Raw genomic sequence first — 72,089 nt, forward strand, 5'->3', positions numbered from 1 at the left:
CATTTGTTTGATGAAAAAAAACAGTGAGAGCTGAGGAAAGATAAACACTAGTTTGATAATTTAGTGACACAAGCCCAGATACTCAGATGCTCTGTTTGTGTCAGAAGCCATACTTTTGCTTCAATAGCTGACTACATGGCCCAGGAAAGCTCACTCCTGGCTGTGGCAAAGAAGCCCAGGCACAGGTAATTAATGATGCCTGAGCTGGAACCCAGATATAGAACACGAATAAAAACGTCTGAAAAACTGCATTCATGTACCATCTTTCCCCCTTCCATTTTGCAACACATTGTTTTTGTGTGAAAAGCTATGAGCTAAAGACAACTTCATCAATAATTGGATAACATGCTTTACCACCATTCCTATCTAAATTACAGTACAGTAACTGTTTTGTTTTATTAAATGTGACATTTCCAGATCTTTTTATATGTGATAGCAGATAAAACTTATAAAATATTTTTAAATTTTTTCTTTTACTCTGTCTTTATTACCATAGAACAGGCCTTCAGCCACAGTAGATTCTTGTATATCATAAACTTCAACAGGGGTTTGTAATCTTTCACTAGCATCTTACGCTAGTTATTTTTGCTATGTATTTAGGAAATTCAAAAATTCTATCTATCTCTTCTAGGAAGGAGAGAAAACATAATTATCCCTTTCTAATTATTGCACTTTGACTTCCTTGGAATATTTACTTCGCATCAAGATTTGTTTATGTTCACTGATATATTGGTTAAGTTTACTCTTCATTTATTTTAATTTTATGTTCCAAGGATATTTTACTGAACGCTCACTTTAAGACCTTCAACTGTGGCCACCCACATCCTGAAATTTTCTCTCTACCTAATCCTGCCTTATGCCATAACAGAGTAAATATTTTTTTTAATTTTTTTACGAAATACATTTCTTCCCGCAAAACATACACATCCCATAGTATTTTCTATGTTATTTTAAAAAGCCTGTGTAGCATTGCACGGTGTGTGTGTACATAAGCATGTACACATGCTAACCCCCCCCAGCACATACACAGAGCTATTGTTGAAAACTTTCATTAAAACTTTGTAAAGGAAGTTCATCTGCCACAGCTCAGGATGTCCTGTTTCTGTGAGGGGCTTTGGCTATTGCTTGGCCATTTTCTCATTGAAAACATAAGTAGAAGACTTGAGAGCATTTAGTCTTGCTAATATTAAAACAATCTGATTTGGAAAGGGTGTTTTGAAGGATTTTTTCCCACCAGCTGGGAATCTTGAGGCATGGACACAGCACACTTAGTTTAGTATCCTCTGTTCTGCTGTTGTCAATGGGAAGGACGGGGGGAAACAATTCATTCTGTAAGGATGGGATACATTCTCGTCATCAAGCTAATCTTGAAATCCAGCTGTTGTTCCCAAGCAATATCTGTGTCCCTGGTTGTCTTTCAATCCAAACCATAACACAGCCTAGCCAGGGCTTGTGGGCTCCTGGCAGTGGTGTTCCACCAGAGCAGGTGGGCTGGAGTTCCTCCCCTGACCTGGCCGGCTGCAGAAAGCAGCAGTGCTTCTGAGTGACCTGGTCAGTCAGAGCAGGTGGGCCTCATCACACTCTAACCCAGCAAGGGATATGCATGCTCCTCCCCTGTCGGAGGGAAGAAACAGAGATCCTTGCCTTCTAAAGTATTGGGGACATAATTTAGGGTTAGCATCTGGTCATAATATATATTCACTTGTTTTAAGAGACTGGTCGCTTTGTAAGAGGATGGAGGCAGCTCTGTGGCTAGTTTGGATTCTGATTTTGTTTTGAATTATTGAAAGACAAACAATAAGTTCAAACCTCAGGAAAATTATTTCATGATTGATCGGTGATATTTGTTTTACTCTAGTACTGCTCTCCAAAATGTTCACTTTTAATTTTACAGTTGATCCATCTGCAAACTGCAGAAAGTCCCAAATCTCATTTCCACTGAGCAACAGCTTTCCTTGTTTGTGTTCCTCATTTGGAAATAAAGGATTGTAGCCACCAGAGGTAACAGTTTACACTTATGCACAGTGATTATGAGTACCCCAAAAAAATGTTCTCGGTTGGGACAGGTAACAGACCCAAACAGAGAAAACTAAATGCCACAGGGGTATGCCCTTCTACCACGAAAAGAAGAAGAGGAGAGAAAGGGACAATGGGTGGAAAAAAGAAAGTGTATGAGGGGTCAAAAATATCAAAATAAAGTACCAGTGGGGAACATGGAGCAGAGAGCCCAACAGCAAAAAAGAAACTGGGGGTGGAGAAGGGTCATTAATAAAGGCCCTTCATCATATTCTTCCCATGCAGGCTTCCTCTTCCCCGCATTCTCCCCCTCCTCAGTTAGCCATGTTTCTCCAAAATGGAATGACTGCTGGCATTTGTCACAAGACAGCATTGGTTGCTGCAGTAGGATGGAAAAGACAATGGGGAGGAACTGGAAGTAAAATGACTGCTCTATGCTATGCCTTTCCTTTTTGGCATAGAAAGCAGCATTGCTTATAAGAGAAAGAATGAGACAGTGCTACATTCATCCTACCATCACTGAGTCCTACAATCCAACAGGAACTACAAGCCATGGACAGTCCTTCAATCAGTTTCATTGGAGCAGAAAATGAAACAGCCTTTTAATTCCCCTGTCCCAAGAGGCAGATACACAGCCTTCCTGCCCTACTGAGAATACACCAGTGGGCAGAGGGAATGTAACATTCTGCGGTGTCTTAGGCATAATGTCCATCTGTAATACTCTTGGTGGGTCCTCACCATTAAAAATCTCCCTCCTGTTTGTACAGCAGTAATACGCTACATGCAAAATTGTACAGAGGCACGTTAAAGTCATATCATCATCTCATTCTTCTAAAAATTATTTCTGCCTACATTTCTGTAAGGTGAGATAATTAATTTTGCCAAACATAGGACAGAGTGAGACTTGCTGGATAAAGAGGCAGCATTTTAAAAAGTAGGGCTGTTTGGAAAAATTGAAAAGACATTGCACAGTTAATGCAAAATTCTACTAGAATTAAAATAATACCTTGTCAAAAGCCCTCAAACTTACATTACGGCTACTCATGAAACACTTTAATAATTTTTTTAAATTAATATATTTCATTAGGCCTAACGAGAATGAAAGTAGGAATATATACAATAATAATTCATTTTTACTGTCCATCCAATCAATCTGTATTTTAAAGCTAGGGAAATTAAGAAACACAAAATGGGAAAGTGACCCACACAGAGTCACCAAGAAGTCTGTGGCAATTATTAACAGAACCCAGCTCCTAGCCAGGAATTGGTTTTATCTTGATGAAAAGTGACCCACACAGACTGGGGAAGAGAGAGACCCGAAGCAGCAAAACAGAGGTAGGATATGACATGGAAAGGTAACAACACACTACATGTGATTTAACTACATTACCAAACACACTCAAATCTTTTTCTTAAAGACCCTATGCAGGATCGGGCCCTTTTGAATAACATGTTAGCTGTGTAAGATCAGTGTTTTTGAAACCACTTCTTTTGACGTCATCCAAAACCAACCAAATACTGACAAAGTAACAACTGTTGCACTGGTTGCTTTCAAGATTACTCTTTAGCTCAAAATAAGGGTATAAGGTTGCTGTTGCTACCTAACACCTTTTGCTTTTACTTAATTTTTAAAATGTCCATTCTCATCAATGCCATGGCACTGAGTAAAAGGTTATTTGAGGAGCTAGAAGAGGGCAACACACTAGCTGTCATTCCCTCCTTCCTGTTCTATAGTAAGGAGCATGCTGATGATATCAGGAACTGAAAATTCTCCCTTTTGGTAGATTAATCGATTGGAGAGCTTTACAGTAGACCAATAAAATGAGCAAATGTACTCACCAGTCTAACTCATTAAGAAATGTTCCCCATGTAATTATAATGCAGGAAAAAGAAGGTTTGCAATGCTTTTAGAGTGTAAAAATCGAGAATTTACACGTTTTAATTGTTTTCATAATAAAAAGGCAATATTACAAATATTTTTGAAAGATGAGGATTCTTTCATGTGTTGAGAGACTTTTGCTAGTCATTCCTGTATATGCTGTGATAGACTTATACTGTGATGGCACAGCCACACAGTGCCATCTAGTGTTCTGTGGCCATACAGGAAATAACGTCGAAACCTTCGAAAGGATATTCCAAATTATTTCACAGTAATAAACACGGATTAGTTTTGTTTTTCAGAAATACAGTACTATGTGATAAAACAATCCCACCTAATATTTGACAAGGCAGATACTATTCTGAACTACCATTCTTTTTTTGAGTAGCACTGAGGAAATTATTAGGAGAAAGCAAAAGAATGACTGACTATAAAGTAAGCATCATTTAACTGTCATCAGTAGGATATATAATCATATTTAGAGCATATAGTATATTGCACAGAATCACATATTGTACCAGAATTTAGAATAAGTTTGATCAGGTGTACCATTAAAAAAAAAAAAAAAAAGAGATGAGAGGAGAGGGAGAGAGTGAACAACTAATTAAAATTATGCCTTGCTTTAAGGGCAAATATTCGGTCCTTAGGGCTGAAATATGCACAGCAAATGCACAGTTAATTTCGGACACAGTTATCCAAAACTATACAATACTGATCTCATATTGCTCTGTTGCTCACAGGATCAGACCTAATTTTCCACTGTCTCAGCACTCCAATTGTCCTTTTAGTTTTGGGATCTAAACTAAAACCCTCCAAGCAATAGCCTACTTAATTTGTAAGTATCAATCAAAAATTCCACTGCCTACTTACAAAGTAAATGGTACTTGGGTAGGAAATAATTCTGCTGCACTGGAGCACACACGAAAAATGAAGTGATCTCAGTGCTGCAAAATTCTACTGTAAAATATCGTGTGGATTGGCTGCATCTTAATAATACCTTGTAAAGTTTAGGAAATCTTTGTGCTGTTGTAGAGACACAAAGGAGAGAGAATCCAATTTGCTTTTCCATGCAGCATATAAGCTCCCTTTCAGAGTCAGATCCTGAATTTGTATATGGCCTGAACTATTGTGCTTTTAATCAAAATTAAGAAGAAAATAATTGACTCTGTTTAGTGACTATCATGAAGACCAAAATATTTCCATTGACTCTGTTTAGTGACTATCATGAAGACCAAAATATTTCCAGCAAGCAAAACAGCCCAAGGGAGGGCTTGAATAGAGGGAGCAGGATGGTCTTAGATCAGTTTTGGCCAGTTATAAAACTGCATCTTGAGGCTATAGTTACCTGAAATGCTGTGACGCAATCTGGAGACTTGCTGCTAATGAAATGAGAAGATCCTGCTTCCATTCTTTTTCCCTCAGAGGCTCTGGCACTCATTAGACCCCTCTGTGACTTGATTCAGCTCAATAACCTGAAAGAAAATTATTCATTGTTTCCACTTGGATAATAAGCTGAGACTGTTTATGAAAAGATATGATGTGTGTGTATGGAGTGGGTGTAAGGGAAGGAATCAGAATTAGGCAGGGTGAATAAGAGGGAGGACCAAGACATTCCCCTTTTGCTGTGCAGTTGGGAAAAAAAAAAAAAAAGCTAACCAGATACAAACTTTTGGACTTCTAGCACTTTTAGCTTTTCATCTTAATTTTCAGTCCACTTGCTTGCTGTAAGGTTGGTTTTAATTCCCTTCCCCAACAAGGAAAGAATTCCACACTTTTGACTTTGTCTCATACACTCATCCCTCTGACAAATGGGGGTACGCTGCATATGGTGCATGGGGATGGGGCAGAGTTAGGGCTGTGTTTTTTATGTTTCTGTCACTAATATTTCTCCTGGCATGCTGGGCTGTCTGCTGTTTTTTTTCCCTTGAAACATTTTATAAAGCCACTACTAGATGTCTCCAGCTGCCCGGCTACGTTATTTATTTAGATATGTAATATGTGCCTTCATAAAGATCCAAGCACTTATTCTAGTCCAAATGTACAAACATTGACATATGTTAATGATCATATCATGTATTGCAAAATGGCATGGCTAAGCATACAGGGATTATGGGCACACAAGAGAAAGAGCTGTGGTAACACAGTGTAAAGGTTTCTACCCAAATACGTACTCTCTGAAAACCAAAAGAAGCATAAATGCAATTACTCGTTCACTGCACAATTTAAAAACAGTTTGTAAAGAATATACATATATATTTTGCCCCAGATTAAGCAGGTATAGCACCAGCTGAATCATTTTTGTCCACGCTGTTCTGGAAATCATCTAGTGACATCTTGTACTCTACTCAGACAGTTTGTCCAAAAATGGATGGTAGTCTTCCTATTAACTCTAGTGGGCAACCTGATAAATGTCAAGAGGTTTACTTGGAAATAAATGGGGAAAACAATCTGATAACTATTTGACCAAATTAATTCTATGTCTATTTTTGTTTCCAGGATTTTCTTTATTTTCTTGGATAGAAAGAAAGTAACAAGAATAAACACAACTGGAAACTGTTCTTGTGAGATATACTCTTCACTAAGGAGCTGAATAACCATTTAATCTTGGACCTGAAGACAACCTTCATATCAAACAGGTAAATAGTTGTTTGGCTAGCAAATCAAAATACTTCTGCTTAAAACAAATGAAAAAATGTTAGATTTTAACAGCCTAACAGAAATGGCTGAGATTTAAACTGACACTAAATTCTTTTAGCTCTACTTCTGAGAGATAAAAATATCTTTTACTTTCTGAGCCTTTTCTTTCATTTATTTGATCATGAAGAGAAGATACTGTAGATTTATGTGTTGTTTGTACTGGAGAGCACAGCTGTTTTAGCTTTTCTGTCAGACCCCCAGGATCCTGTCTTTATAATGACTTTTTAAAACGCACAGTGGGTTTGCCTAAGCAAATTTAATTTGTATTACATTCTGGATCCAAAGGAAAGAAAAAAAAAAACAAAACAAAACCAGAACACCCCCCCCCAAAAAAAAACCCCACCCCCTCCAGTGCCACCTTTAGAAGAGAGGGGATTTTATTTTAAATAGTGTAAAAAAGTCCTTTAGTCTGGTATGGGTAAGAAATTGCTTTAAAAAGTTGGCCCTGTCATATAGGCTATTTAAAGATACAATAGCAAACCAAAGGTATGCATTGCCCTAATTAACAACAGCAACAACAAAGTAAATAAAAAGTGCATATTGTTAAATAGCAAACTACAGGAGCTTATTTCCATGAAAAATTAATTTGGGGAAAAAAGAAAGAAAAAACAAGGTGACAAAACAAATCCTAATAAACCTAGATGAATTCAAAGTAATATAAGATGAAAACAGGAAGGCTTAGGGGCAACATGAAGAACAATTAGGAAATTTAGAGAAAAATAATTACATAAACCAGAAGAAGTGAACTTGTGAAAGAATCCCAGAGGCAGATGGAGTATCAGAGACAAAAAGAACATGAGAAAGGAACGGCATGCAGTTAAGAGTGGTTTCTTGGCATCACTAAGCAACAAGATGGTCGGTTGTGAGGTAACTGCTCTTTAAACTGGAAAAAAAATAAACAAAGAAAATTATGATAGAGACTGAACCAGTTTGGGGAAAAATTAATCTATTTAACTGTAACAAGTCATCTGCAGAAAAATGTATTCACCTGCTTCTGAAAGAACTGAAGAATGAAGTGGTTGTGTCTATTAATAAAATCAGCTATTAAGAGAAAAGTCTGGAAGAAACAAAATTTTGCAGTTACCATTGGATAGGTATTAGAACAGCTTATAACTAGAACGATATGCTTCTATGTCAGGTAAATTCATTGATAAATTAATTAAATGAAAAACGATAAAATGATACAATAGTCCTTAAGAAACTTGGATAAAAAATCATATCTCCAGGCTACTTTGGGAGAGTGACAAAATATGACAAAGTGTAACTAGTAGACTCATCTGATTGTATTTTTATGAAGCCTTTGACAACAGGCCAGGCAATACACATGATACACATCTAGGTTTAATCTGGACAGTCTAGGTTTCAGAACATTCTGTCAGGTCTCAGGTTTCAGTGAAAAACAGATAAAAGTACAATGATGAGAGAAAGGTATTGACTACTTCTGTTAGCAACAGGAGAGAAGGGAAAAATTATAATTAACCTTTGAATTGGAGGGTGCCATCTCCTCCAAGCATTCCTGTCCCCAGAGAATGAAACAGACCAACAAATCTGCCAGGGTCCTTGCTCTGTCCTTCTGCTGTGGAAATAAAGGTATCAGATATGGCCCATCCTGCCCACATGTAACAATTTGTGCTGGACACCAGATTTAGTTCACAATGCCCTGGCGAGTGCTTGGATTCAGATGGACAGGACTTTAGATAGTGATGGAATGAGAGGGAGGTTACAAAATTATTAAGAAGGGGGAAAACAACAATTACTCAAATTCTACCTTACTTTGAATAATACTGAATATTTACTATTATTTTATTCCTGACAATTCATTTCTAAAAGGTAAGTATTACAAGAGCAGAAAGGAAGAATAAAATTTATTTGAAAAATATGGAGTCTTAATTCAGAGCTTGCTGAAGTCAGGGAAGGACTTCCAATGGCTTTAATTGGCTTTGGCTCAAGCTCTTATAGTGTAGCAAAGAAAACAATATAAACTGAAGTGGGATTTATATCCCTACTATAAATAATGTATGTAATCTCGATTACTGGAGACAGTATTTGTATATCTAATTTATCATTATTAAAGTGAGATTATGGCAGCTTTATGTGAGACAGAGGCAAATCTGGGTCATTAATGAAAACAGTTCATTTACATTATCCGCTATAACTACTCAGGCACTTTCATTCTTCATGTTTAAAATCTCAAGCTTGCCCCCCTGTGGCTCATAGGAATATAGCACACGTTCATAGTATAAGTTCGTCTGAAACGACACTGAAAATTAAAAATAAAGAGCACGTATAATCCTTTTTGTTTTGTCATTTTTCCTTCAAATTTGAAATACAAATGTCAAATAGTCACGGCACAAATAAAGCCTGGACGGACATTTGCTCTTCAATCTATGCTTACTGTGAGCACTTGCTAAAACTGACAGCACCAAAGAAACAAACTTGGAAGACACTTGCATAATGTTTTACTCATTCTGTCTCACTACGGATATTTACATAGGCAACAAAAGGCAGCTGTTCACACGGGAGGATAACGGCTACAGCTGAGCTCAACTGCTTTAGTTTCAGTGGGCATCTCAGCTATTATTTGTAAAAATGGGCTTTGTCCAGCAGAACTACCCATAACTCTGCCCCCGGAGGTAAGTTTGGCCCAGCAGCTTGGGACAGAGTTCTACAGCCACACTGATCTGTCCCTGCTGTTAAGTATCAAAATAAAATTGAAAATAAAACAGCTTCAGATATCTATATGGTCTTTAAGATAGAAAATAGCCACTTTGATGTATTAGCAAAGGCTCATGCATCATCATCACCACCATCATCAAAATAGCTACCCAGGGCTCTGGATGGCAATGCAAATCCAAGGCTACAGACCTTACAAAACAACTCCAGAGAAAATAATATTCTCTCCCTTAAACAAAAGAAAATGGCAAATAAGATGCTTGCAGGTAATATGCCTGAAAATAGACAATCATATTGCAAATGACCACCCCAATAATTTTAGCAAAAAAATACCCCACTCCGTCTATGTACATGGGGAAACAAAACAACCACATGTAATATATTATTCCTTTAAAGACTGATTTGATTATATAATAAGGTTTGTGTTCTCTCTCTTACTTCAGCACTCTGACTTCTCTGTGAAAAATAATTTCTCTTCAGACTAATCCATGCAGGTTTAGTAAAAAGAGCTTCCAACCTGGTCCATTGTGTCCCTCAGAAAAATGGATTGCCAGATTCTTTCTTACCAGGAACAAGAGAACCAACCATTAATTTTAAAAAGGTCATGTCATCAACTGTGGACATGTACACAGCCTGACTGGGTTCACTCTGTTTCCTCTTACAACAGCTGGATGCACAGTTACAAAACCTTACATTTTGTATTTTTCACTGTATTTTTCCAAGAAAGAATTCTTCCTTCCTAACAGCTTCTTACTACTAATTTGACATATTTATTATTCACAAAGACTGGTAAACTACAGCCCCTTATTTTATCAATTAAATAGGCAAAGCATGCTCCTAAGCTCCTAAGCTCCTAAGCATGCTCCTAATGCATGCTCCTAAGCTCCCCATTTGCCTTCTCTTTCCCTGAGATGTTAACCAAACTAGTTCACAGCAGCCATCTGATCCTTTTGCTCTCCTGAAACTACCAACAAAAAGGAAATTAATGCCAACTGTGGAGGTGATTTTGTATTGACACTTTTTTCCAATAGAATCCAGACTTAGACCACCAATGTGTTTCACAGGGGACATCCACTCGTCATCAGATGGTTGTAATTTTCCAACAGCAACTGTCCTGGGATGCATTCAAAATAGTAACAAAAGCTAAGAAAGACTCTTTATTTCATTATCAATTTTTACACTACTGATTCTTCAAGCTGGTGTTGTATTTTTAAGTATACCAATATAAAACATCCTACTTAAAACTGTTACTTCAGTACAAATATAAACCACAAATAAAATATAAATTGATATTATTTTATAAATTATGTTAACCTGCTATACTTCCATCTACAGTATAGTTAGTTAATATTCCCTTTCATCCCACCAGCCAAAAGGCTAATCCTCACAGCAGCTGTTACTACTCCAGTACAGAATGAATGTGAATTTAACCTCTCCTGGATATAGCCTAATAAATTGTGTTGTTTTTCTAAGCACTTCTGTGAATTAAAATGGATGTTGGCTTGCCATCTAAATTCATGGATAGGTCTGAAGCGGCTTTTAGGCAAGTCGCCAAATAACTTCCCAATTCCCTTATAGGGTATAGCTCTCACTCCAGAGATCTTCTAAGCAAGAATTGAAAAACAACATCTTCTCCATTTCCTCAAAATTATTTTTCATTTTCTTAGCATTATTTCAATAAATTATGCACAGAATTACATTAAAATAATATTAAGTGTTCATTTGCACTTTTCAATTCTCAATGATTTCAACTTAATTGTACCAATACAAATATGAGAAGAACATGCCCTTCTGCAACCTTTCTGACAATGCAAAGGCCAGGATATTGAAAAGCTTGAATATAAAACTCAACCCAGCACACGTGTTTGGATATTGAATAAGGCTGAGGAAAATAGGAATACTCCCCAGTACAAAGACGATCTATTATTAGAAACAAATATATTTTTCAGCTGATGCTTAACTTTATTCTAATGAAAACCAATATATGCTATAAAGCATTCTTTTCTCCAAGCCTTCAATCTCCATTTTCAAAAGTAACATAATTTAGACTTTGATTTGGCAAAGCAATGAACAACCCACTAAACTTTAAAACAATTTGAAATCTACAGAATTTAAGCACATTACTTGTGTTTCCATGTCTTCCCTCCTGGAGATGAAATATTTCCTGTTTCGACAGGAAGTCATCAGCCAGCTTGCATCAACGTGTGGCTTTGAACATTTTAGAATTTGAAGCATTCAGGGCCCTTGTACAGAGACTTGCCTGCTGATAATAGGTTTTCTTTCTGTTTCATGCACCCCTAACCACAGTCTGTAAGACTGAAATTCACAATAGAAGATACAGACCAGCTAGAGAAAATAAACTTGAAGTAATAATAAACTTTCAACCCCTTGAAACAGAGTCAGTTATAAGAAGTCAGTTATTGTTTTAATGAAATAACATACCCGTTTCAACTGCATATCCCCACTTTACAGCCATTTGATCTGATCTGCTGTATCTATTGGATATAAAATTTAATTTTGGTTTTATGCTTGAATACAGTTATTTATTTTCCCTCCTTTACAAAAATGTTAAAGCTCCCTGAACATGAGAAGACTAAACTCATCACCACCAATAGCACTGACTGCTTTTACCAGATTGAGGAAACCAGTGCACTATACAGGCACAAGTACTCCTCAGGTAGTACTTTCAGGCATGAATTCTTGCTGTGTCCTTTGGAGTTCCCCTAAATTATGGGCCAGACAGAACAACGAGACTGTCCTTTCAGCCGCCGTGCAAGTGCCAAACTAGCAGACAGAGCCACACGAGGTTTTTAATTTTGTATAAATTAACACAGCATTTCTCCCTCTCAGGCAGACTGCCCAAGAACCAGGGCAGGTAGCTGCCTGCCCTGCCGGCTGACCGACCGGACGGGCATCGGACCAGGCAGCTGCTGATAAAGTGCACCCACCTACTGCCTCGCACCTTTCCTAACCTCTAAGCAGTTGCGGTTTACCAGTGGTTTAATCGCGGCAGTATGCACGGTGGCGTCGATTCCTCTTTCTTCCTACTACTGTGTCTCCCCCCCTAAGCAAGGAAACCTGCCAGCCTGGAGCCCTTCTCCGACTCCTCCCCGGCTGAGAGAGCCAACAGTCCGCTCTACTCCCTCCGCGTCGCTCCAGCCCTGCTCCCGGTCCCACCGCCGCGTTGTCCCTGCTCTGACAGGAACAGCAGAAAGGGGTTCCCACCCTAACCTGGCCCTCACCTCCGCCTCAGCAGCGTTTTAATAACAAAAACGTACTGGGAGCGGTTTCTTGCCTTTTCCCTCGGGGAAAAGGCCCAGGGGACCGCGTTTCTTTCTCACTGAGGCAGGCTCACCGCCCGGGGCCGCCGCTCCCCCCGCGGCGCCGCTCTGACAGGCCACTGGGGCGAAGGGAGACTCCATTTCCCGGCGTGCCTCGAGGGGCGATCCGGCGCGCGCGTCGTCGGCGGGGCGGGAAGGGGTGGATGTAACATGGCGGCGCTCGGGGCGTGGGGCTCCGCAGCGGTACCTGCACGGCTGTCGCGTGTGGCGCGAACGCTGTGGGGCTGGCGCGCGCGGCGGGGGCTCGGGCAGGACGCGGGGACCGCGGATGGTACGTGAGAGGGGGCGCGGAGGGGATCCCCCGCCCGGCCTTGTCTCATAGACCGCAAGCGCCCGTTTAGCCGCCCGCGCCCTTCCTGGTGGGCGCCTGCAGTCCCCAGGGGGGCCGAGGGGGAGGGAGGCGGGACGGGGTGGGTGTGCCGGCGCAGGGGGGGCCCGGCGAGGGCGGGAGGAGGCGTGGGGTCTGCCGCGGGGCCTTCGCGTGAGGGGAGGGGGTGGCGTGAGCGCAGCCGTCATCTCGGCCCCCCTTCCCCCCCCGCCCCGCGCAGGCAGCGGCTTCCCCGCCAGCCGGGTTAACAGCGTGTGAAATCCCCGCAGAAGGAAAAGCCGCCAAGCCTTCCTTTGCGGATGAAGCCGTTCAGAATCTGCTCTACAAAATGACAGGGCTCAACCTGCAAAAGGTTTTTAGGCCGGTGAAAAAGGAGCTTAAACCGCCCAAGTACAAACTGATGACAGAAGCTCAGCTGGAAGAGGTAGGCTGCTCTGCTTCGTTTTGAAATAAGTTTTGGTTTTAGCAAAAAGTCTGTAACAGTCCATATTTCTGCTTCCTTTAGTGCTGCTGTTAAAAACATTTTGGTTTCTTTCCTTTGTTTCAGGTCATTTCCTAAATTAGTGTAAATCAGTGTTTTGTCACTTTAGTTTTATTTATCCAGTTTTTCTCGATTTTTATGGAATATGGAAGGAAATCGGATGCTTTTTTTCTTGAGTGACAGGTTCTCTTTATCATCCCATTTCCTTATGCTTCCTAACTGTGTTAAATGTCTTTATTTGATATTTGAATTGTAGCCCTGGGAATCCTTTGACTACTTTTTTTTTTTTTCCTGTTGTCTGACCATGGTCCAGGATGACGAAGGGACCTGACTTAAGCCAGTTCTTCTGAAACCACCATCACAGCTATATATAAACTGTTGATTGTGGTTTATGCTTTGGGGAAAATTTACTGTGGAAAAATACCTGAAATAAACTTGGTGTTTGCAGTAGTATATGTAGTAAACATATGTATATGTTTAGTTTTGGAACTTCCTCCAGCAATTTTCCCAAGTTACACTAGTGGCATATTGTTCACATGTGATTCATCTACCTGGAGACTGAATTAGTGTCTCACTTCTTTTCAACTGCAGAAGAAAAAAAAAGACTTTTAAAATTTCTCCCTAAATGAAAATGTGTCCCAAAATTGTATGTTAGCTTTCCAATAGCATGAGTTTTTTAATTGCAAAATTAAACTATTTATTTTTTTTCCCAAGGCGACAAGAAAAGCCATTGAGGAAGCTAAAGAAAAGCTAATCATGCCTCCTGTTTTGAATGAACGAGAGCCAATTGATGATGTCTTAGCAGAAGACAAATTCCTTGAAGGATCTGAAACTACAAAATATGTGTTTACAGATTTAACTTACTCCATTCCACATCGTGTAAGTGTCAGTGTATCAATTTATTTTAAGAGATTTTCATTCTTAATTTCAAACTAAGCTTTAGGTTTTAATAAAATATAGTTATAGCAGTTTGCAAAAAGGCTGAGGAGCTATAAATTCAGTCTGGTACAAGGCAATACAAAGATATAGTTCTAAATGTTTGCTTCTAACTGGTAATGATAAATTACAATCCAGTGCTCAAAAGCAGGTGTGGGGGTGGGAAGCTGTGGGATAGATAGTTAATTATTTTAAAAGCAGATGCTCATGATATATTAGGAGAGCTGAGTTCTTCCATACTTCCTAGAAGCTTTCTGTGGAATTGGATTACATAGTACTGTGCATAGACCAAAAGATGGAGCTACGTCACAGTTGCAAAGATCTGGTGGAAAGCTGAGTAAATGATAAATGAATTTGTGGGAAAGCTGTGAAGAAACAGTTGTCAAATAGAATTGTGGAGTATAGGGATAAAAATTTCTTTAGATACTAAAACATCTAGATTGTCTTAAGTACCAGTACTCAGAGGCTGGAAAAATTCTTAACAGTTACGGTTCTAAGAAGTCTCCGTGGTTCAAACATGCATATAGTGATGATCCTGTGAAATGAATTGTGAAGTTTTCCATCTATTACTCCACCTGAGAGCTCTCTCTAGGAGCCTGCTATTTATTTTTCTGCCTCAATGTATTGAAAACGTCCTCGTCCCAACAAACTTTCCTGTCTGCTGCCCTAATCAAATATGCTTGTGAGCAGATCTGAGTATATTGTTTTATTTGTTGTATTTTTTGTTTTGAGCTTGCCCGTACTTGATTCTAGCACCTACCTCTGAAACAAAGTTAAAGTACAAGACACTTGCATTCTTAATTTAGTAAGTGTTACTAAATGCGTAAGATCAGGCCAGCAGCAATGCTAACTCCTTTCTCTGGGTATTAGTTATTATCTGTCAAAACATCACAGAGCTGTAGGTTTTAGTGTAGGTGCATGCACGGTTATGTCGTACGGTAAAATTAAGGTGCAAATGTAGCACTTAATTAGCAGGTACCAAGGGAGAAATGATGAATCTAGCACATAGCAACAATCAATTAGAAACTGGTATTATTAGTGTGAGTTTAGGTATAGAAGGACTTGGCCAAATAAGAATCTTTTTTACAATGGTTCTGGCTACAAAGAGAGAAGACTTTGGGAGACAATGCTCTTTTTTTGCCGTCTTTTCAGGAACGTTTCATTGTAGTTAGAGAACCAAATGGTGTGTTACGCAAAGCAACCTGGGAAGAACGAGACAGAATGATACAGATATTCTTCCCAAAAGAAGGGCGCAGAGTTATTCCCCCAGTGGTATTCAAGGACGAACATCTTGTGGTAAGATCTTCCTGGTTTTGAAAACTGATAGTTTTTACTTAATTGTGCTCTGATAGTGAAACTGTGCTATTTGGACAGAGTAGCTCTGAATAAGCCAGTCTGCTTGTATGTTTTAAACTGCTTGAATTCTGTTTTGAACAATTGCTTATCATTGTAACTTTATTATAAGTATTTTAACTAAGGTCTAGGTTAGGGCCAGGTAAATCCTGCATAGGTGTAGATATTCTGTAATGCTAGAAGTCCACGTTTAATTGTTACGCATTGATGAAATTGTATGCTTAATCTGAAAAGGTGGTGTTTCAGAAACAAAAATCAAAGAACATTGTACTAATGTCATCATGGCAGTTACTGTACTTTTATCCATTTTGTCTTGTGATTAAGGGGATGCTCACTGTAAGTGTTGCCCAGAACAGAAATGTTGTGGCTGCTGTTTTGATTTTGGAGAGTTGGAATGGTGTGATACAGAATCTATTCCTGAATTTGAACTGTTGTTTTAGACTGTGTTTCAGCAAGACCGTCATGAGGATATCCTTAACATGTGCATTGCTCAGTTTGAGCCAGATTCACCTGACTATATCAGAGTGAGTTCACTTTTCATTATTCTAGTAAAAAAAAATAGTATTAGTGAAGAACTTTAGGGTTTGTTTTGTAAACTTAAGTATTATCTGGGGACCAAAGGTGGTGTTCATATGTTTTTTCCCCCAATATAGATTACCTGTTATTCTTGTGATGCTTTTTTTTCTTGCAGAGAACTAAAACTGTTTAAGGTATTTTCAACAGCATAGAAAGAACTACAGATGCATAAAAATAGTCTTTATATAGGTATTTTTGGTATCAAAGCAGAATTGATGATAATGCCCATAAGTGGCCACAACTAGAGCTGTGCTACTGAAGTCATGCTAACTGCTATGTTAGGATTTGAAAGGACCAGGTAGATGATAATGGATGGAGTGCACCTGAGAGCACTGTACACAAAGTATTCTTTTTGACAAAGACCAGGTACAAAAATATACTTCTAGCTGAAATACTTAAATTCAGTAACTGTAGTTACTGGTGAATGTTAGTCTACACTTGTCTTTAAAATGTTTACTTCTCTTTAAGCTGTAGTAATTTCTCAAATCACTGAGAATGCAACTTATTAGGCAATTTTTCAAATACCTTTTCTTCAAAGTAAAATCTCACCTCTTTGCTCTAGCATTTTTCTCCTTAAAGAGTAGATTACAACTTGACAGCAGTGAAATGAAGGTTCAGAGGTTATGTCCCTCCCTCCCCAAATTTTCAGTACATAGTATTTAGCTTTCTCTTAACAAAGAGGTCTATGCCCAAGTACTAAGAACTGGGTTATCCTAGTGTTACCCTGAATTATAACATGTATAAAGCTTTAAGGTAGCATGGCTCAGCCTGTGGCTTACTCCTGCACTTTAGGGAGGTCTGAAAATAGATTAAAAACTGAGAGGTAGAGGGAAGAAACTGTAATCGAGCTTCAGTTATGCTAATGAAACTGAAAGCTTTTCTGTGTATAGGTTCATCATCGAACATATGATGACATTGAGAAACATGCCAAATATGATCTGCTCCGTTCAACAAGACACTTTGGAGGAATGGTATGGTATCTAGTAAACAGAAAGAAAATGGATGGCTTACTAATAGATATGATCCACAGAGACTTGTAAGTGGTGTTTGTCACTTATTAATTCTGCTTATCTAAACAAATAGCAAACAACAAGTACCATTGTTTGACAATAAAAACAGTATTTCTGTAAGATGTATAAAAGTTTTCATTTGCATGAAATTTTAGGCTAGCTGTAACTTTTAGCTATATAGGTCCTGAATGGAAGCACCAACTACAGTCCATGAAGTTGTAGGGTAAACTAGGTTTCTACAGAGATTAGCCTTTTGTAGTTGTTGGGTTTTTATTTTTGTTTCCCGTGTAATAGTCAGTACACTTCCAGCTCTGGGCAGTGCTGATCTTAAAGCCTAACAATTTTATACTACTGAGCTCAACTTTGGCATTTCAGATTGACACGCTCTGGGTTTTAGAGCAATTCCTGAGTAGCTGAGTAACAGGTAGATATACTTTCATTTTAAATGGATGGATTTCTGCTAAAGTTATTCAAAAGTCCCTGAAGCAAACAATAGGTAATTGTTAAAAATGTCACTAGAGCTAGGAGAAATTTGTACGATTGGAACTCACAAGTTGCAGTGATGGTGGCATTCATTTCCTACTGTTGAAGTTAGAAACTTTCAACAGGTGGTCAGATCTTACTTTACAACCTGAGGATATGAAGAAATACAGGAAACTTGGAATTTCAAATTTGGAAATCAAATTGTTAATGGGAAAATTCAAATATCTAGACAACTTAAATTACTAGAGTTTGGAGTATCTTTACCTGCCACCCACTCACTTCTGGCTTATGCTTACATTTATGTAGACCACCTGTTCCAGTTTTAAATTCAGCTGAGGGCTAGGTATCACAAGATTTCTACTACTACTTCTGTAAAACATGCTAGTTACTGCAGTCTGTGTTAGAAAGTTTCTCTTTGGCACAGTTGTTCTGCTAAATACTTGTTATTGGGTAATTCATTCTGTTTTAGAGAGATTTCAGCTTTTTTACTGCTGAACAGTACATCAGGCTTAAACTGCAGTATGGATAAATTTACATACCTTACCTGGTGCACCTTGGTGTATGTGTGCTTCTGGTCTTCATTCTCATGAACAGGTTGCCATTGCAATAGATGATGGGATGCCTATTTAGCTATGTATTCTAATGACTGTATACTCAGTGAAAGCAGAAGCTTATGAAAGCCTGTGGTGTGCAAAGTACACCACAAAGTACACTTTCTCTAAAGTATTAAGAGAAAGTAATTGCTACAAATGGGCCTTTATTTGTTTAGGCTGGATGATGCTACAAGTTTAATTACACTGTATCATATGCTTCATCCTGAATGTCAATCAGCAAAAGAAGCTAAAGAAGGGAAACTTCAAGGAGTTGATCTAATTAAGGTATGCTTTTCTACTTTAAGGCTACTTAACTACAGAAGAGAAAGCTTTTAAACAGCAGAAGCCTATTTAGTAGTCTAAATTTCTCCTTACCTTAAGAAGCAGGTATTTAACTAGAACTGTTATGCATGCCAGGTTGTTTGTTTTTTTAAACTATATATAGCTGTACCAGGATTTCAGCTGTAGCTGGCTGATCTATCACTGGAATGATGACATCTCATTATGCAACTGTGTTCTTAATTGTACATTAATCTCTCTCCTGCCATGTTTGCAGATATTTGTGAAAACTGAATCACAGAAAGAAGGCTATATACAACTGGCCCTCCAGGCTTATGAGGAAGCAATGGCTACTTCTACAGCTTCATGAAATAAACCTTATTGCATCATAAGTTTTAAGTGTGTTTATAAACGTTCTCTGTACAGCATTCCACAATAAATACTTTAAACAACAGACTGTTCTAGAAGATTTTTTACTAAAGTATGTAACAATCACTACAAGAGCTTGTTATTTCCAAAAGTTCTGTAAATGAACAGAAGTCATCATTACTTTTGTTTTGAGGTGACAATATGCCCTGAGTTTAATTCTGTTACTGTTGCATCTTGCATCTAAAGAATTGGCTGCAATTAATTTTACTTATTGAAGTAAGTGTAGGGTCTGGACAGCTTCATTTAGGAAAGTGTGTAACACCACATCCATCTCTGAAGACGTACTACTGTTCTGTTACATCTTTTAGCTAGAAGTGTTGCCTGGAAGAGTAACTGAGCTACTGCTTGTTAACAGATACAAGCTAAATAGCACAGTGAAAAAGTAACCATATACTAAGAAAAGTCAGGTTAAAATACTAGTGCTTGGCTACTATGCTCTTGTTTCAAATACTTGCAATACACACTCTTGAAGCTGGCTTAAGAATAGTAGAATTACTAGTAAATGGAGAACTGAGGAACAGAATGTTTAAAAGGGTTTATTGAATTGCTTGATAAATGAAAACATTTTTTTAGTATGCACTGGAGCAGGCTTAATCTTGAATTTCAACATACTAGAAACTGATTCTTTTTGTACAGTTGCTGGGTCTACCCACTTTCTACACGTATATGGTCCACTTACAGTATAAAAATCAAATTAACTTGGAGCACATAGTCCACAGAACTTCATTCCTTTGTTTAGAGTAATTGATTTGGTCATCTAAAAAGTATGTTCACTCATCTAACATCTCTTCATCCAGATTGATATCTGTGGTATCAATATCCTCCAGCTCCAAGTTATCTAAGTCATCTTCCAAGTCCAGCAGTGTCTAGGAAAAGAAAAGACTAGATTAAGGGGATACTAATATGGTTATATGTTAGCCATCTTAAATGTTGTATGATTCTGTATGATGCATATGCACATTCTGCAAAACACCAAGCTGAGGCAGTCAAGTGGAACGTAAGTGTTAACATAAGCTGTAGAGAGAAGCTGCCTTCTTGGTAAGAAAGCACCTCTCAGTTGCAACTTTTTACAGTGTTCTGACCAACCATGTTTGGACATGACCCTTTGTTCCTTGTAAATCCACAAGGCTGTAGGAACTGGTCTATATTACTGTGTACAGTTTCTGCATACAACAGGAAGGGATCCATACACTGTAGTGGTCCTAACCTGTCTTAATATAGGAAGTGACATTTTCCAGTAGCTTGGTTTAATCACATTATTAGTTGAAGTCTTTCACATAAGATGAGTTTAGTGCTTCTAATTCCCTTCATAAAAATATATTTCAGTACCTTTTGATCTCTTGTTGGAAGTAGGTCAGAATTCTGCAAAACTGTCTTCATCACTTCTTGTTTAGGAGAGGGAACTGGTTCTTCAGCCTTCCTCTAATGAAAAAGATAATCCTTAAGTTCTTCTGAATTTAAGTTCTTTCAACAAAAGCAACTAAACAGCAGACCTATAATCCCCCTCTCTCAGTGGTTCTCCTTCCAAGTTTCCCTCAGTAATTCTTGAACCACATCTTCACAGCCAGTAAGCATCCTAGTCCCCACTCCACTGGAGACTACTGTTTCCCCACCCAGTTTATTTAAAGCAGTTGGTGATGGAACTGATACAATGAAAACAACCCTCAGAAAGTATCAGTTAATTTTCAAATACTGAAGTGCTGTTAGAAAGTAAGTGATTTTCAAGGTCCTCCGCAGGAAAGAGATTAGGTTACTTGAGACTGTCATAGCAGTAAATCTTAGTACTGTTGCTGGGCTTTGTGTTCCATACCTTATAAGGGTTTAACACTTACCCTTCTCTCTTCATTGCTGCACGCGTTTTATATTAAGATAATTCATCAGTTGTAACATTGCTTCAGTAATGGTACTATTCAATTAACTGTATTTAGATTAATTATATAATTATCTCCTACAAAACTTACCATACTCAGCCTCAGCTGTAAGAGACAACTGCTGTTTAAGGACTTCTATGCATTCAGTTAATGATTGCAGAGATGCTTCTAACATTAGTGGTCTTGTTTTCAGCTTCTAATGCAAGGTAGTTCTAATTTGTTTTGGATAACTTTTGCAATGCTATTTCTGTATCTTTTTTAACAAATGTGCACACGGGTTTGATTTTGCTTTAATGGTACTTGCTTTGATACACAAGAAGCAAATAGTCACTAAAGCTACTTGAAAGTAAGCTAACTTCTTTGAACTGTCAATGAAGTTTTGTAGTGCATCTCCTATGAGGAGAAAATACAGAGACAGAATGGAGAGCTGTGACTCCGTTTCTCCCTCAGTTTCCACTGCAGTTCTTTTAGAGGTTTATAGCCTCAAAGAGCTGTGCCAACATCATTGTCTTTAAGAAATTCTCACATTCTGATTTTCATGTTCAAATGTAAAGTGTATTTGACATGAGAAAGAATTACAAGTTGTCATCTTCTGTTTAAGCTCTGAAAAGCATTTTAAGTGTTTGTTTCAATCTGTATGCTTACACCTTAAACATAAGTCATGTGTTTTCTGCATAATACTTAGACAACTGAGGTGGTAAAAAAAATATCAGTTTGAGTTACTTCAGATATGGATTAGTACGTATTTTCAAGTAATTGAGCAGGATCCCTAGCCAGTTAGTTATGGTTATGGAATAGTCTTATTCCATAACCAGGCACACTAGCAAAGAATATAAAGCATTTTTAATTGCTGTAATATGCAAGAGTTTCCAGGTTCCAACTACTGAGCTTTTAGGAAACTAGCAGCAGTTGAGGCAGTGTTTGTACATGCAACTGAAATTGTTTTTCTGCAGGATGAATTCAATGGTAAGACTCTACGATTACTCACACTAACAAGAGATGACCCAAGGTAAGTAACCACACAAAAGAAATAATTTCACAGTCAAGAAGTCATTAGTAGTTACAGAAGTAGATTAAGAGAATCTGAGGCAAAAGAAAATGCAACTCAGCTACAGTGCTTACACTCAAGCCAATAAGAGCAATAATTTGTCCATTATTGGTGAAACATTATCCAGGGTAGATGTTACCGTACAATAGCAAAATTGCCTCTTAGAGTTCATTATTTAGTAGCAACACTGACCTGAGGTGCCATTGCTCCAGAAGGCTCAAAGCCTTTTGCTTCTTCAAGTAAGTTTCTTTCTTCGTTTGGCTAAAAGTAAAACAAAAACCAAAAAACAAAACCACCAAAACACATGTTCATGGAACATTTAAGTGGTTGCGCTGACTCGCTTAAAGCTGAATTTACACAGCACCAGATGTTTTTCTTCTAGAGACAATAAGAGCTCCCACTTCTTACTTACAGTGACAAGTGGGTATTCCCTGGCTGGCCGCAAGTCAGCAAGACTTTGTTTAACATATTCTTCAGCAACGAAAGCTTCTTTTAATCCAGGGAAAAGATTTTCATATTCTGTAGGATCTGCAAGGGACTCAGCAGCTTTTTGATTGACTTTAGAGAGATTCTCCCGCCACAGTTTAACAACCCTGGAGATGCAAACCATATTTGTTATATACAGCTAATTTTGACAACACTATTCATGCTCTGCATATGCTTTGAAGTTACCTTGAAACTTGGCTTGGCAAATATGTCCGTGCAAGAAAAGCAGCTTCTGGGAGACGCCCGGTTTTAATCAGGAGTTCCAAACATGAATCAAGCCTAAAAGATTTTAAAATGTGATTTTAACCAGTAAGTTTAATAAAGACAAATTTGTGTATTAGATTAACTGTTTATTCTATTATGTTCAAGTGCTTTCATTTCAGATTTTAAAAGTAGCAGCCATCATAAAACAGAATCAGCTTTTCTGAAAAGGCACATGCCACAATATTTCTGCAGGAAGTTCTAAATTAGCTGTAGTTAACCAGTGAAGAACCTGAAGTTCTTTGCATTTTGGAAAGCAGAACAGAACAATCTGAATCTCATGCTTGCTACTTACTTTCCCTGCAGGAAGTAGCTCATAAATGCAACATTGTTCTTGCCATCTTTTTCTGCTCCTTCAGCTAACTTGTTCACCATGTTAGCATTTCCTGAAGCTGTAGCCAGGAGCAGTAGTCCTCCATAGTCTTGTGCATGGTGGAGACACTCCTGGGCTAAGCCAAACTGGCACTTACTAATGGCAAGCTCAGCAAGTTGCTTCCATTTCTGTTCTGACTAATGATACAAAAAGGAGAGAGGGAGGGAAAGAAAAAAAACAAAAAAATAACCCTCAGATTTTTTGAACAGCATTTAAAGATTTTTTTCAGAGCATTCAATATGAAAATGTAAGTTTACTTGTGAAGGTGCTGTATCCCATCATTACCCTTGTCTTCCCTTCGAGATACTATGATTACTGCAGCTTCACAGCATGACACAGTGAGTGTTTTATGTGGATCATTACACAGGTACACCATTACATAACATAAACAGTTCTTCATTAAACATGGAGGGAGGAAGTAGAAATAACTTTGGAAATTTAAACAGTAACAATCTCTTAAAGAAAGCTCCCAAGTTAAACTTCAGAGCGTAAGAAAGACATTTGTAAATTTGTCTGTAACCTAGTTACAGATGTTAGCAACAGTTACAGCCTGTAACTAAGTTAACATTCCTTATCACTAACTTATTTATTTTACAACAGGAACTGTGAGATCAATTCTCTGAATAATGGACATGGGACAAATCACTGCTTGTCAGTCTTCCTAGTACATCATCTAAGTTTGCCAAGGCTGGAACAAAGGCCCAGAGACTTCAGTCCTGCCATCCCTCCTCTCACTGTTCAATACTGGAGATTAAGGCTTGATTCTCCATGGAATTCCTGTAGCTTTCCGAGTAGACAACATTTTTCTGTCCCCATCCCACAGCTTAGATTCCTTTGAATTACAGGCAGAAGAGCTTCATCAAGGAAGCTGGAGCCATTATATAGCGTTCAGGGAGCTGTACTGCATCCCCACATACCATTGCCTTTTCTTACAGGGCTTCTTAGATTCACACTAATACTCAGAATTAGTATGAATCACCAAAAATTTTATGTTTACCTCTGCTTCCACTGCAAGCTGATAGGCTATTTTTAATTCTCCAAGTTGAAGAGCAAGTTCAAAACGATGCTCTGGATCTGTAGATACTGCAAGAGCTTGTTGTTTGAAGCCCTAAAATAAAAATCTGAAAGTAAGACTGTGATCTGTCAGGTCAAACAGCATCCTAGATGTTCTAACAAAAGCCCTCTAAACAGAATGTTACAGTATTCTCAAATAAATATGGATGATTAACACCAGTTTATGCTTACAGATATAATTACCTGGTTTTGCTTAGCAAATTCAATTAGAAATGTGAATAAACTGATTTAAGTTTTTGATAACTAAGAAGTAGTTTTCTTGCCTGTTTTTCAAGAAAATGTGCAACTCTGGTTCTCTGCTCTTTTGGAATCGTGGGAAGAACTTTATCAGCCATACTGAAATCTCTTCTCATCACAGCAGTTTGATATTCAAGTACTGAGACCAGCAAAGAGTAGCTAACAATGTTTAGCTCTTTATCACCCAAATAAAGTCGGTTGTCCTTAGGGATATACCCCAAAAGATACATTGTCCTGAAAAAAACCAAAGAATATTTGTCTTGAATAGATCCACTACCAAATAGTCTATAAAAAGAAAAAATCCAACAGTTCTTACAGTAGCAAGAATACTCACATGAAAAATTCTACTTTTACTATATATGCACTTCCACATAACACTCTTTATTCCCTCCAAGATTACATTATTGCCTCAGAACATACATTAGCATGACATGCAAGAAAAAGTAGTAATGCACAGCAAGCAGGTGACAAGGTTCACCTTGTCCTAACTTTGTGGAAAGAACCTTTAACGCTTGCTTACAACCCGATGAAGCAACTTACCTGTCTAAATGGGCAATAGTGACAATTTCTCCTCCAACATAGTAGTTGAGTCTGTTCACAGAACTGGTGTAAATGAAGCAGTCACCTACCCACAAGCCTGTTTTCACAATCTCCTGAATCTCACCAAGAACCTGCAAATTAAGTTAGATTTAATTAGATATGTAAAAAAGGTACTTTTAGATAGCAGTAAGACTATTGTATTTTCAAATTAAATTTAATATTCTATACTTAAGTAAATAGTTGGGCAAGTTGCAAAAAAGTTTACATACAGATTGGAATTATTTAAATAATGCTTTTAGTTTCACAAAATATGTGAAATAAACTTTATGTTTATAATAAAATTTACAATATTTCACAAAATGTATGGAATCTCTACCTTAATACTTAACTAAACCGATTACAAATCCAGGAAACAAGCACCAAACTAAGCGTTAAGCAAGACAATCAAAGACAAATTTCACAAGGAAAGTTGTGTTTCTGACATTTCACAGCATGAGGCTTTTTTACTTGTTCTCAAATTTCAATAACATTTCACAACTTGAAAATTGCAGAAAAGTTTAAGCAACGTAAACATACTACCTGAGTGTATGCTTTAAAAATAACCTCTGTAACTCTGTGAGAATAGTAAACAGATATCCGAACAGAAACGAAGGCATCAAGATCTGTCATACTGGGATTTCAACAGGGATATTCTCCCCAGGGAACCCAAATAAAATGATTAACACTGTTCCTTAGGCAGATGTATACTGTATTCCAGTGTTCTAGAAACTAAAATTTAATAGGACTATGTTAAGGACTAAATTTGCTATACTCTGGGAAGACTTGCTTCAATGATCTCTAATCCTATTCCATTTTTCAAATAGAAGGTACCTCAAAAGCATCTTCAATTCCATCTTCAGTGACACCTTCATGTGTTTCTTGGGCTGCTGCAACTTTTTCTGATAGGTATTTTAGAATGAAGAATGACTCTTCTGTAGCAATGCAGACAAGCTCACCCGAGTCAGACCAGAAAATCTGTATCATCAGAATCAATAATGGCACTGTTTTAGAGACCCCAGGTTAAGAAAGGAGGATGTATAAATTAAGGTTAAAACATACCAACTCTAACAGAAGCTTTAGTACCTGAGAAGCCAACACATACAGGGATTTTTTTTCCCCTTCTGCTGTAAGATTGAGATAAACTTAAGAAGTTATTACTTTATGATTGACAGCTTGGCCTCACTCAAGAAAAATCAGCAGTCTAGTAAAAAAAAATAAAATCAGTAAACACAGACAGGTAAATATCTTCAGTCCCATCTAGAAACTTACATGTTTGGGCTGAATTTCAATTCTGCGAATCAATTCTGTGTTTTCCCAATCATAGAATGCTAAACCATTAACAGATCTGACACCCAACAGGAAGCCACCGTAGATGCCTGCAAGAAAATAAAGGTGGAAGAAATCCACATTGTGCAAAAAACGTGCTAACATATCTATTTTAAAAGCAAATACTTACCTTCTGCTCCAAAATCAGGTTTGAATGACTTCTTCTCTTTGAAATTTTTAAATATCTTTACAACACTGTTGCTCTCCCTGATTGCGTATCTAAATAGAGAATGCATTGTAAAAAAAAAAAAAAAAAAAAAAAGTTATTTGGCTTCCTAAGTAGCAAATTACTAAAATCGTAAGCTGCTCCAAAACAACTGCATTTGATTTATCTTCAGAAGTTAGTAGAGTGCTACAAATGGAAAATGTTAAAGCAGGACAGTTATTTAAAGTTTATTATCCACACAGGTTTTAGTCTTCAGGCCAGTTTACAGTTTGTACAGCCTGAAAACTAGCAGCAGCAAATTTAAGTTAATACAAAGGGGAAAAAAAAAAAAATCTTCAACACTTACTCTGAAGAATCATGTGCCCATACGAACTCCTGTGCGGAACCAAAGCTCTTGTTTCTCAAAGCCATAGCTGTGTAGATGATGTATTCACCATCACCACACACTACTACAAACCTAGAGCAGGAGGAAAGATATATTTGTCAGACATTTGTGTTTGGTTCAATAGGCATGATCAAGCAGACAAATTATCTGAAAAGTTAAAGGCCTCTAGCCCAATACAATCACTGCAGGTGATTGTAAGAATAAAAGAGCTTCATATATTAAAAAAGTGTCACAGAACTGGATTTTCCTCTGCGTCATGTTGCTAGCTACTTACTATTCCCTTTTCCTTCTGTTCTCTACTGAGTGGCTCTTGTACCTTGTATCCCTTTACCTTTTCTTTTAATTTAGCTTGTCTGTTAACAAAAAAACAATTCAAGAGAAGTGACAAAAGAATGTGGTTTGCTGCTATTACTTTACACATTTTGTTTACATACTTCTTCTGCTACCTAGAATGTCCTACTTAAACAGATAAGTAGCTCTTACAGGTGAAGCCCATCTCTTACTCTGATTTTAGAGTGCCAGGCTCTGATACACCTGTTCTCCATAGGCTCTCAGTCTCCAGCACACAGGCAACTCTTTTTCACTCAAAAAGTTTTCCAATGTTAAAAAAAACAACCAAACAAACAACAGAAAGGACAAATCAGAAATGTTTAAGTATTTTGTTCTAAAATCTATTACCGTCCATTAGGGTTGTGCTGAATTGTCTGAGGATAGATTTCACAGCTCCCCATATCCTTTACAGCTAGCGGCAATCTTTCTCCATCTTTGATTTCAGCATCTCCCATAGCTTTCAAGTTAGCCTGCTGGACTTCTGAATGTTTAGCCCAAATAATTTTTCCATTTGCATCCATGGACATGGCAGGTTCCTCACGACCAAGCTAGGAAGCGTAGCATAAGAATATAGCAGATGGAGAAAATACATTCTTGATTTTCTTTTCAGTTGAACATATCTAGTGAAATACCCTGGCTTTATCTGAAAATGCCAATTAAAATGCCAGATTTTCAGTATTGTACATATTATCACAGAACCAGTTGCTCTGTACACAGGACAGTGATGAATGTCCATTTCTCATTTCAAATAATTAACTGTACCTTAACAATAATGCTGCCTTCATCATATCCCAAAGCCACATTATTGGATCCTCTTAAACTGGCCACACACCACACTCTCTCCATACCGTAGTTGAGGGTACTTTCCAGGCGGTAAGTGCTTGAATGCCAAATGCGCACAGTTCCTAGTGGAAAAAGAGAGAGATACATGCCTTTTATCTCTTCTCTCAATGCGAGCACAGGAGGTGTGTAGCCACACCACAAGAAGAGTTCTGCCATAAGTTCTTCCTCTGTCCTTTATATATCAGAAAATACAAAATTACCATCTTCTGAGCCTGTGATAATGATAGGCAATTCAGGATGGAAGCTGACACATGACACATTTTGAGCATGTCCTTCCAGTGTTTGTACACATGTTTTATTCTGAAAAAAAAAAAAAAAAAAAAAGAGGTGGCAGTACAGGGACAGATAATAAACACGTTGCTATATTTTTTCCTTCGCTTCTCAAAAAAATCTCCCCCCAAATCCAAAATTTATCTGAAAATGTATTTCTCTAAATTTCTTTCAGTAACATTTATTTCCAAGATGCTCAAATAACAGCATTAGACATATTAAAAACTATGATTGCATTGAGTTAATTTCTCCTCCCCAGAAGAAGATATTTCTCTTGACATAGTTTTCTTCTATTTTCAGATGTGTTTCTGCCTAGAAGATATGCTTTCTCAGAGCTATGTAACACAACAAATTAAAGTAAGACAGAAAGCAAAGTTCACTGCAAAAAAACGAGAGCAAAACATCTATCTGAACCTAATTACAGGTGAAGATAGATCTCACACTGTCTTTTTAACAATGTTAATTCACACAACTGTGAAAGAAAAGTCTACCCTGCTTGAGACAACCAAGATTAGACTATGTAACTGATGTATACAACTGTACATGGTGGCAACATTTCAAGCACTGTTATGTAACAGCCATTACTGCAGTGCATACTTAAATTAACAGCACTAGCTTTAACTTCTGAGCTTGGATTTACTCTAGAGCAATATGCTTTAACAACCAGAAAGTACTATCTAACAAATTTTGTCTTGCACTTCCAGCCATTCATACACTTGTACACAGGAAGAACTTATGAGCTCTAGGTTCCAGCAACAGAGTTGAATCCCTGGATTCAATCTCCCTTTCCTGTAGAGCATTCAAACAAGTCACCTCACGACCTGCAAACTGTCAAGTAGAAGCACATGCATGTGTGTGCATGCACACATGTGCCTGTGTAAATGTGCACAGGATGAAAAAGGAGAGAGGGAAGGGAATAAAGAAAAAGGGAAAAAAATTAATGAGAAGTGAAAGGATGGAAAGAGTTGATACATGACAATATTTACATTTGAACATAGAAGAGGAGCACCTTAATCCACAAAAAAAGAAGTCCAAAAGGCAGGGATTACTATGTTACAAGAAAAAACCCTAATGCTAATAATAGAATCCTTATGTCAAATTTAATTCTACAAATTAACTTTGATGTTATTTAAATTCACAGCATGTTTTCTCAAGGGTTAACAATTTTTTTTTTAAATGAAAATCCTGTCATGAAATATTTACCCCCCACTTCCTTCTTTCCAAGGAAAAATGAGGAAAATACATTTGTGTATTCAAGTCTTTCCCTTCTTTTTCTCTTTCTTCACTAATAGCTTTGCTACGGCAGCCTGCACAAAAGTTTATGAAGAGTTGAACACATACCTGGTAGTCCCAGATCTTAACCAACCGGTCATCTGCACCTGAAATGAGGTACGGCTTGTCTCCTCCACTGTAATAGTCAATGCAGTTTACTCCTTTCTCATGGCCTTCCAAAGTAAAGTTGGGTGAAGAAGAGCCAAGCTGCCACACCTTCCCCAAAAAACCAACAGAAAACCCAACCACATGTAGTTAATCTATCTTTTGCATCCAGGTCAACCTTGCCGAATAGAGCAGGTATTCAGATGTACTTAACAATTCCAAAGACATAGAACATGGAATTCCAAAGACACAGTTGTTTTCTTAGGTGAAGAACCTGAACAACTGCTTATCAAACTACCAGTCCTCCCCTACGCCCCCCAAATAAACAGAAATAACATGCTGAGTTGCACACACTGTGCTCACACCTCAAAACAAACGAACAAAAAAGTTGAAAGAAACCCATTAGGGTTTTGCATTAAGGACATAAAACCATTTAAGACACTTTGTAAGAAGTATTATCTGTTTATGAAATTAACTAATAGACCTAGAAAAAGCAATCAACTATTTGTGCATACAAGGGCTGCCCCCAACTGTGTCCTGAATTTTATTTTTTCCAGTTACATTAAATGAATGACAAATCTCATGCTAAATGAGGACTCAAAATGAATCAAGTCAAGTTGTAGATATACTGCTATTTTCCCATGATTATCACAACAAATCAACATTTATACGCACCTAATCTCAACATCTGAGGATGTATGAAATAAAAACTGGCTTTTTACAGCCAATATACTCATAATTTGTAGGGAATATAAGGAAGTCTCACTGCTCAGATGGCTGTAAATCTACAGTCCCAGATACTTAGTAATAGTTTCACAGCAAATGAGACTCATCAGGGTCTACCATGAGAAGGCTGAAGACACCTTTGGAAACAATTCAATAGATAGACAGCCAAAGACATGAAAATAATAGGAGAAACACCTTTACTATTTTTTTTAAATGCACACAGTTAAGGGATTTACCCACTATATATATAGTTTCAATTCTCCCAAACTACTCATTGACAGTATAACCATTACCCCTCCCCAATATTTCTATGTAATCCAAATGGAAATGCAGCACTTTAAGCTTAGAGAAACACATTTCAGTGATTAGAGCTGACAGGTAATCTTGTAAATTTACTGAATTACTTAGTAGGTGCATAGTAACTCCACCAACGTTCAGGTCTTTGTTCAATAAAAATTCTATTATTGCACCTGCTTTTAAGAATTCTGACCCATTATCCATACAGTATTATTGGTTTGTGTACTCTGTCTGATAATTACCTAATGACTAAAAAAACCCCAAAATACAGTTTCTCTACCTTGATTGTCCTATCCAAAGAGGCACTGGCAAACTGATTATTGTCTTTTGGGTTTATGACAATCTGCATGACATAATGGGTGTGTCCTTCAAACACCTGAGAACAAGACCACTTTTTATCCCAGTCCCAGAGTTTTATAAGCATGTCATCTGAAAAAAAAAAAAACAAACCACAAACCAAAACCATCAAGCTTCAGTTAGTTTAATATATTCCGATACCTACCTTCTTAAACTACATAATCCTTAATGACTTCAAGTTAAAGGCTTACTCATCCCTTCCCCCTTGAAAGGAGGCACTGCTAATACTCAATATATTTTTCATCTGTAAGATTACTGGTCCTTCCTTGCAGAAGGACCAGAGAGCGTACAAGTTTCTCAAAAAAATTGTCCAGTAAAATAGTGATAAAACTAAGTAAGAAATACATCTGTCTTAAAAAGAGAGATTAAGAACTGATACTAAGGTATTGAATTATTAATCTTAAAATACTGGGCAGATATTAAGGAACTGGATCCGTGCTTTCTTCTGCAGCCCCTACTCTAATGAGCACTAAGGAACAGGAAGCAGAGACAACCAACCTCGCTTCCTAGTACCTTTATTTCAAGTGTAAGTGTATTAGTTTCAACAACAAAACACAGAAATATATGGTGCTTCTGACTCACAAGGCTCTCTGCATTCTTGCAGAGTTCTGACTGTATTAGTAAGGTTACCAGGAATGAAAAGGACTGAGCAGTATGATGTAGATGTTCTTGAGCAAGATTTGTTGGGATACTGTGATCTTCCAATCATGAGTAACATTGATCACCTCAAATAACAGAGAACTCAGTAGTATTTCGGGGAAAAAAAATGCAAGTTTTCTGTTGCTTCAAGTCAGATTGCCAGCTGAAAACACACTCCAAACCATTATGTAATTTTTTTTTAAAAACAGAACTTTAGTGTGCCAAACTCTCAGATAACAGCTAATTAGCACATATATGAACCTTTCCTCTGGCAGATATTAAGCAACAAGGTTTTTCAGTCTTCTCTGACAAGAACATAAACTCTTAAATTGTAAGTACAATGGATATTCCATTAAAAAAACATGAATGCATCTGGCAAAGACATAACATGAAATGACAACTGTCACATTGGCTACTTGCTCAAGGATTCTTGTTTCAGCAGGAGAAGGAAAAAACATGCAATCCCTCACTAGACAGGAAAAAGAAGCCTAAAAATAGCTGGTTAATAAATATAAAAATACACCAAAGAACTCTTACCGCTGCTTGTCAGTATGAAAGGCTGCGTGGGATGCACAGCAATACAACGAATGTAATCTGAATGTGCTTCAAACATGTGAACTCTTTCTAAGGTGTTATAATTAAAAACTCTAATTTGCATGTCATCCTATGAAAGGGAAGAAAAGCCACCATTAAAATAGGACTCTCTATAATACACCTTCTATTCAATGCAGGGTAGCTAGAGAAAACATTGTTTTGTTGTTAGAGGTTCTCATGAAGAGGCTCTAACAACAAAATGTTTAAGAAAATGTATTTTCTGTACCTCGCTAATGATACAAATTGTACTTTGATTCAGAAGTCCGTAAATTACCCAATCCTATTCCAAGGCATTTATGAAATGGAAAAAACTAACATTTAATTTTTAAAGATGTATTTTAAATAGTCTTTCAATTTAAAATTAAGTGCAAAAATGCTTTTAAAATTATTAATGCTTTATATGAAAATGAAATGCAAGGTTCTCCAACATAAAATTTACAATTATGTTAATGCTGCGGGGCCAGGAGGAAAGAAGTTGTAGCTCTAAGTCAAGTGGAAAGGTGATTTCAACTTTATTTTTTAAAAATTGAGATGAGGGGGGGCATAGATATTTTTATTTCAGATACAGTATTATTAAAAGCAGTATTCCCAAACCTTTTTTTAAAAAAATTTTTTAAGAACTATCTGACAAGGAATAAAACATCAGGTAAAGCTTTCAGAAGTGACCATGACTTACAAGGCCATCAGAGTAAATGAAACTTAGTGATAAACTCTACACTACTTGTTTTATCCAAAGCATTTACTTTTCCACTCTGCCTTTTCCTCTTTCACACACATACCTGTTTAAGCAGCAATACCTACAGAAAACACTCCTCAGAATGGCAGAAAAGGACAAGTATGTTCTTTTGAGACCAGCCTATCAGCATAATGAACATGGAACACACAGAAAAAGCAATGACTAACGTCACATTTTCGTAGTCACTAACTAAGACTTGGCTCTGTTGCTGAAAGCAGCTGTCTTGCCCTTTCGTTAGTGTTTCTTGCTACTGCATTGCAGCCTCCCTCAGGAAAGCTAGAACAAATACAGCTGCACGCTGAATCAGATCAAGAAACTGATCCAGGTGAAATTATGTTGATAAAAATAAAAATGGAGACTAACTTTCATCAGTTACTAGTCCAGTTCCCATGCACGTGTTTGAACTCTTGTGCTGCCAAAGAGGCAGTGTCATACTTCTTGGGAAACAGCACTAACTTATGCACACTTGAAGTAACTGGGTCACGGCAGTATAAGACAATGAAATGACAAGAAATTTTTTACTCCATGTATAGGGCAGAAAACTAGGAAAAAAAAAACCTGAGGCAAAAAATTGTAGGCATTACCTCAACTCAGACAAAAACATTCATTCCATCAAGAAAAACATGTTACCAAGATTAGAATAAAACTATTCCTCTCAAAGTAGACTCATTGAATAAAAGCAGAGTATTTTTCTAGAGGTGAGTAAAACTCTAAAAAATTTATTTTTAATATAACCAAAAACAAAAGTAGAAAGTAACTTCTAAGTCATCTTAACTAGGAGAGTCAACTAGTCTCAACTAGGAGACTAGTTTCATCTTAGTTAAAGTAGCACTACTAATATTTAGTCAAAATTGGGTGCTGAGTGTATTCCAGTTGACAGTGAAAGTTTAATCTAGATCCACCTTGCACTACATGCAAAATTAGCCACCGTATTAGGTTGCTCTCCTTTGAAATGAAAGGTTTAAGTTTCTAAGCTTACTTAAAGGAATACTTCACTACAGTTTCCCAGAAATTTTCTCCTTTATCTTCTACAAATTCATATCAAATCATATTATTATGCGATGTACAAAGGAATGGCATGAAAATAAATCAGAGAAAGTACTACTGGATGGAAATCAAGACTACGATAGCTTACAGCTCCTGTAACAACCCAGTTCTTTCTTGCCACAAATTTAGCAGCTCTCACTGGCAGGTCGCACACTTCAAAAGTCTTCACCAGAGTCTAAAAATAAAAATAATAAGTTTATAGCACTGGAGAAAATATCAGTTTTGAAATCAGCTGTTTGTCTTTTCTTAACAGTGTCCAGTATGTTGCCTTTGGCAACTCTCCAAGAATCCTACAACACTACATGCACACTTTTTAAAAGGAACATACCTGTCCAAGAAGGGAGATACTTGCCTGTTCTGTTCTTTTAACATCACCTTTATGTTTTCCCTTCATTCTTAACCCAACCTCACCTCTGAATATTTTTGGAGCTGCTGCCGAATTTCAACTATACTCGATAGAAAGGTAGAGGTCTAACAGTTCCTACAACCTTCACAAATATAGATGGCAGGTACAAGACAAAGGCATCTAATCTTTCGGAAGGAAAGGCATTAGTTTGCAAGGAGTCCACAAAGGAGACAATTCTTGAAAAAGAAATTTATAGGAAATGAAACGTCATTAAAGTCACAGCTAAAGACATTTCTTGTCTATTATTATAGTGACTTTTGTAATAAGAAAGGGAAAAGTACAGTCACTTAGTGGCAGTGATTTAAGATTCGTCTTGCGTATCTAGTATTGAAAAATAGAATTTATACAGCTGTCAGTTATGAAGATTTCATAATAAAGGAAAACCAAAATCATCACCTGTGTTTCATGGTTCCAAACACAGACACTGCCATTGTAAAGGCTAGCCAACATCCATGGTTCCGTGGGATGCAAGTCTACACTCTTCACCCGGTCAGACCGAGCTGTTAGTTTCCGTTTTATGTCAAGTCGGAGAGGCTAGAGAGGAAAAGAATTGAGAATACCAAGTTATTCAACATAAAACTGGGACAGAAATATGATAGAAGAAGGAAAGCTGAAGTTAAACCTTAAAATAAAAGGTGTCAATCCTGCTTTTCAGGCAGGCAGACAACTACTACTCTTTCCTATCCATCTGCTTATTTGTTTTTGTAGGGGTTTCTAGAAACATCACATCCCCAACAATGGGTATGGGTCCATTTAATTTACTTTTGTGAAATTCAGAATTTGTTTATACTGTAAAGTATTTGCAGCACAGTCAAAAAAAAGATGCTCTGCACATCTTCCTGGTATCCCTGAACTACTAAAGCAAAGAGAATTTGCTTCTAATAAATGATAGAAAATGAATCTTCCTACTACTTCACCTGAAAAAACAGGTGGAAAAGCCAGTTATCACAACAGAACACAACAACATTTGCTCATTATAAATTTATTTCCATTCACTATTCCAACATTAAGTTTTAGAATGGAATGCTATGTTGTAAAAACTGGGGGGAGGGAAAAGTTTAAGTCTTTCCCTTATAAAGAAGGCTTTGACCTTCCACTTTCATCACTGGCAACGTAAAGCCAGAGTATTTGAAAGGCATGAAGTACAGCAAAGTGATTTTCGAAAATATTTGAGGCATTATAGATTCATTTAGACACTCAAAGACTGTTGAGCTCACTTAATGCTGCTGACTTTTTCTCAGAGAACTTAATGGGTAATATCTGATCAAAGAATGCTGCATGTGTTCAGTAGCAGAATAAAATTAATAAAACCTGCAGTTATGTATGTTAGACACTGCAAGGAAAAAAAAGATACCTAGGTATTGTGTAGTACCCTTAACTTATGGACGTGACATCTGACAGTAGAGAATGAACTTGTGGTTTATTTCTCCTGCCATAAATACTAGAAAAGTAGCAAGACAACTGCACGTGATTCTGTCTTATCCTTGGAACTGCTCCTATCTACTACTACTAAGGACCAGGCTATGGCTGATCTAAGAGGTTAACTGCAACATGTACTCAAAACACTTTGACAACTGTTAGGTCTGTTTGATGAATACTACACTGGTAACACAGCCCAAGGGATCTGCTCTGTGACTTAAAGCGTAATGATGCTAGGGGACTTTCAAGTGCTTTCTTCTTATTAAGTGATTTAACTTAAATCACAGAACAACACTACGACTTCTTCAGGTAGCACGGGAACAGGGACGCCCAGGTCAAACAGAGCAAGAATCTGCACAGACATCCCTGGCTTGTCCTGCCAAGAGCCAAACCCAACTCCCTTCGGCAGGGCCAGCAGTGTGCCGAAGGGCCCCGCGACGTCCAGGCCTGGCTCCTGGCTCGTCCTGGCGGCGCGGCTGCTCAGGCCCTCACCCCTGCCGGGCCTCTTGCTCTTCAGTTCACGTCCCATTGCGCTGTTTTTCTGGAGGCGCGGGGGGAGCCGGCCAGAGCAGCAGCTGCGCGGTGCAAGGCTGGGCTACCTCACTGAGGCCACGTAAAAACAGCTCAGGATTGATTTTTCAAGCCTCCTGCACCAGGGGCTTGCGTGCAGTGCGCTTGGCCAGCTCCTCTGCAGCCGGTCATTAACGGCCGCGGCACCCACCGGGGCAGCCCCCCAACCCTCCCTGCACGGGCCGCCGCCCGCTCCGGGCCGGGCCGGGCTCCTGAGGCCGGACCCTCGCCCCGCCGCGCTCCCCGGGCAGCAGGCCTCGCTCGCGGAGCGGCCCCCGAACTCACCATGGCCCCGAGTCGCCCCGCGGCAGCGCCGACGGCTGAGGTGTCGTTGCGCCCCGGCCAGGCTCCGACCCTCCGACGTGGAGCTTCCGGACCCGCCGCTCTCGCGAGTCCCGGGAGCTCTGGGCGCCGTTCTCGCGAGAGCGAGACGGCGCCGTGGGATGCCGGGATATGTAGTCGACAGCGCCTCGGCTGCGCGTCGTGGGGCAGGCGGGGAGTTGCGGTTGCCGCGCGCGGGAGCGTGTGCCTCGTCACCTCAGGGCGGCTGTAACGGCCGTTGTGGTGCGCGTGGCGGGAGGCGAAGTGAGGCCCTCACTGTCTCTGTCACAATCCTTTGCGCAACCTTGTGCAACTCAATCAGAGGATGGTGGTGGAGAGCTACGGGGCTCTGCCCAGCTGTGAGAGACCTAGAGAAGGGTCCTCTGACCCTCTTTGCCTGCTCAGTGTGGTCTCTCACTGTGCATAATGGCGACATTGGTCAGAGGGGCCAGGTCCTCAGTGGTGAGCATGACAGGGCCCTGAAGCAAGCCCTTGGAAGGAGCTCAGCTTGCCTTTCTCAGTAAGACAGGTGTGAGCCTCGTCAGTCCTGCAGACCTTGTAGATGTGAAAGGCTAAGTAGCACATTTCTTCTTAATCTCTTTGTCAGCTAAAGCTACAGATACTGCAACGCCAAACGGTATCTAGTAGAAATGTTATGGGGAATGCGAGATTTTGGGAAGCACCAAAGCACAAGGAACCACTGTTGAGAAAATTTCTCCTAGCACTGCTGCCAGATTGAAGTTCCACTTCAAATAAAAATTGCAACCCCCACATTTCATTGCATAAAGGAGGGGAATAACACGGAGGATATTTATATTCATTGGGATTCAGTTAAAGAAAATACTCCTTTTGATACAAGTGTTCACCTAGGGATTAGGAGCCCTGTGTGCTCTATCCTACAACACAGTAAGAAGGATTACATTGCCCTGGAGTGTTTACAGTTTGAAGGACATAAACAAACAAAAGGGTGACAGAGAGATTACTTCAACTTTTGTTATTTTCACTCCAAGCAAGTGAAGAGAGAAAAGCCAGATACTTAAAATTCAAAAAAACACAAGCCTGATGAAAATAAGTGAGAAGAGAAATGCCTGAAACAATAAAAAGGGCACAATGTTGTCAACCGTTATGGGTGAGTTTAGACTTTCAGCTTCAAGGCTTTCTTTTAACTTTCAATTCATTATATTAATGATTGTAGAATAACACTTAAAACATTTGAGTACAGAATTTCAGGATGTAGAATCTGGATAAGCTTGCTTAAAAGTAATGATTTGAGTAAAATGTATGACTTTTGAGTCTAATTCATGATTTTCACACAGCTGAGGTGGAACACTGAAAGAAGAGATGTAGGGGAAGGATACCCATATTATAGAATGTAGGTAGTGGAGGATGAACAGCACACATTGTATATTTTTCCTTGAAAAACTCAACGAGGTCCTGTCCAGAGAGAGATGAGGGTATTACAGGGGAATCAAAGACAGCAAGGAAGGTAAGTGAAAGATGAAGGAATAGAGTTTGTTAGTCAAGAAAATAACAGCAGGGAAAGGAAGAAATTACTTTGCTGTTAGCTTCTCCTGGGAAGTTGTAATAATAGAAAAACTAAAGTGCAGAAAAGAGGCACAGGGTATAAGCCAAGGCTGACCTTACAGTAGAGAGAAACAACGAAATAAAGCAATGAAATTAAGAGTAAGAAATATCCCTCACAGCTGTTAGATGCAAGGGTAACAGTTCTGAGTCAAGAAGACCATGATCCACAAATTACTGTAAATTAAATGGGTATACAGAGGAAATGTTATTATGTAGTTTTTTTCCTTTCATATTCTTTCCTATATATCCTGTACTAGCCACTGTTTCACTGGGGTTATATGCAAAGTAGCTGGAACCACTGGGAGTCTCTAAGAAGACTTTCCACACAGACATTAAATAACAAAATCTCTACTTTGGGTTCTTTTATGTGACTCAACAGCTATTCTTATGCTTGTTTACTGAAAGATAACAGCTAAAAAAACCCAAAACCCCCCTTTATTTTTCAGGTAAAAACACCCAACACAATGTTTTCTTCCAGAGTAGTGGAACAGAGGAAACTTTGCTTCTTGGGGGCATTGCCCTGTTCTGAAGTTCTTCATTGTCCCTTTCATACCCCTGCCTGCTTGGCTATGCAGTAGCACTTGCTACAGCTTACCTGGAGCAACCTACCTGCATGCTGGGCATTTGGCTCTTTCCTCCTGGGCCTGAAAAAAATCTAGCATTTTCTTTACGTTGAAGGAAGGGCACAAACTTGGGTTTGTATGTCTCCTGTTACTTTTGTGGCTACTTGGTATCTTTAAGACCATAGACAAGGAAAGGGGGGAGGAGAGAATGGTGTAGGGCAAATGATGAGATGGCTACAGGTCAGTAAAGTGCAATCATAGGCCTTGCTTCCTTAAGAAACCAGAATAACGCTGTACAGAATAGTTACAGTGCAGTGTCTAGTACCATTCTACCACTGTCTTCTTGTTAGAAACACAAACAGCATTTCTGTAAAGTGTAAGGGTGCATATGTGTCTGTAATGAAGTGTATAATAAAGGAACTGGTAATACGGTGTTGCAGGACACATTTCCTGTAGGTGCAAGGCTACTTTTAAATCTCTTGAAAGTTCTCAACACAAAGCATTAAAAAGGACATCTTTTATTACAAAAAAAGGGTGTTCTAAACAACTGGCCAGCTAAGTGCTGGTAGTTGAAGCAATTCCATTCTGACACATTGAATTTTGTAAACCTAAAAAATGGACTGCAGTTCTGTAATAGAGGAATTCTGCACATTTTTATTGTTGGTGATTTAGTTAGAAACACAGCAACTATAATGGGTTTGCAACAAGAGATACAACAGTTGTAAGGAGGAAACAACTATGGTACTGTTTCAGCCTACTGGTAATTTCTTCTTTACAAGGCTCTTGTTTCTCGAGATAGCCAGTCCTTTCAATGTGACTTTTCTAAGATTTCAGCTTAGATCCTTTTGACTATGAAATTATTGGCAGGTTTTGAATTTGTGTAGCAATAAAAAGTTTTCTGGAAGCAGGATAGAGCATTTTAAGATAAAAAATAGTACAATATCATTCTTCCAAAGAAAAAGGTTAAAGTAGTTTGGGATACCAATCACAAGCACCTATAGTTTATCCTCAGTGTACCAAATGAATTTTAACAGAGAAGGGGAAGGCTAACAATAAAACACCAGTCCACTTTCTTTTTCTCTCAGGTAAAGACTAGAGGTCTGGAAATAAGAGCCATATCCGTATGGCTCATTCCATATACTTGGAAATTCATATTCAGGCAAAAATCTAACAGATGCTCTTAGCTAGATGCATACCCGGTGTAATAAATGTAGTGTGTGCTGCTGCTTGTTGCAGTAGGCAGCTCAGTCCTGAGGGTCCAGTATTTCTTTGCCTTGATTGTTCTACCCAGGACACCACCCCTGTTATGTAAATTCCTTGTTTCTCCAGACTTCAGCCATTGCTTATTTTCTTTATGGGGATATGTGGCACCTCCCAGGATCACTGCATTTCACTTTGGGGCTCAGTTTGGCAGCATCTCTGAGCTTGACTAACTTTATTATCTTGAGGTAGTATTATGGATGGCTTACTAATTCCCTAAGTATTCTGTGAGTTATCTTAAAACCTGAATTACTGTATTATTCTCATTAGATCCTTTCTTTTAGAATACACAGAGGCTTTTCTATATCTAGGTCAACTCTATAGTATTGTAAAGTGTTTACTTCATATGCAAAATTAATGTGAAGTGCAGTTCATTGCTAGGAGTTAATACTTGCAGTGCAGTGAACTGAAGTAAAGCTCATTGCAGCCTTAACTTGGAAGATAGTAAAGATTGACGGAACACAGTGGGTTTAAAGAAAAGGTGTTATTAACATGTAGGTGGCAGAGCTGTGAGACAAACCCCACTGTAAATCTGAATTAAAAACTCCCTTGAAACTATAGCAATTCACTTTGTTGCGGATCAGGGATACAGCAGTGTTGTGGAATGCAGTTTATCTCTTTCAGTCTGAGATGCCCAGCCTTTGTCTCTTCCACTCTCTTGGAAACATACTAGCCTTGGATACAATCCTGACTCATATACAGAGATCAGAGTATTAAACTTACTAGGATAATGAGGAATTAAAATGCCAGTAAAGAAATCAGAACTTTTAGCAGAACTGTCAAAACCGTAGAGTTCATATTAGAAAAAAATAATCCCGTCCTCTCCAAAACCTGCAACTTGCCAGTAGCAGCCTGATGATGCATAAACTGATAGTTTCAAAAAATGGTTGTTGCTTCAAATACAATCATGTATGTGGTGCATACTGAGAAAATAGGTACTGCAGTAAGTAAAGAAGGGATTGGAAGTTTTATATTTGCAGTCACCTAAAATAATATCACCTGACACTTTCATTACAGGCCTGCCTTTTCAACTTACAATTCTGCCAAACTTCAGCCATGTAGGTTTAGATTTTTTTGTATTGGCTGTCTTTATCTGAACAAGGGACCTATGTCAGCTTGTATTTTCAAGTTTCAGTAGAAAGGTTTAGTCATTTTTTAAAAGGTATTAAGGGAGCACAAAATACCAGCTTCCTTAAAATCAGCAAGAGGATAATCATCAATATTTTTGGCAGCATCTGATATGGACTTAATTTAAGCAGAAAATATAACATAAAGTATTAATTGTGGTAGCACAGTAAGTTACTTGCATACTAATCATGAAGAGAGAGATGTCCATAAACAGGGAACTCTGACAAAAAAAGGTTATCAGTGAGAGTGAACAAGGTGTCGTACATAATATAAAGACTCCAGTTCTTACCCTCTTGTGCTACAGCTTCTTTGAGTACATTTGATCCATTAGATAAGTGCTATCTTTATGTCATTTATGTAATCACTTAGCAGGAATGATCTTGATTGACCTGCTAGTGCTTCTGATTCATTAACACCTGGTTCTTCATGTATTATTTTCTGGAGGCCATAGTCACAATTTTGGCATGATTCCACTTCCATTAAGATTGGTGGCAAAAGGGCAGGCCTTGAAATGACAGAAGTGGTTTGGAATGCAGCAGTATATATCCTCCCAGCTATTCCAAGCTTAGAGCATATAATTTCTTTTTTTATCAGATTTACAATGCCTTCCACCATAGCTGAATGTTGGTATTAATGTTCTTTTATTGAGTTTCAAGGCTTCAGATAAACTTATTCCATTTTCTCTGCTCTTCTTTAAACCTATCTGTCAAACTGTTTCTAAGATCTGATTCAGCAAGCAGTTTAGTTTGCCCTGAATATAGTCTTGAGATAACATGAACTAGAAAAACCTATAAAATTATTTCTTCTTGTCTGAGGAGTATCAGTCCAATAACTACTTAAAAATTTCTATAGTGATATTCATGATTTCAAGACAAAAATATTCATTTATTTTCACTTTTAATTACTATTATATATTATAATCTTATCATTGCTGACCACAGAGTTGGAGTGTGCTTGGGAAATGATTCAGCACAGGGTTTTCCATAAGCTGGCAAAAAATGTTTATTGAATAGTATTGCCAATCATGAAAATGATCTGTTGCCAGCACTCCAGAAAACTGAAAATACTGCATTTGTTTTCTATTAATGTTAGACAAGATTGACATAGAGTTATTTTTTATCCAGATATAAAGCGGTAATAAAAGGAAGTTTAAGAACAGCACTACGGACACTTAGTCAATGTGAAAGGTTAGTGGCCAGACTTTGATAATTGATTATAGATTGTGAATGAACAAAGGTGTTTGTTTTCTCTTGATCAGGCAGTTTTGTGTTTTCCAGGTGTGGAGATGAGGTTTCAGCCCCTGGTGTAACATCTGCATATACAATGTACATAACAATACAGAATCAAACTGTCAAAGCACATTGATTTAGTTAAAATGAACTATATATAAATATTCTAAATTAGGATCTGTTTCAAAGGAAGAGTAATGATGTTAAAACTACTTTCATAGGACTGCAATAATGTAAGAGAGTATCCTTCAGTTGTGTATTTTCTCAACAAACAAAGGGAAGGAAATTGAGGTTAAAGAGCAGCTGTCATTCTTATTACTGAGATGCTGTTGCTTAGGTGCTCATCCCTCATGACCTAATGCTCTGCTATGAACGGTCTTTTGTTTTGTAGTTTGATAGCAGTTGTTTCTTGTGGTGTGCTAGGCACATAAAACCAAAACTCTGCTACTATGTTTTGTTTTAAGTTCAGGCTAATTTATGCAGGGTGTCAGAAGAAGCTTTTAGAAACCCAAAATGTGACTGTAATCCAGAACCATTCTCTCAAGATATGCCTGTCAAATGAAAAGTGGCTCTGTCAACAGGTTTGAGGGTTTTTTTAAATTTTATTTTTATTTTTATTTTTGTAATTTGTTTTCAGTAGTTGTAATATGTAGGGGGTTTTTTTTGAAAGTTTAAGACCACTTTATCTTTGTGATTTGAGCTGTGTAGTTACATGGTTTCTCAGTTTGCATTGTAGTTCAAACAATTAGCAATCACAATATGACATTTATGTAGCACTGAATGTATGTCTTTGTATTTGAAGCTTTTTCTTCACAATGACACAGTAACAAGTTATTTATGTAGGAAAGCAGGCAGTGATGAAAGCTGTATTAGATTTTATCCTTGCTCTTTTATAATAATCACACATAAATAATGTATTGCCAGAGGCAAATGTAGCAATATATTTGTATATACAAGTCCTATACAAGCTCTTTCTTTTGTTTTCCCATTTCTAGTAGAACCTGAATCATTAAATTTTTCAGAGATAGTCATATATGTAATTCAATAGTAACAGTGTGTGCTATGTACCCTCTTCATCTAGTCTGAAGACTGCAAAGTATCACAACCATCCCTGTCCAACATTTGAATTTTTAAACTCAGACTGTAGCAATTAATACTTTTAGCTTTGAATGTCTCTTTTTCAGTCCTTTGTCAATATCAAAATGATATTTTGTCCAACACAAATGGACACCTTTGTCAACACAAATGGAACCTGACACAGGATTTGCAGCATTCAGATCGTCTGGACAAATTCACTCTCAGAGATGAAGTATATAACCTGTTGATGAATGAGGGTCAATATAGAGTCTTATTTCAAGCTAAAAAAGTTTAGGCTTTTAATCCTAGACGTTTCTGGTTCAACTCTTCTTATGCTGCTATTCTTGAAAATGCTACAATTCTCTAACCCATAATCAACATCCCCCCTCCCTCCAATTAGTAATAATAACTATCACCTACATGCGGTTTTATATCCTTTATGAAGAGGCACATTGAATTCTTCTACCAAAAATGGATACGTACGATTTTTATATGGCTATCCAAATTAAAACTGATGAATTTTAATAATATGTAGCTAGTATGTAGTTAGAATTTAATCCCCTCAAAGTAAAAGCATTTGTAAAGTTGTGATGTGGTTTAGACTACACACATTGTCTTAACAGTTCTGTTCTTAAAAAAAAATTATAAGAATGTTATTCAATTTACTATGGAGATAAAAAATTACAATAACGATAGTATTTTTTGTTTTGAGTCTGTGAAGAGGACAGGAAAGTCACATAATAAAACCACAGGATGCCCCCCTTAACTGTGTGTTTAAAAGATTAGCCACTAGATGACGCCTTGATTCTATACAGCTCTTCTGTTTTTTTTTCCCTGACTGATGTCTGGACCTGAAATCCTGAAACTGTTTCTTTAGTAAGTCCGGCTGGGGAAGAATGCTTTCACATATTTTTAAACGATAATTTTGAAGGCCTTCTACTGAAGTAAATAAAATTATTTCCAAAAAAATTATTTCAATTTATTTGAAATTTCAAAATTATTTCAAACAGGCTGCTTTTAACTCCAGCCTGTTTTGTGGGCGTTTTGTTGGTTTTTTTGTTTGTTTTTTTTTTTCTGGCCATCGATTTCCTTCTTCTATTATACTGATAATTTGTCTTGGACAAAACCCCTTTTAAAAATAGTTTTTCTTCATACTTTTTTTTTTTCATTTTTTTCATGTCCCTCTGCTTCAGAACTGTAACTTAAAAGTAGAAGCAGGTCAGGATAGTGTCCTTTACACAGCCTATTAACAGACGTGTTAACCTATTAACAGACATCTAACAGCATGTGTGGATAAATGCATGTATAAATGTGTTTCATGTGGTGCACATTTTTCCTTATCAGGAGGGTGGGGGGAATAAACTATACTTCTGTAATCATTTAAGTACTGGCATAACTGTATCTATCTATTTTATGATATGTACTCATCCATTTGTAAAAATTATCACTGATCCTCGTACTGACATGTTTATATCCATAAATAATTCCTGTGTAGACCAGGCTAGAGAGAGATGGAGATCTTCTGTTTAACCACAGATCAAGGCAAGCGTTGTAGTTCCTATTCCTCATTCGTTAGTCTCTGCACTAATAAACTTCAGGTCTGTAGTCTGTGATATACAAGCAGGTTATCATAGTATAACAAATTAACATGGGTCAGCTGCTCCACAGTAAACTGTGTACATGTTTCTGCTTGTCAGTTTCTTGTCATTAATCTAAGGAAAATCACAACAGCTTCCCTTTCAATGAAAGATGGGGAATTTCCTCATTTTTGGTTAAGCAGCACTTCCATGTAGACATTTGCAGGTGGACAGTTGCATGTGAGCTGTTCCTGGCATCAAGTTGACCAACAGGAACTATTTGTGATAATTTTTTTATGTGTCAAAGGGCTGCACTAGGCCATCCTTTACAAAAAACTTACTATAACACATCTTGTATGGTAGGCCATTGCTATGTTCCTATGCATACTTGGCTGTTTTGCTGACAAAATCCAGCCTCATTAGATGGGTTTGTAACTAGAAGAGATGGTATCCACTGTTTGAAACTTTTAAATTATTTAAAAATAGATTTTAATGAAAATGCTATCTGATTTTTTATGTGAACTATTTCATGCCAACTGATGAATATTGTTATGTTAAATGTAATAGAAATTAGTGATGGAGTTGTTTGAGGGGCTTCTCAGAGATAGGACTCGGAAGATTGGCTCTGACTGCAAATAGAAGCTGGGAGCTTATATAAAATAACACTGGGAGCCAGTGTTATTTTGTCAGCAGTATTTTTGGTGACTGTATGTTGGCTGAGAGAATTCTGTTGTTTGGGAAAGTAGATTTGATTTGGACAAGACAAAAACTGGGCTTTACTAGCTTACATCAGATTTGTATTTATACTTTTAGTGACAAAAGGAGGTTTCTGGCAATAAGCCTTTGCAGCGTAGACCAGACTTTTGAGGAAATTTTTCTATGCTGAAGATGATAGTATAAAAAAAAAAATGCTTATTGTATTTCTTGTTTTATTAAAAATATCATTATATAAACTCTCTTTTAAAAAATAATCACTAAATTAAAACATTTGTCTTCAGAGAAGATGCTGCAAATTCTTCTGTGGCTTCAAGTAACTTCATAAAGGGCCATGGAGTGTATTAGTATTAAGTATTTAAGAAAGCTTACCTATGTCATGCATGAGATAGGACAGGCATGCTGTACTTTGCAGCTCATTTCACCATACAGCGACACAGTTAAAATCTTACACGTTAAGGCGAGCTACATAAACTGAGATTTATTTTTTTTTCCCCCTCTCTAATTAATACTGCCAGATAAGACCTGGCATTGAACTAGATATAGAAGTTCTCAGACTGAATCCTCTCCTACCTAAAGATGTTCTCTGGCATCTTTCTTGATACATAATCATTATAATGCAGGGGAAAAAATGGTGATAAAACCACCAGACTACCTTTATGCTCTTCAGTAAGTAGAGATTAATTACTGCTGATGCAGCTGACAGGAAAGGATAGGAGTAGTAATGGTTTTCATTACCAAAACCTCATGGAGTGGTCAGAAAAGAAGGATAAGTTGTAATCTTTTAACAATCTGAGACCAATTGATTGAAATGTTTCCATATTTTGTTCTTTAGTCCAAATGGAATCCAGAAAACAACTAAAACATGCAGCCCAAATGCTCTAGCATTGATCTCATATTTGAGAAAGTGATTTGGACTGCCAATTGCTTATGGTGAAACTAACTGTTCTGTGTGAATCTGTATACACATGTGACTGCAGGATAATATCCAGAGTGTATATATTTAGAAGTCTTGATTGTTACTATTGTTGGTAATCTAGGTAAAGTACTACATACATTTTAAATATTTTGCAGTTCCAGATTTTTAGGTAAGTTGTTGCACTGTTGTTATATCCAATAGAGTGATACTGATTTATTCTATAAAGGCATTTTAATCTGTGCCTACTTCCATTAGGAAACAAATTTGCAGTGAGAGGTGGATTATTTGGGCCTTTCCTAACCCTATTCCAAGGTGCCAAAATATGTTTTACTTTTCATTGGAAGATTCCTAATATGTTCTAGGTCTCATTTTATTTAAATTACTTGCACTAGGACAGCTACAGAGTTCTGTCATATACTTTATAAATAAGAACACATATCTGAGAAGTTATTGTAGTGTTCTCATGCACAGCCTTGCTTATAGTTTGTTTATATTGAGATATACAGTAAGCCAAACAGATTTTTTTTTTCTTTATTTATGACTTTGGGAAGGATTGACTTTCTTCTTTGAAACAAAAGACAAGCATAAACTGTATCAACAGAATATAGAGATTTATCCTTGTGAAAAAGCAGGTTATGACAACCTGTAAACCCAAGTTTGAGCTCAAGGGCCAGAATCTTCCTTGCCTTGCACTTCATGCTGTGCCAATGGAACATTACAGAGGTCTAAACTACTATACTAAAATATGTTTTGCAATTCCTTTGAGTTAACTTGTTCCATGGAAAGAGTTCAGCCAGTTGGTATGACATCAACTCCTAATAAATATTACCCTCTTGTAGTACTGCATTGCCCCTGTAGAATCTCATAGTGCAGGTACAACACAAGCTAAGTGAGGTGAGTCAGGTAGGAAGAGGTGTAACCAAAACAGTCTGATAACCCTATTGCTGTGAGCAGATGTTGTATCTGGAAGTCCAAATCAGGGCAAAGGCTGGAGCTTTCTAGACTTTCATTGGGGACCACACTGAATCCTGCAGCCTGATGGCCAACAGTTAATTTATTCCTGCCATTGTGATTTAGTCACAGTCAATGTTCATTTTGCTTTGCTGCAGAACGACTACACAATCAGCATGGCAGTAGAAAATCTGGTTCTGCTTCCCGTTTTAAATGGCATGAGTTCACTGAAACAGAAATAGTTCAATTATGATCATACAAAGCCCTTCTCTGGAAAAGTTATTTTCCTTTAGTGACTTTTGATGTGCTAACATTTTAACTAAGTGTTCGTGTTTTCTGTGTATTCAGTTTATGCCATCAAAGAAAGCAATTTGCTGTAATGCTACTCAAGGCACCCATTAGTAGCAAACAGCAATCTGTGTTTTTAGAGAACCAAGGCTGTTATTTCACAAAGGGAGCCATTCAACTCTGCCTTAATCCTCTAACCAGTAAAGCTCATCTTCCAGGTGTTATTCCTGACTATTTTACTGGTATTGGCTTCTCAAAAATGTTTAGAAAATGAGAGTGTAATTTAGATTAAGTTGTTGGTGATTTATTTAAAAAAACACAATGCAATATATATCTCTATAAATAAATGTAAATTCTCAAATATTTTTTTGAGATAACAGAAAAAATTGCCATGTCACATGGTTTTATTTTTAGTTACATGTTTTGAACATCTAAGTGAAAAGAAAAATGTTTAACTTAAAAACCTTGTTCCTAAACATTCCGGAAGTTTATTGCATTCGTTGTTGAAGCAGATATCAATAACAGTGAATAGTAATACACATTTTTCTGACACTGATACTTTGAATGCATTAAATTCTGCAGCTTCAGACTCTATAGTCTGTTGTCAGTAGATGTGTATGACCTGACTCAGGATCTGATCTGGCTGAATGGAATAAACGACTCCACAGAAGTGCTCTGACTTAAGTACAACTACTTGCAAAACCATCTCAAATCTACAGTTAGAGGCCCTTATAATTATTTCAAAAGTTGACATTTAATTAAAAAGGTGTAAAGAAAAGATAAAATTATATATTTTGAGAATATACTGTTCGCTTACTTTTCATGCCAGTTGAATTTTATGAAGACTTTACTTGCTTTTGTGACAAAGGCTCAATAGCTTTTCTCTGATCAAGCTAGAATGTATGACCATGGAGTACGGTATTTTTCAATCAATGAATCAATGTGTTGAAAAGACATACTAAAGTATTCAGTTGGGTTTTAGGACTATTGCATTGGATGGAATGTTGGAAGAGCATTGCTTTAGTCTGGCCACCAGAAAATTTAAGCAAACCTTGGGTTTAGGGCGCCTCCAGGAAAAATATATACTTATTCTTCAGTTATTAAAGTTCTTTTTACCTACACTCGTGTAGGAAGAGATGAGCAAATTTCAAAAAACCAAGTGATCAGATACTAGAGATAGATAGCCAGAAAAAGACAAATCAGAGAATTAAGTAGCAAAAATATTAAATATTATAAGGTAGTCAATAAAACAAGTACTCCTGTGAGCAGCAGAACTACTGAAGCTTGGTTTCCTATGGATTTTGTCTCATGGTTGAATTTATTGGCATCAAGATATGAACTCTAGCCAAAGGTTTTCCATGGTTACAGGCATTTCTCGTGTTTTTATCCTAAGTGATTTTTCTGGGACTTGATAAACATGAGTTCACACTGTAGCCTGTCTTTTACTGAAGGCATTCTATCTGGCCATTAATTTTCATATAAAATTGTAGAACTGTTATATCTTAGAGAGTCTTTATCCTTTGTCAGATTTGGTTGGCCAATCGACACTGGGCAACTGGTTCAAAAGCTGTGGGGGTGTGGGCAAACAAATATTGTGGATGCCTATGCCTCATTTTCTTAACAAATGAGGCTACCGAACCCCTCTCCCCCTAAAATGTAAATACACGTGTGTTTAAAGGTGCATATGTATAAATCCAAAAGTGAATGAAATAGAGGTGACAGAAAAAAACAATTAAGAAACTATAGGAAAATGCTTGACTTCGGGTGCAGTGACGAAAAGCAGCAAAGGGCACTACATATTAAAAGCAGTTCAAAGGAATGCCCTTTGCAGCTTTCACAGGGAAATATCCTATTTAACTTCCATGCCATGGTTTAATTCTGAAGCCATAACTAAGTTTACAGATAAAGCCTTTGTGAAGGATTTATCAGATTTTCAGAAAGCCTTTCTATGACAGACTGTTACCAAAACTAAAACCAGCAGGAATCCGAAGTATAGCAACAGGAAAACAGGTAAAGAGAATTTCCAATAGTTCTTAAGTCTTGTTTCTGGATCTTGGTAAACATGAGTTTATGCTGTAGCATTTCTCTTACTGCAGGTACTCTATTTGGCCATTGTTTTCATAAAAATGGTAAGAATAGAATATCTTTGAGATGTTCCTGACAGTCTTTTTGTCAACTATTACTACAGGTACAGTGAAAGACTCAGCTTGATTTGCTGATGGAAGAAAGTGGTTACTATGGTTGGCCCATAGAGACTCCACAAGCTCATCTGCCAGCCTCTTCCTGTCCTTCATCAGCTTTTCAATGCAGAGGTGTTGCCTAATGTCCTCCTGAAGTTTCCATGCTGCAATTTAAGTCTGTTACTTCTTGTCCTGTCTTTCTTTTCCCTGTCTTTGGGTATAGATGATAGTGTGCCCTCATTCCTTTAGCAGCAGCCTTTCATGTTTGTGTTCTTACACAAGTGGAGTCTCTGTTTGCTGTCACATAAGGCGAAGCTCCTAATCTTTCCATGGATTCCTCCACCTATAAGAACTCTGGAATATGTACTGTCATCTATTGCATTCCCATTTCTATTTAATGATGACTGAAGCACTGCAGTGTGAGATATAATTAAAGCAAGTGTGATATTTAGAGACTGACTGACAAAATTTTTGCAGCTATTGAAAAGCTTGTCTGGTTAATTTTATTTTAAATCTCATTTTCACAAAATGATTTCTTCTAATCTTCACCATCTGCATAACAAGTGTAATCAGCAAGCTGAAATTAAAATATCTGCAACCTCTGCCCTTCAAATCAATCACAAATTAAACCTGAAAAGAATGTGTTCTAGTGGGAAAAAACCTTCTGAAGAAATCCTTTCTATTAATCTCTCCCCACTAAGGCAAAATATGTACCCTTGCTTAAAAACAATACAAATAAATGTAATTGAACAACTTTTTGGGGTGAAATTTTATTTGTCTTCATCAGATCTTGAAGTAAATGCTGATTTAGAAACCTCAGACTTTTTGCCAGATGGCAGTGGAGTAGACATCTTTCACAAGCAGCAAATCAGCAGAGCACATAGGATATTCTCGAAAATTTGAAAGCCATTCTGTGCTCATAGTACATAGGTGACCCTTCAGAGCTTAATAGAAAGATAACATCTTAGGAACTAGCCACAGAACATTATTGGTAGGAGCATTTACAACATTATTCTACAGTGTTTGCCTGCAGTGTTGCTTTCTTCTCTTAACAGTTGATAAGAAAATGTTAGTTGACTTTTAGGGAGAAAAATTGGCTCAATCCAGAGGCTTTTTAGAAATTCCACCATAAACTTTTCTTACACACACCTTTGTCATTGTCATTTGACAAGTCCATTGACAGGTAATGGTACTGACTCTTTGCCCAGTACTGTACTCACTAAGAAGTGCTTTTGTTATAGTACAGGCTTTTCTGTTTTCTGGATCAGAAGGTTGCTGGTAAATTCCCTTCCTGTTAGCTGTTTTTGAGTAATATTCTCTACAAGGAAAAGAATCAATGCAAATGGTAATCCTTCAAAACAGCTGAGACAGCACTGCATGCCAGAGGGCTGAAAAAATGTGAATGAACATTCTCTGATTTACCAGTGAGGTCCGTTCCTCCAGTGCAAGTATTTAATCTGCTGACAAGGAGATAAGGGACTTTGTACAGTTTAGAGACCAACCTAACACCACAAATAAGATACAAACAAGTATACCTTTGGAAGTCATTATAATGCAACATAATGAATATCTCCACTGTCTCCAGTTCTGTGCATATAGTTGTAAAGGATGCTGCAAGTTCTTGCATATCAGTATGTGCAGGAAGAAAATGTTTTGGAGCGTAAAAAACCTTGCACATTTTCTCACTCTCTGTTAAAAAGTCTGGAGTTTTCATTTTCAAAATTGGCAGAAGATAGGGTCAGATCCAGTTTTCTCCTAATCAAAGTCTACTCAAGTGCCCAATTGCCTTCTTCATTTACTTCCCAACCATATCCATTAGATAAAACTAGTAAGCATAATAAGAAATCAATTGAACAATGCTTGCTTTCCATCTTCAAACTCATCATCTGTGAATTAATGATAGTTTTTTGTGATATGTGAAAGCACTTCCTTTGTTTTATGATTTGGTGTGAAGTTATGAAACCCTGCATTGTGCAGGCTTACTCCTGTCAAGAACCAACTATGAGAAATGTCACTGGTTAAAACATGCACATTTTGTTTCCTAGTGGTTACTTTGTTCTGATAACATTTTGAAAGCTTAATGAACTGTGGTACTTCTTATCCTAGTAACTAGCAGAGACTTAGAAATAGGAATTAAATATGTTTCTACTGGAAAGTCCAGGTCAGGGCTGAATAAGAAAAAATAAGTTTATGCGCTCCAAGTGCAGTTTCTTCTATGCGAACTAACATTAGAGCATTGCTCAGCTGAAGTACACAGGAAGTTTGATACCAGGTCAAATTTTATCAGGAGAAGCAAAGTCCAACTCATAAAAATATCCCTACATACACACTTATATGCCTATGGCCATGTAAGTATTAGTGACATATTAATAAGATTTGGGTTTTTGCAGATGTAACCTTGTTTTCATCTGGGAGACTGTCTCACTCCTTTCCTATCCTGAGCTATTGACAGTGAGTAGGCTAAGGAGCAGGTGGGGATGGGGAGGAAGCATATGTTCCTCTACTTCTGCAAAGTTTTTTCCACATCTTTTCTCTAATTCCCTACCATTGATCTGTTTAGTGAATTTCCACTCCTCCCATATGAAACAGAAGATGGGGGTCTATGGACAAGAGGAAATTGAAATGGTGATAAAGTTTATGTGGAAGTTTATATATCTGCAAGGCAAGGCTGTAGGAAAGACAGTATATTTTATTAGAATAATTCATATAGTTGGGAAAAAACAGATGAGCTTTTGGGCATACAAGCCCTTCTTCAGTTCTGTGGAATGTGTGCACACATTTTGTTGAATAATTTCAGTTTCTATCTACTGAAGTAGTGCTCACCATCCATGGTTAACTTAAACTTGCCTTTAGCAAAGAACATGAATTATTTGAGAAACCCTAAATAAAACTGAGAAGACTTGTATGGAAATGATTTTTCTTTTTAAACTCTCTGGAAGGTAGGTACTGCAGCATGCTGAGTACTCTTTATGCACAGGATACACGCAGGCTGTGTATACTCTGCAGTTTTCCTCTTAAGCCATAAGTATGCCTTAGTTTTCACACCATGGAGCAACTCTTGTATGTAGAGTTTACTTCAAACAGCAGATTTCTCCACTGGGTTTATTAGTAGGATGCCAGTTCTCACTGGAGGTTAGCAGCATTGTCAGTGATCCACGTTAGGACTGTATTAAGGGGCTACAGCATTTCACATTGGCCATGAGACATTTATCAGGTGATAACTACTAGCAGCTATAGACCTGGGCCAAATTCAAATGAATAACCTAGATGTGAAAGGCCATGTATTGTGTTCAGTAGCTGTTCTGTTGCCTGAAACCGTGGACTTAGTGATCCAGGACTAAATTAAATAGAAACAGTCCAATGTATGTCCAGTTTTATTCAGTCATCCAAATATATGATATTACAGTACTGTGGAGAGATATACTGTGGTTGAGATAATTGTGACTTAATTTTCAGCCTTCTTGCTAAAGGACATTCCTCTGGAAATTATTACAAAGATGTAGAAAAGCATTATTTGAAAGACAATAACTTTTATTTAACTCCAGATTGAAAGACAAAGGAATTTATGATGTTTGTAACTGTTTGATGTTATTTCTATAAACTGTGTTTGTTTCCATAAACAGGCACAAAATACATTCACATAGCAGTCAAAGAATTATTGCAAATCTGGCTTGCTGCTTCTTTTTAGACAAAACATAACGGTATAATAGTGTGATGAAGATCTGGGTGGCTTTCTGGTCAGTTTTAGTTTTTCTTCTTAAATATCTGATGGCACACCTGGTCTTCACATGTCAGTTCCTACAGTATTAAAACAATTAGTAAGTATATAAGGGTACAAGTTGTATTTTGCATACACAGCAGATCCCACCAGAAAGTACTGCAGCTGAGCCACTGCATTAAAAAGATATCCTTATGAAAAAGAGAACAGAAAGAATAGTGTATTATATGTAACCAATCAGCAGGCATGCACCACATGTCGCAGTAATGATATTTTGACACTTGAATTGAGTTCTAAGAAGAATAAACATGAAAAATGCATAAAAATTGGTCTTTAATGCAAGACTTTTTCATGCTTTGTTATTAAAACAGTGTACTGTAATAGTTTGTAATTCACATGTTACTTCATAATTCATTAGAAGCAATGAAAGAAGGAAATTAAAAAAAAAAAGGAGGATGCTTTACAAAGATGAGGACAATTGCTTCACAGGTGCGCCCAGCCATTTTTCAGGGGCCAGAACAATGCACCATTTTTGCCCAGTGTTGCAGCTGACCTCTTAAAGGTTGGCACACCTGGACATAGCAATGCAGTCAGTTTGGTTAGTCTTCTGATTAGGCAGCATTCCTGTGCCAAATAAGACTTTGAAGTGAGCTGAAGCTGGCTTTTTTTGGCCAGCAATTGGCTAAAAACCCACACTAGAGTTTCTGAAGACTGTTGTAAGAATCTACTTGGTCTCTCTGTTTCCATCATTCTTAGCCTGAATCCTGGTGCCAGCATGTAGAACCTTTGTTAGGTCAGGTTTTGAATATGTGTTAAAATAGAGTTGAAAAAGTGTACTGGATGGTTGGCTTTTCGTTAAGTGGCAGATAGTGTTTTTTAATTCATTGCTTTGACCTTTCAAGCATACAGACTTGAGGCAATGTGGTTGGCCATACCAACTATCCGTAGGGTAAACTTGTGAAGGAGTAGATATCTAGATGCAAATAATGAGATAGAACAATGAGCTTTCCTCCATAATCTTTCTGCACCCACCTATTGCATCATCCAACATTATCATGCCCATTTCTTGATTGCTCTCCCAAGAAACTCTGGAATCATTATTATTATGTATCTATTATTTTGAAATGTTTCTGGATTTCTCTGACTGCTTATTTCCTGCACAGGCTCTTCTGGCCTCTCTTGGACTCACCTCATTTATCTTTGGGCTCCAGCTTACTAACTCAGATGTATGAATGTTTTGACATTTTTATCGAACTAGCACAAAATAAGTGCAGTGTAGGTTGTTTGCAGGATCCTCTTTAGAATCCAGAGGTTTCTGATCTGTATTATAGCATAGTATGCTAAAATTTCATAGTGCTTCTTTCAAAACAAAAAATAGTGTTTTTCTTGCAATCTGTCCCATACGTTTGGTTTTTTTTTCTACCAGTGGTTATATAAGAACGAGATGATGCTAGATGTGCAATGTAACAAGAAGGGTTAATAGCTGGAGGGCAGTGGACTGGAGCAAAAAAAACCACTGCAGGGTTATGACTTAATTGGGAGCAGGTGGAAAGAAATTGAGCATGCCTGAGTTGTAGCAGAGGGGGGATTTCCTTAGAGTTCAGAGATCAGATATGCCTAAATAAAGATCATTCTAACTAGAAGAAGTAACAAACCCTTTGAAATGGAAAACCGTACTTTGTTGCAGTCTCAGTTATGTGCTATGTATCTGTATAGCAGCCCTTACCAGATGCAGTAGGTCTCCTTCAATCCAGTGCTTCCAGCCCCTGTTTTTCTTTTCACCCTTCTGAACACACACCAGTTTGTCACCATCCCAGGTCACTAGTGTCTGCATGAATCAGATAATTAACCCAGATATGTTAACAAGAAGTTTACGAATACATGAAAATAAGCTCAATCAAACAATGAGAAGACACGATTACAGTTGCTTCCTACCATTCCCCATCTTCCTCCTAAAAAAACCCAAATCAACCATTCAACCAAAACTTGAATGCATTCAAGATGACAAGTGTTTTGATGTGAAGCTTTTAGAGTGCTTTGTTGTCATTTCCATGTATTTCTTCACATACACGAATATAAAGTGTTCATACTAACTAGTGAATTGCTGAATGAATTAACAGATACTTGTGCAATGTATGCAAATTGTATTTTTCTTTTCTTGCTGTTTAATTTCATTAATAAAAAGATTATAAGGTTTCATGAGTGAAGACCTGGGGGCTTATACCAACTTGCGCTGTGCTAACACCTTTTCTAGCTCTGCATAAAATAACAAGAGGAAGTGTATGTCAATACCGTCTCATACGATAAATTTATTTATGTATTTTCATGCACTTTCACAAAAGACCTTTAAAGAGATATGATCTATCTGGCCCTGCTTGAGCAGAGGGGTTGGACTAGGTGATCTCAAGAGGTCCCTTCCATCCTCAACCATTTAATTTGTGTGATTTGTTGTGATTCAGAGTCTATCACTAATAAATAGGGTATTGGGTATGCTGATTCTTGTCCAGGAGCAGGATGACCATATCTGTAAGGAAAAGTTCTCTTTATAGGCTAAATTCTCTACTCAGATATGCTAGAGTACATTCAAAGCAACTTTGTTTGAATTGTTCTAGATTTGAACCATTGTACTTTAGGGAGACATTTAACCATGTATCATAGGCAAATCCTCATCAGAGACCAGTTACAGTCAGTGGAAGTTCAGTTATTAAAAAGCTCCAAGAGTATTGGGAGCTTAATTCATTTTCTGGATGATTTATTTCTCTTATGAGGGAGCTTTCTATTAATAATGGGACAAAACTCATTCCATTTCAGTTAACTTCTTTCTTATTTACGGAATTTTTAAGCTACATGCTCTTTAAATTATCCATGCCCTCTTTACATTTAAATGTTGTCTAGCAGTTTTATTACCTTCATCTAACTTCAATGTGTTTGAGGCATTGTTTTGTTAATAAAATGACCAGAAAATTCTTTTAGAGCAGTCCAGAGAATAATGGCATGACATGCTTCCTTCTTCCTTCTCCTCTTGTCAGAAACAAATAATATAATTTGTTTAGAAAAGAATATTAGGCAAAAATTATTAAACCAGGCAGGATTATAATTGTACAAGCTGTGTTTCCTTCCTTCCTTCCTTCCAAATAATTGACAATGAAGAGGAGAGTCTGCAAGTGAAATGATTTTGCACAGAAAGGCAATGGGTTTGATAGTGATGAAGAGCACTAGAGGAGCATTAGTCTATGGATTTAAGGAGTGATGCAACTAATGAGTCCTTAGATCCTTAGTAATGCCTTCAACTGATCTAAAGAGATGTGAGAGCAATGTTTTAAAGCATAAACCCTGTCACAACAATATGCCCCACCCAGTGCTCACTGGAGAAAGTGATAGGAAGAAAATTTAGAGATAGGGATATTCAGGATACTGGAAAAAAATGGGTCTTATTATTTGATGGCTTGCAGTGCTGTGAATGAGAAATAATTTGGAAGAAGTCATAGGAATTACACTGCACAAAGTTTGAGAATGAAAAGCCATCCATAGTGAATAAACAATGTCTTCTGTTAAATTTGTGGCACTCCAGTGAAGGATGATGTGAGTTCAAATGTAAACATGTCCTTTATGCTGCCAATCTTCTGTGGCAATTGCCAAAACAAAGCAGGTCTTGTTGACAGTGAGCTTTGATCTCAGCTTCTCCGAGTTTGGCAACAAGTTCTGAAACCTTGTTTATTGAGAAGATACTGATGGAAAAGACAGCATACGTTTGGAGAAGAGCAAGAGAGCTGAGAGCTGAGTGGAAGAATAAAACTGTGGTAATTGGTAGAAGAGTTGATATGGGTAGATTCAGTGGATGATAACAAAGATGGGCAGGTGATGCAAGATTAGCAAGACTCTGAAGGGGACAGTCAATGGAAATTTAAGATCTACTGGCCTTTCTTCCTTTGAAAATCTTGCTTAAGTATTTTAGGGTGAGAAGAGAGTAAAACAGAAGCAGTATTGATACAGAAACATGAAGCTGAATTCAGTAAGTGAATTTAATTAGTGCTTGTATGTATTCTTTTCCTCATTGACTTCCCTGATACAGTCTTGTTTGAATGCCTCACAGAAACAGGCTTATTAGTTGACTCTGTCTGTCGTAGGAGGTGGGGCATGGGCTAACACACAATATGGTCCTTGATCCAAATGTTACTTGTCCACATATCTCACTGAAAGGTGTCTGCATATATACCTACAGTTTCCTAGGGGAATTTTGAGCTCAGGTTACTCCCATAATCCTAAAGATATTAAAGCATGCACTGCTGGGCTTCCTTGCCTGTCTACCACTGCCAGTAGGCCTGCCACTTGTATCAGCGGTAGCTTTGGCTCACATGTTTTTCTTGTCCCTTCCCAAAGCTCCCTTAAGGTTAATAGCTGAGTGCAGGTTTATTTTTAACAACATTCAACTGTTAAACTGTCCAACTGAGGTTGAGCAGGCTCAGATTAAAAGTACAGTGTGAACCTAGCCATTCAGAATTGAAAATTTATATTGACACAGAGAAAGTCCTAAATTCAAAGGCATGAATTTACAGTTTCATTAAGGAAGGTACATAGGTAAAAATACAGTTTTGCTACTTTCCAAATACATAAAGGTGTATCGTAGAAAAGCTGGAAAAATTCCCTACTAGAAAAACATGTAATTAATGATTGTCCTCACGTAGCTGAGTAACCATCCTGATTTGCATTTATAATAAATGCTTGTAGCAGGAAAGCAAACTGTCTCAAGATGCAAATTATTTCTGCTTTATAAAAGTCCTCTGATGTCTGTAAAATATTGTTGGTTTTTTTTTTTCATGTATTCAGCTGATTTTTGGAACTGCTCACTCCTGGTGCTGACTGTAGTGTAAACAGATATCAGGTACCAAATTTTTACCTTTACCACTCGGTTATCCAGTCCTTTGGTTTCTTCTTCAAACTCCACTCCCACAGTGTAATTCAGTTCATAGTTTCTGAAAGTACTGAGTGTTTTTGTTTTAAAATTATCTCCATCTTGAATAATCTCCTTTGTTTGTTTCAAGTGTTTTGCAATCTTACGAGTTGCAAAATCAATACCTGCCAAAAAACAGAAAAGAGAGTATCACAATGAAAATTCCAGTATTTGTTACCAAAAATAAAAAAACACAGCACTTATGTTTACATATAATAACCCCCCCCATTTTATGTGGAACATAGTTCCACAAATGATGCTTTCACCTGCAACATTTTGCAGAGATAATTTCAAATAAAAATAATCTTGCGTTTGCAAGTAGACTTTCAATTTGAGGATCTTCCACTGATTATAAATGTATTTGTTAACAGGATATCTGTGGGAATGTTGTGAGCATAGCTACAACATACAACCAGTAGTGAATAGATGCTGGCACGTTAAATCACCCGAATCTCCACTTTTTTTGGAGAATGTGAAACAACAGGGGCTATTAAGACTGACATTGCCTTTTTGGCCTCACTCACACATGAAGCTGTGGGATGCCAGGAGTGCTATTATCATCTTATGCCTGGGAGCCATTCCCTTTTCTAAGCATGCAGTGTAAATCATACAGCTCTTAGGCATATGAGGGTACTGGTATGTGTCCTGCGGGATTACAAATGTTGGCCACCCCCAAAAGAAGGATCTCAGAATAATATTCCTTTTCAGAAAATAAGCATGTTAGAATGAGTATGTAATCAAGGGGATTTTGGCATGTTACTTTTATGATGAACTCATAGTCTGTGGGAGTATACAAGAGGTTAATTAATTAATTTAAAAATAATGAAAATTATACTAATGAATAAAAAAGAAACAGTCAAATAAAAGCCTGACTTATCCATTATTGTTAGACAGCAGACACAGAAATAAATTGTAGTTTAGATGTTAAAGGGAGACAAATTCAAAGTCAAAAGTCAAAAAAGTATCAAACTACAGCATTTGACAGTTCCTGTTTAATATTCTGTCAACATTTTATGCAGTACTGATCTCCTTAACATCCTTATTTTCTTCATGATGAAGAATAACATTATAATGTAAACAACTGCTTGCAACTGAATGCCTTGAAAGTTACCGAAACGAGAATATATATTACCATGATGAGAGTTTGCCCCAGACAATCCACCTAATGCCAGCTGCATTACCATCTGCAATAAATATTTCTGACCAGCTGGCAGTGAATCTTATTATGGTGCTATATGCAAATGCAATAATCTCCCATGCTTCTGCAAGAGATTGAAAAATGGTTTTGGTGGTTTCAATGTGCTTTCGTGTGTGAGTTAATCATTGTCAGCTCAGCAATGCCACATACTAATGGAGCCCTTTTTCTTTTGGTAGATTCATTATACTACTTGTGAAGTACTAATCGAGTTGAGTAAGAAGATTGGCTTGAAAAAAATTGTGTCTTTTTAACATGGGGAATAATGTTCTTGTTCAGTATTCATATTCAAGACTTCTTGGGTATATTTTATCTGCTGTGGTGGATTAAAGGTATCTCTGGGTCTGATTTATAGCCAGGTAACATAAAATTTAGTTCTCTCTGAGGAAAAAAAATGTCTAGACTTCTAAAGAAATGCTATTTCTAACTAATATATTAGTTCTTGTAGCTCCTGGAGAAAAATCAGGGGAGGTTTTATTAAAGCATGGTTTTCATAACTGCATTTTGAACAATACAAGCAATAAAAATGATATATTGCTCTATTGTAGTAGATTAAAATACTTTGTAACATGTTTATGATAAAATCAAAGTTTCTGGCTTAAAGAGCAAAACTATTCTTTAATTAAAGTATAGAAATGGGTATGCATTAATTAAAAGGATGGATGAATTTAAAAAAACCCAAAACTTCAGTGTGCTTTGAATCTGAGCACTTTAATACTTAAAATATCAACCACATGTAAAGTTGTGAGAAACAGAGCAGAAGAATATCTTTTCGCCCTTTCCATGTCATTTCTTTCCATTCTGAGAATCACCTATAGCCATATGCATCTTTGCATTGGTTTTGGTGTTGGTTTTTTTTGCTAATTCATTGGCAGTTTTTAATTAGTATAACTTATATATATGCCTGTATACACAAAAATCATAATGTATTTATGAAGGCCCCAGATCCAGAGAACTGGTGCAAATAGCTCCTTCATCCCAACCAGTTGCTGGCATTCTTATTGGGAAAGTAGTTTGAAAATTTTATCAGAAAGTTCAGTGAGTACCTCTCCAGTAAAGTCTACACAGGGTAGGCAATGAATCGAAGTATTTCCTAGGAAAAATACATCTTTATTGCATTCCTTATTCTAACTTTGTTTCAGACTATTGAGTGGGTCAAGTTCTTTTATTGTCATGAACTGTTACTATCTTTTTTTAAGCAGGCTTCCCAGTATTGGATGCCTGTAGTCCAGACCCCATTGTAGGCTGAATCCATCCATTTTTCTCTCAGTTTCCACTGGGATATATAAGATCAGAAAGGGATCAAAAATCTCCTTGATTTAATAATAACAAAATCATGATTTATCCACTGACTGAAATGGTTCTAAGGATGCCACTGAGAAGCAATGAGGAACTGCTGTAGACCAGCTCATGCTAGCATTTATAGTACAAAAAGAATTACAAAATTGGAAAATGGATTACTTATTATAAAAGGATCAGAATATAAGGATGATAATAACTAAAGTTTAGTTTAAAACTGATATAATTAGTATTTGTATTATGACAGACACTAAATTCTTATTAGTTATTGAATTTGAGTGAAAATCACAGTTTAAATTCTACAGTGGGTAAATAAAAATTCAAAGAAGTGCATGTTATTAGCAGCTGATATCCTTTTCCCTGACATTTTTCCTGAATTTTAAGACAAACACAAGTGAAATGTTATAGCTCAACTGAAATAAACAATACAAGAATCTCATTTGATGACACCCTGGAAGGGAAGAAAGGAACAATAATGAGATGGCCACTACAACCAAATGAAAAGATATCACCATAATTACAAATCCTTTTGGAAAGGAAATATGCACACCACAAGTGTTTAATTTGCATCCTAAAAAATAAGGAAGGAATAAACCTAAAAAGTAAAGAGATCTTTATCAAGATAATTATCAAGAGTTATCAAATAAGATGAAATTTATCACTGCAAAGCAAGGCAGAACTATAGCAGGATGACCATCATGACTGGTGGTTAGAGTAACACCCCATAGAAGTAGGTCAGGTCTTGGAGCAAAGAGCTGAGACAGGACTGAAGCAGAGCCAAAGCAGAGAGAATTGGGCTAGAGGCAAGAATTGTAGGTAAGACCAGAAGCTGAGGCAGGCAGTGAGAGAAGCTTGAGGCAGACGAAGACTCTTCTTCCGAACAAACACATTTTCTTAGCTTGTGGAAGATGGCTATACAGTGTACTCATTGATTTTGAACCACTGAATTATTCTTATAATCCACATCCTTACAAACAACTATTTTGGAATCTGAGCAAACAAGGTCTTTAGATCTCCTTTAACTTGACTCAACATCTTTTGAACAAAGCACAAGAAGCCACAAGTCTGATCTTGACTTCTGATGAAAAGTGCAAGGTACTTTGACCTGAAAAAGCTCCTGTTTATTAGCATCACTCTTACAGTGGTGTCAGCTACTGTAGAAAGGCAGAGAAATAAGAGCAAATGCTGAACAGAAGATAGAAATCAATGACTGCTAGATAGAAAACAATGAGACATCTGGGAATGAGAAGTGCATAGGCCCAGCTGGGGCACTGAGGGTTATCAATTGTAGGCATAAAAATAAAATACAGGTTTGATTTTTGCCACATGCTAATTTATGATTCAGAGCCAGACAGACTCTTCCAATCTAGGTTAAATTAGCCAACTCTAATGACTACTTTTCTTGTGTAAGTTTTGTAGACATCATGTGTGGTAAGGAAACAACGGTCCTTTATGCCCTTCGTCTGTGACGTAGTAGAGCTGAGAGAAAATTCCCGATTCTAAAGATTACACTTCTCATGCATGTATAAATCTAACTCCCATATTTTTTGTGGTTTTTGGAATGCAGCTATATTACTGCAGTGGTGGAAAGTTGATAACTGTTCTTTCAATGCCAATCCAGAGTGTACTGAAGAAAGTCTTGAGAAATGTTGACGTCTTCTATTATTTCTTCATTTCAGCAAATTAAAGATCTACATCTCTGCTAACCTAAGCAGAGGAAGGATTTCCTGCACACTACTTGCATAATCGTAATTACCTGGAGCAAAAAGTTTATGCCTTTATGAGAACAAAAATGCTTGAAAGGCAATTTATATTGAAAAAAATAGGTGCAGCAAAAGAAGACATTTCTCTCATAAAATTATCTCCAGTCATTACAAAAATAGAGTCTGTCAGTGTGGAGAAAAATAAATCTACAAACAGCCTAAACTTGATCTTGATATGAACTGACAAGGATATTGCTTGCATTCAGTTAACAGGGTTTTGGTATTCTAGCATCTACAAAGAGTATGCTTAATATCCTATATGATAGATACACAAACTGTAGCTATCAGGCCTGTAATGATAAAGAGGCTAACAAAGTAGTAAATGAAAGTTGCCTAAAGAGCAGAACATCTCTTTTTGCATGTACACATATATTTTTGTCATCAATGATGGTCGTAGCCAAGTGAAATTAAGCTTAGTTAACCATGTAAATATATGTTTAAGAACTCCTGTGACCTAAGTCTCCTTGCTGTGTAAGGATGACTCCCACAAAAATTGTCAGAAATATCTGCCCATTTATCTTTAAATGCTTTTAAAGGCTTTTATCACCTTTACCATGCAACTGGTGCATATAATTTCTACTAGTTCAAAGCACTAATTAAGTACTAAATACTGTTGTTACTTTAGTGATATAGAATATCCTATTCCTCTTTAACAGCCAGCCAGGTTGTGGCTTGACTGTTACAGTAAGTATACACCAGGAATAAAAAAGCACTTCTGTATCTGAAAGCCCGTTTTTCTTTTCCCATCTGTACCTGTTTTTTCATTTATCTAAATAAAGACTAATATCTTTGGCTACAAGTCTTCTCTTGCTTATATATTTAGATCATTGTAATTATAAGTACATTAAAATTACTTGATTTTTTAATGTGATTGGCAGAAGCCTTTATGCCACAATGCACATTACAGAAATAGTCTCATTAATTTTTAGAAGGATTTTACTTATAATTAAAATATTTTCTCTTTGTTTCTATATAGTTAATATTTTTTCATTTACCTAAAGCAACCATGTAGCCTTCAAAGTTTTCATTGGTTTCCATTTCCCACGTCCCATTGTAATCAGCAGGCATGGTGGCAAGAGCTTAAAACCAGCTTCAGACCAAAAGGTGAGGCTGGAAACAGGATCTGCTAAGAGAATGTTTTATAAACCTTTTCATATTTTTTTTATAAGGTTTATGGTTTTCTAGATAATACAGTTTAAGGGTCAGAGTGATAACCCTAGAAAACTTCACCTTCATTAACAAAGTTCAGTTGAACAGCTAGCAGACAAGGAACACTTTCTGAAATATGTAGTAATACAGGATATGATTTTACAGTGACCTTTGTAAAGAGCTACTAGCTATTATGGGATACCTTTGAAATACATTGAACACAGTGGCAAATTGTACAACCCAGTTAAAGTTTCCAAGGTGAATTATCTTTTTCAGTTCCTTTCTGTGTCACATTTCCCTATGAAGAACCAGTCTTACAGAGCTGACACACCCAGAACTCCCATTTAAAATTGACGGAAGTCTTGAATGTGCAACAAATGCAAGGCAGGGCAGAAAAGGGAATATTTCTGTTGAAAATATTTTTGTTTCTCTTTGATTTTCAAAATATCTATATACCAATAGCTGCCCTTATATCAACTGCACTTCCATTTTTTTTGTTTTAATTTAACAGCAAGTTTAGCAAATTCAAAGTAAATCGAAATCAGCCATAATTAGTATCAATTCTACCCTAAAAATGATTTTTTAAATTACTCGGAAGCATAGCAGTTTGTGTTAGAAAGGTATTTTTCATCCAGCAGCATTACATTGTTGTGGGGAAAAGCACAGATTTCAGTTGTGCAAATAAGTACATTCAGAATGTGTCTGAATGGAGAATTTGAATGTGCAGTAAAACTTTATCGGAATTTAAAGTAAGCACTAAAAGCAAAATAATATAAGTTAAGGTTTTAAATTCTTTGGCTTTAATTAGTCAAGATAACTTACAGATGGCTCTACAGATAGAATAATTGAAGTGATCAGAAGTCCGAAACGCCTTGTTTTTCTTTTTCCTTTCTTTTTTTTTTTTTAATAGAAATATTAGTAAAAATCTTATTAGAAAAGTATTAAGGTCTAGAACTCCAACTCAGAAATAAGTAAATTGAAGAGCTACTGATCTTATGATGTCTTCTGTATGCTTTAACTTCGTTAAAATTTAATGTAAAATTCCACAAATCCTGAAAAATTATACAGGTATGAAAAAAGAAAAAACTAAAAAACGTTGAGAATTTCTAGGAGCTGAGCTCTTAAAATGCCTTTGCGTGATACTTAAGGAGCTAATTTAAGAGAAGGAAAAGAAGTATCTTGATCTATACCTACAGGAGATCTTAAGAGGGTTTTCAGTCAGACATCAGACAAAGGCTCAAGGAACTGCAGTTACTGAAAGTTCAAGTTAGGTGAATTCCTATGTGAATGCACGTAGGAAGATATCTGCATTCTTAACTGTAGAGTATAGTTTGTCTATAGATGAGTTTACCCAGGGAAATTGGTAATCACTCTTTGAAATCTTTAAATAGACAGAGGGTGGCTTTCTAAAACATATGCCTCATTTCAAGCACAATTTATTGGGCTGAACACATCTGGTTATGTATTTGCTTCCACTATAAGAATGTCTAGATGAAACACTACGAACTATATTATGTTGAAAGTGAAATTTGAAAATCTTTGTGCTTAAAACCTTGTTCTGTAGTGATATTATGTAATACTTATGCAATAGGTTTGATTTTACATATCTTTGTGTACTTTCTTTCTTAGCCTCCATATTGCATCAACATTGATAAATACATTATTATTATTTATACATTTTATGTATATACTAAAAGATTCTATAAAAACAAGAAAAAGAAAAGGTTATCGTTCCCAAGTCAACCACTCACGACCACTCAAAGTCAGCTCTGTAAGCAACATCAGTTCCCTGTGCACACGCATAATAATCTTTAAGTGCATTATCACACTGTTTTTCCAACTGGAAGTTATTCTCTCCTTCAGTGTACTAAAGGGATGATGCCCAATTTATAAGCACGTAGTCAGTGTTTTACCTTTTACCTCCAAATGCCTAGTGGTGGATTTATGAGGAGTGAACCAGACTGAATGTCTACAATCACCTTCTAAAATCAGAGCATATGCTAGAAACTCATGGTGAGAGATTTTATGTGCTCATTGATTTTAGTTCTGTTATTTGCTTCCTATATAACAGTCATTTTGGTACGATGCAGAAATGACTGAAACTGTATCATGTGATGATCAACAATTAATGTCCATTAACTAATAAAGAAATAGACAGTTCTATTGCTGTAAATATGCAGAGCTAGGCACATTCAGAGAAAATTAATTATGAGATAAGAATATCCTTTACATATAAGGCCATAATTAATTAACAGCATACACATATAATTGTACAGGTTTTCACAATGATGCTTTTTTTATCCCCATCCCTTATTATTTGTTTAAATAACTTTTTTTCAGTGTGTGTATTATGTAGACTCCATATTAGGAATTCTCTAAGCACATGTTTATCCATCAGCCTGAAATAGCTCTTTTGAGCCTTTTCAGGTTTATATGCAACTAGGAGGTTTACAGACACTAAGTTTAACCAGTCCAAGAACCGGCTAAGTAGGGAATTAACCAAAACATGAAATATTGACTTGACAGAGTTCTGTGATGCTTCATGAGCTTTTAAAGAGCTTTGTGTTAAGGTCCACAAAGAGAATTTTCAGTTTATGAATCAATATCTGGATAGGCAGTAAAACCTCGACCGCATTCAAATGCCTGCCTAAATCATATGGAGCCAAGAGGCAGTACAGATGCTGCTAACACAATTTTTTTTAAAGCCCTGTGTGGCTAATTGTAAGTCTGCAGATCACTGACCCACTGTACTCTCAGCATTCTCTTGGGTCTGTGCCTTGCTAGTTATGCTGGCCTGCCTCTCGTCACATTTCAGCTTTGAAATTTTGACTTACTATCCACTTCAAATCTTAGAAATTATTCTATTTGCTCTGTGTTTATTGTTTATATACTACATACATAGAGACAAACTCTCAAAATGGCAAAACAATATTTCCTTCCTATGCCACGAGTATAAGTTTGGGGAAATGAAGAAGAGGTGCCCTCTCCTAATTGCCATGATTGTTTTGTTCTCAGTATCCTTTCCTTGCAAGACCACCATAAAATCACTAGGGATGCCATGTATAGCATGTATTGAACCCTGGGAATGCGGGGAGGGAGGTGTCTTCTTCAGGTTTTCCAATATGTATGTCAAAAACCAAAGCTCTGAGCTCATAGCTTGTGTGTCAGGTTTCAACCCAGGGATAAGTTTTATGGCTGAGTAGTAAGACCTTGGAAATAAAGCATAGTCATGAAAAATCAAAAGACTTTTGCTAAAAACCTAGGTAACTTTTTCAGTCTTTGTGTGTGAAGAAACAAAGATGGCTTTTCTTGCCTCTGTCCTACAAATCAATCTTGATTAGTGGCAGTTTGAAACAAAACATCTCATAAAAAGAGCCTAGACTGACAAGGTTGAAAAGTGAAGCGCAAATGTTGTTTCTGTGGAATGAGTCAGCAGTCATGGATGCTACTTCTAACACTTGCCTCCAGTTCCTCTCACTGTATCTGAGACCAGGCCAAAAGAGAAATCTTATATGGGTAGCTGAACAAAGTTCAGCCTTCTTGCTATCTGAAAGAGCTGGTAGTGCGCTCTCCTTGGGAAAGATTATGCTGTAAAGCACTGTTAGGAGCACTATAGAAAGAACAGAGCTCCTGGTCAAACAGAATTTTTTCTATAAACTTTTGGGCATGGTATTTTGAAGAGACGGTAGCACGCTTCCCACTCTGTCCTTGCCTCATTTCATTTTGCTTTTAAATTATCTAATATGCATATATAACCCAGGAGAAAAATGCCTTGTACTCCCCCGATCAGCCCCTACACTCCTCATGCTTGACAGCTGGGACTTTTGCCTATAGTTATTTGGTTGTTTAACACATAGAAATGTGGCAAGCTGCGTAAGTTGTTCTTAGCAACTGAATTCCCCTGTAGGATTCAGACAGAAACAGCATGGTCACAGACACCTATTATTATTTTTAACTTGTTAGCACATGTGCACTCACTAGGTTTATTTTTATTTTTAAGAAAATTAATCACTTGAAATGCATTCAGTGATGGCTGCTACTGCAAAAACTGTCAGAGGTGCTATCTCACCAGGCTTAGGGCTCTGTTCAGCAGAAACACAAGTAGTCACATTATGACAACTAAAAGTAAGTTGGAGGGAGGCAATCCGCTTCTTGTCAGTATGTAAGATGGCTTGCAGGCCTTGGGGATTCAGCTGCGTGAAGATAGTCATCAGCTGCTGGGCAGAGAATTTACTAAGAAGTGGCAGCAGCAGTAGGAGACGTGTACAGCAGGAGAGGACAGAATCAAAAGGTGTTATTTGCAAAATGGGCTCAGCAAATAGTATTTGATTGCCCAGTTGTTAATGGTTGCCATCCCTCAATATCAAATGGCACTAAACTACCTTGGATATCCCTAGCTTATAAGCTTTCTTGCCAGGTCAGATACAACTAAGTATAATCAAGCCTACCTCAGTGTCTTGGAGTTAATTAGAGTTTTGGCTTCTGACTCTTAAGCTTGCTTGCTTGTTCAGGTCTGGGCCCTAAAGAGAAGGAATGGAATTTTGACCAATTGTACATATGATTGTTGGCTAAACACTTATTATTTAGTGTCAGTTCTTAGCTGATCATGCCAAAACAGAAATGTGCAGGAACAAACTTTTTGTTGCCACCTAAAAGAAGGGAAAATTCCTTCATTCACATCTCAGTAGAGGAACATGTCTGACATCTTGTTGACAGAACAGTAGGGACAGGTTGCAAATGCTGTGGTAGGGTGAGGACGCACACAGAGCTTGCAGTTACGCCAGTTTGGTACATTTTGTGTTTACCTTCAATTTAAACAAAGATGCAAAATCTATGTTGTTAATCACTCTTTTAGAAATAAAATAATTGGCTTTCTGCCATTGGTTTTTTTTTTTTGATTGACTGACTGTCGTCAGTCATTCTTATCTCTCTTACTCCACCTGCTTTTGCTGATGGAGTTGGATTAATTAGAAGCCTTCCTCCTCTCTAACTAAGGACATTGGCTTAACTCTTAGAGACTTCATAATGTCACTAGTGATCATGTTACTGAGTTTGATAATAATAAAAAATCATCCAGTGGATCCTACTGGCTAGAGAACTCGCTTTTATTAAAGTGGTTTGCATTATGAAAAATTATGCTGTAGAGAAATAATAGGCAATGGATAAAGCTGACCTTGATTTTCAAAATAAATGGGGAATACTGAATTTATTCATTCCTTAACTCTCTTGAGCACTTATTCAATGCTCTTTTATCCACAGGCTTCAAGGAAGCAGGTAAAAATCATTAGCCTTTGTAAAATCAGAAAAACTTAGGGAGCGACACCGTTTGGCCAAGGTCATGAAATAAGCCACTAGTCAAAGCAAGTTAGCGAGTATAACCCTTTATGTTATCCACTAAAGCATGCTTCCTCCTGGGCTAACTTTAATGTAAATTGAAAACCTGAACCCAGTTTAAGTGCTTTGTCATCGCCATTAAGGCTGCTTCAAAGATTTTTTCAGGATCTGAATTCCCTGCATGAGCTATGCATTAATATCTGTAACTGTAATCTATAACTTAATTGTATTTATTCTGTAGCAAAGTTTTGTAATTGCAACTGCCACTTCTTATCTTCATCAGATAAAGGTTGCATTACTCAAGCATTGAACTGGAATAGATTGATGGGTTTTGAATTAAAAGAATCTATAGAAAGCAATGTGAGTTTTTTTCTTTGATGCTTCTATGACAAGCACAATTTAGCTACGAAAATGTGTATCTCCTTTAGCTTGTTCATGCCTGACCATAAAAGCTGAAATTTCATTTTAATGCAGGGTCTCATCCATTAGTATAACATTTTAAAGAATCAATTTTGTCAAACAGAAATAGTCCTTTTACCTCATCTGGAGAATACTTTATAGGGATACTGTCTAATATCTTAGAACTCAAGTTTTCACATACCTCATAAGTGGTATAATTTGATGATGAAAGATTTTGCTTAAAGTTCTAGAATCCAGATGAACAGAAAAAGTCATAGCAGCTGTTGCGATTAGTGCACATTTTGAATTCACTGTAGCCATTTAGAAAAAGATTAAAACCATTCTTGTGATAACCTTAAGGACCTAAAGCCACTGTCCCAGAAGGACTGTAAATTAGGTCCAGATGTATTGATAAAACCCTACAATAATATTCTATCTGTCTGTTTTCTTTCACTATGTTGCTACCAGTGTAGAGCAGTTACAGAACTGTTATCCTAGTCCTAGGAAAATTTCTAGATAGGTGAGTGTATCTATTTCCTGAATGCTTCTTTTTGCCATAAATCAGTTTTACTGCTTCAGCTAGAAAAAATTACTAGCTCAGTTACCGAGAAGCAAAATCTTCTAGGTAACTGAATGCTATCATCCTGTGTTGTTGCATATCTCTTAGAACACAGGCATAAGTCTCAATTTCCTGTTGATTAAGGGATGCTCTGTGTTGTAAATCTCATAAATTTATTCCTCTCACAGTGCTGTATGGTTATTCTTTTCTGCCTGCATCTCCAGCTCCACAACAGCACTCCTGCTGTGGGAAAGGCTCTGGCTTCATTCTACCATATCCTATTTGAGAAATGAAGCCAGTGTTTAATTCTCCAATGCATCCTGGAACTTATTAGAAAATAATTTGTTGTAGTAACAGTGGCATTTAGATGTCTGTCTGTCCTTGTGGTGAATTTCTGGGTGCAAGTTGGCAGTTATTTGATAGAAATAGCATTTAAGATGGAAATTTATAGTCATATTTTAAAAAATGTAATTTGAAAAACCCAAATATTGTCTGATGTAGTTAAATGAATCGGTATACTCTGTGTTACTAAAATGCAAATGCAATATACTTGATACTGCAAGATGGCTCTTTAAGCATGTATATAATCAGTCAATTTAAGAATCATTGGTGGTGGGCCAAGCAACATAACTCAGGACACATTGCTGAAGTTAAGATTTCTCTCAGACATCTGACAGGATAGGTTCTTAATAGCGGTGATACCATGTGGCTTCAGGAACTGGATGCAAAGCAGGGGGAAGGATCATTTATATCTGATTTATTGATGTTGCCACCGGATGTCTGAATTGAAATAGGGAATTGATAAATATGGTAATTGCAGTTTTTGATAAAAAGTACCAAGTACATTTAATATAGAAGAAGATACAAATGAAAATAAAGTTTCTCAAAATGTGTGTTTTAGAAGAAAATTTATAGATGTAGAAATAGATATAGATATAGATATACATATATATATAACATAACAGACTGGCAGACTATCTTTCACTAGAAGAGTAAAAGAAAAGGGAAAAATAATTGAACTAGGTGTTATCCAAGTTGAAAAACAGAGGCCTAAATATAATCTCAGATTAGGAAAGGATTCCCCAGAAATTCAGTCATGATCATGATGATACGTTTCTCTAGTTTATATGTGAAAAGAAAGTTAACCAATTGATTAGGAGAGTTACTTTTATGAGAGCATTTGAAAGTTACTTTTCCAAATTTCCATTAAAAGCTTCCTAGAAATTGTGAGAACCATACCAGTGAGTTTTTTCATATACTAACTGGGTTTAATCTGCAAGGAAGGAAGGAAGGAAGAAAGGAGGTAAGGAAGGAAGGAAAAAGAAAGAAAGAAAGAAAGGAAAGAAAGAAAGAAAGAAAGAAGGAAAGAAAGAAAGAAAAGAAAGAAAGAAAAAAGAAGGAAACAGAGAGAAGGAAGGAAGGAAGGAAAGAAAGAAGGAA

General features: G+C 37.2%; 3 protein-coding genes across 6 annotated transcripts; 1 reads left to right on the forward strand and 2 right to left on the reverse strand.

Moving 5' to 3' along the window:
* Positions 1–12,742: 12,742 nt before the first annotated feature.
* MRPS22 (mitochondrial ribosomal protein S22) lies at positions 12,743–19,103 on the forward strand. 3 transcript variants are annotated; one of them, XM_072866995.1, is made up of 8 exons: positions 12,743–12,877; positions 13,204–13,358; positions 14,130–14,294; positions 15,504–15,647; positions 16,145–16,228; positions 17,171–17,316; positions 18,543–18,651; positions 18,923–19,103. In XM_072866995.1, exons 1-8 carry the CDS (start codon positions 12,757–12,759, stop codon positions 19,013–19,015), a joined length of 1,017 nt encoding a protein of 338 aa, XP_072723096.1. In that variant the 5' UTR covers positions 12,743–12,756; the 3' UTR covers positions 19,016–19,103. The 3 variants fall into 3 exon arrangements, with proteins under 3 accessions (XP_072723096.1, XP_072723098.1, XP_072723097.1); XM_072866996.1 differs by having other exon boundaries at positions 12,768–12,877; positions 13,155–13,358; XM_072866997.1 differs by lacking the exon at positions 18,543–18,651 and having other exon boundaries at positions 18,923–19,066.
* On the reverse strand, positions 19,103–36,899 carry COPB2 (COPI coat complex subunit beta 2). 2 transcript variants are annotated; one of them, XM_072866993.1, is made up of 22 exons: positions 36,777–36,899; positions 34,899–35,036; positions 34,185–34,271; positions 32,257–32,383; positions 31,004–31,152; positions 29,665–29,811; positions 28,254–28,353; positions 27,973–28,115; positions 27,559–27,758; positions 26,842–26,952; positions 26,460–26,548; positions 26,273–26,379; positions 25,835–25,978; positions 24,965–25,095; positions 24,451–24,658; positions 24,111–24,221; positions 23,036–23,250; positions 22,666–22,758; positions 22,406–22,586; positions 22,186–22,254; positions 20,404–20,496; positions 19,103–19,940 (listed from the first exon to the last, which is right to left on the reverse strand). In XM_072866993.1, exons 1-22 carry the CDS (start codon positions 36,777–36,779, stop codon positions 19,845–19,847), a joined length of 2,742 nt encoding a protein of 913 aa, XP_072723094.1. In that variant the 5' UTR covers positions 36,780–36,899; the 3' UTR covers positions 19,103–19,844. The 2 variants fall into 2 exon arrangements, with proteins under 2 accessions (XP_072723094.1, XP_072723095.1); XM_072866994.1 differs by lacking the exon at positions 22,186–22,254.
* Positions 36,900–54,026: 17,127 nt separating this feature from the next.
* RBP2 (retinol binding protein 2) lies at positions 54,027–64,276 on the reverse strand. Its single transcript, XM_072867727.1, has 4 exons — positions 64,204–64,276; positions 58,898–59,076; positions 55,727–55,828; positions 54,027–54,080 (listed from the first exon to the last, which is right to left on the reverse strand). The coding sequence occupies exons 1-4, from the start codon at positions 64,274–64,276 to the stop codon at positions 54,027–54,029; spliced, it is 408 nt and encodes a 135-aa protein (XP_072723828.1).
* Between the last annotated feature and the right edge of the window lie 7,813 nt (positions 64,277–72,089).

The sequence above is a fragment of the Ciconia boyciana genome, chromosome 7 (assembly GCF_034638445.1).
Source record: "Ciconia boyciana chromosome 7, ASM3463844v1, whole genome shotgun sequence".
Classification (NCBI taxonomy): Eukaryota; Metazoa; Chordata; class Aves; order Ciconiiformes; family Ciconiidae; genus Ciconia; species Ciconia boyciana.

Bases quoted from the DNA above. Each gene is read 5' to 3' on its own strand.
- MRPS22 (XM_072866995.1), top strand. From the start codon at position 12,757: ATGGCGGCGCTCGGGGCGTGGGGCTCCGCAGCGGTACCTGCACGGCTG. The intron at 16,229-17,170 runs GTGAGTTCACTT...TTCTGTGTATAG, and splicing joins ATTCACCTGACTATATCAGA to GTTCATCATCGAACATATGA. The intron at 18,652-18,922 runs GTATGCTTTTCT...CCATGTTTGCAG, and splicing joins AAGGAGTTGATCTAATTAAG to ATATTTGTGAAAACTGAATC.
- COPB2 (XM_072866993.1), bottom strand. The intron at 26,953-27,558 runs GTAATAGATTTT...CTCCTGCTCTAG, and splicing joins CAGCACAACCCTAATGGACG to GTTTGTAGTAGTGTGTGGTG. The intron at 26,549-26,841 runs GTAAGTGTTGAA...TTCTCTATTTAG, and splicing joins TGGGCACATGATTCTTCAGA to ATACGCAATCAGGGAGAGCA.
- RBP2 (XM_072867727.1), bottom strand. From the start codon at position 64,276: ATGCCTGCTGATTACAATGGGACGTGGGAAATGGAAACCAATGAAAAC. The intron at 59,077-64,203 runs GTAAATGAAAAA...GTTTTTTGGCAG, and splicing joins AGGCTACATGGTTGCTTTAG to GTATTGATTTTGCAACTCGT. The intron at 55,829-58,897 runs GTAAAAATTTGG...TGATTCATGCAG, and splicing joins TGGATAACCGAGTGGTAAAG to ACACTAGTGACCTGGGATGG.